This window comes from Anomaloglossus baeobatrachus, chromosome 10 (assembly GCF_048569485.1).
Source record: "Anomaloglossus baeobatrachus isolate aAnoBae1 chromosome 10, aAnoBae1.hap1, whole genome shotgun sequence".
Taxonomy (NCBI): domain Eukaryota; kingdom Metazoa; phylum Chordata; class Amphibia; order Anura; family Aromobatidae; genus Anomaloglossus; species Anomaloglossus baeobatrachus.
The window spans coordinates 59,009,366-59,081,454 of NC_134362.1; the positions used below are offsets into that span (position 1 = coordinate 59,009,366).

General features: G+C 44.5%; 1 protein-coding gene across 1 annotated transcript; it reads right to left on the bottom strand.

Annotated features, from left to right (window-relative positions):
• Positions 1 to 1,564: 1,564 nt before the first annotated feature.
• On the bottom strand, positions 1,565 to 56,693 carry LOC142254947 (4-galactosyl-N-acetylglucosaminide 3-alpha-L-fucosyltransferase FUT6-like). The gene is made up of 2 exons (XM_075326322.1): positions 56,634 to 56,693; positions 1,565 to 3,637 (listed from the first exon to the last, which is right to left on the bottom strand). Exon 2 carries the CDS (start codon positions 3,574 to 3,576, stop codon positions 2,521 to 2,523), a length of 1,056 nt encoding a protein of 351 aa, XP_075182437.1. The 5' UTR covers positions 3,577 to 3,637; positions 56,634 to 56,693; the 3' UTR covers positions 1,565 to 2,520.
• Positions 56,694 to 72,089: the final 15,396 nt, after the last annotated feature.

Consider the following 72,089-nt stretch of genomic DNA (forward strand, 5'->3'; position numbering starts at 1 on the left):
AAAACCAAAAGAAATGTAGCCAATAGACAATCTAATATATAAAGCTGAATGTGTGTATGTATGTATGTCCAGGATTGGCATCTGCACCGTCGCAGCTACAGCCACAAAATTTTGCACACTCACACGTCTGGACCCCGAGAGCATCATAGGCTATGTTGTGAGGCGAAATTTTAACCCCGCGTGTTCCAATTTACCAATCAATTTTGCCCCTATCTACATAATGGGGAAAAAGTGAAACGAAAAGTGTATCCGCACCGTCGCATTTACAATCACGAAATTTTGCACAGACACCTCATGTGACCCAGGGAACGTTGTAGACTATGTTTTGACAGGAAAATTTAACCCCACGCTTTACAGTTACTCTCCAAAAATCATGCCTCCATTAAAGTAAATGGAGCCTGGAACTACAGGTTATTAGTAGGAGCTGTGAGTGGTTGCTATAGGAACAAAAGACATTCATAGTATAAGAAGCTTATATGTGAAGTAATAAGATGTCGGTGGGGAGACGGATAGACAGAGACAGACAGAGACAGACAGAGAGACAGACAGGGAGACAGACAGGGAAATAGACAGACAGAGTCAAACGGTGAAAGAGACAGATGGTGAAAGAGACAGACAGAGACAGACAGGGAAAGAGACAGACAGAACCAGACCTGGAAAGAGACAGACAGAGACTGACCAGGAAAGAGACTGACCTGGAAAGAGACTGACCTGGAAAGAGACTGACCTGGAAAGAGACTGACCTAGAAAGAGACAGACCTGTAAAGAGACTGACCTAGAAAGAGACAGACAGGGAAAGAGACATAGAGATAGAGACAGACAGGGAAAAAGACAGACAGAGACAAATGGTGAAAGAGACAGACAGAGACAGACGGTGAAAGACACAGACAGAGACAGACGGTGAAAGAGACAGACAGAGACAGGCGGGGAAAGAGACAGAGACAGACCTGGAAAGAGATAGACAGAGAAAGACCGGGAAAGAAATAGACAGAGACTGACCTGGAAAGTGACAGACCTGAAAAGAGACAGACCTGGAAAGAGACAGACGGGGAAAGAGACAGATGGGGAAAGAGACAGATGGGGAAAGAGACAGATGGGGAAAGAGACAGACAGACATGCAGACAGGGACAGAGACAGGCAGACAGAGAAGGAGGAGACAACGAGATAATCAAACAAAGATAGATGGGGAAAGAAACAGACCTTGTTAGAGACAGACGGGGAAAGAGACAGAGAAATAGAGACAGACAAGGAAAGAGACAGACAGAGACAGGCAGACAGGGAAAGAGTCAGACAGGAAAAGACACAGACAAAGAGACGGGGAGATAGATGGGGAAAGAGACAGACCTGGTAAAGAGACAGACCTAGAAAGAGACAGATATGGAAAGAAACAGAGAGATAGAGACAGACAAAAAAAAGAGACAGACAGAGACAGGCAGACGGGGAAAGAGACAGACAGGGAAAGAGGCTGACAGGGAAAGAGACAGATTGGGAAAGAGACAGACGGGGAAAGAAACAGACCTGGAAAGAGACAGATCTGGAAAGAGACAGATGGAGCACATTACTTGGCCAATTTAGTTAAATCTGTGTGGAATATCTGTGGTGTTGAAATATATGTTGTGAAATGCTTATATTAGCTTAGTTTTTGCCTTTTAATAATTACATTTCTATCTATTTTTTTTGTGGTTTTTGTGTGCAGAATTAATTTTTGTTAATACATTCTATTTTGTTAACAACAGTTATTAACCCGGGCGAAGCCGTGTAGTACAGCTAGTACATTAATAAAATGTAATGTTTTATTGAAGATCAGAATGAAAAGAATAAAAAGCAAGGGACAGTAATGAGTAAAGTGCCAAAGCACCACAAGACTCAGCAAGTGGATTGTAAACAGATAGACAAATATTGATGTAAAGATATAAATATGTATCACGTCCCAATTATCTGTTCCCAAAGGTGGGTATAACAATAAATTTAAATGGATATGATATACAGAAAAGCGATAGGGTTTTAAATAACTGTTTGCACATAGCTAAAGAGCACAATCACAGGCAAAAACAAGGGAAAAAAAATACCACAAGATATCCGATGTGGTTGACCACAACTCCCTGATGAAGGCTACGACCGAAACACGTGTTGGTGTGGCTTAGCAGTGGTTCAATGGCGACAGGTAATTCACCCCTATGATGGTATCTCTTGCTTTTTATTGTTTTTATTATGATCTTCGATAAAACATTATAGTTTATTAATGTATTGTCTATTGGCTACATTTCTTTTGGTTTTGTTCTGACATAGTAGCCTGGCTCCATTTTGGAGAGTATTACTTATTATCACGTGCATCTCCTTTTAGCGACACAATTTGGTATTGATAGACCTATAAATGTATAATTATTTTTTATTAGATTTTTTTAGAGGGGTTGGAATCCTGCTGACAGATTCCTTTAATTTGTTTTTTATACTTTATAAGTTAACATATTCAATAACAATGAATGAAATGTTTAGAGAAAAAAAAACTAATTTCTCGGATCATTTGTACCATTCTCCAAATTTTGAAATAGGCTTCTTTGCCGGAGCCTCTTTTATTGCTTTACATACTCTGCAGTAATGAGTTTGCCAATTAGTGCTCCCAATGGGATGAAGTCTGGATCTCCATGAAAAATATTGCTGGTAAGCTTTGTCATCTTTGTCCAACTTTAAGACATATTTAGCGAGTTCTTCAGCTGTGGAGAAGTCATCAACATGTATAAAAGAGTCTTTTGGAATAAAGCGCTCATAGTTTTTACGAGTAGTGCCCAGGACGATCGGTACACATCCAAACGACAAGGCGTTCATCCAGAGTTTCTCTGTAATATAGTCTTCGTGAATAGAGTTTTCGAAGGAGAGATAAAACTTGTACTGTGACAAAGTCTGTCCATGTTCATCTGTTGGCAGGGATAAATGTTGTCTTCCATAAATGTCGACAGATAAATAATTTTTTAGTTCTTGATAATAGCGCACTCTTTTAGAATATGGGTTCCAGTTACTTATTGCCCAGGCTACCAGCTTGGTCTTTTTAGGAATTTGGAAGGTGTCGTCTTCTTTGTTCGGATCGAGCCAACCGTAAGGTGAGAAAATATCTGAGTCAGCTCTGTAAGACATTGTGAGGTTGATAACATTATCAAAAAAATGCAAGTTTGGGCTATGGGATGGAGACTCCAAATTAAACCAAACCCAGTACTGATTTGGTGGTCTTGGCAACTCGGGTAATTGTTTTCTGGAATTGCAAACATCTCTGTGATGCATGACAATGGCACTTGCGTTATAATACAATGATCTATTACCCGTATAATAGCATCCAGAAATATCATTGTATGGTGGACATTCGTTAAGTGGAAATACACTACCAAATGGCCACGTCCAAACAAGAATGATCTTAGTTTCATTAACGGTTTCCGGGTAGATACTTTTATATGAAACGTCACTGCTTAACTTTGAGCGATTTGCATAGTTATAGAGTGAAAAAAAAATGGTTGCGAGGAACAGTTGTGCAATAAAAATGATAAACAAATTCCTGTATGTCAGAGTTTTCCCTTGGTGCTCCATTTATTTAGGCAGAATCAATGGAAGAGCTTGAATCTGGAGATGAAACCACCAAGTACCATAACTATTGGAGAAAGGAACAAAATATATGTATGTCACAAAATGATTGAGCTTTACATTTTTTTCAAATTTTTTGCAATATTGGATAAAAAAGTAATTGGAATCAATCTATGTCAATGTGAGAATGAAAACTTCAGTTTACTGTGTAGGCATATTTCTTTTATATGATATATGGGGATGGTCCTAGGTGTTGTTTTTCTTCCAGAATCTAATATCATCAAACTACTCCTCTGCTTCAGGTGAAATACGTAATCACCTCTTATTAAGTATCATTATCATACACACATCAAAAAACAATTCACACATGCAGGTAAGGTGTGTCCACAGTCAACCTTTGGAAGTAGGTGTAGATGCAGATGTCCATAGCAGTAAATTAGACTAGTTGATAATGCTAATAATAATAATGATAGAAGATGCCGTCAGCCTTGGCAACTCTACAACAGTCATACATACCTCCCAACTTTTCAAGAAAGGAAAGAGGGACAAAGTATGCGGCGTGCGCAAATTTTGACCACGCCCCTAGCCACACCCATTTGGCAGTAGGGGTCATTCAGCAGATGCCCCGGACTGTTCATTCATATTTATAGCAGTCAGAATTTTTTTATATTTCTGTGTCACTATTTGACATGTTGCTTATTTGTGCCTATCAATCTGTGTTCACACGTTGCATAAATTCTGTTTCTTTTTGTTTCTGTCTGCACCAAACTACACAATAACAATCTTCTCTGTTTTTTTCATTTTTGCTGCATTTTTTCTGCCTTTTCTCCATTATTTAATGCGTTTTTGGTTCAGATGTGAATCTGCGTTTTTAAGTGTTTTTATGTACAGAGAAGCTTTTTCCTGCATTTTTTTAAGCTCCACATAGAAACCTCCAGAGAACCCCCCCCCCCCCCCCCGAAAACCGCAGAATTCAGCAGCGTCTTTTCATGGAATCACATCCACTTTACTTGGACAATTAAACACAGCAGAATAAATGTGCAAAGAAACAGCAGAAAAAAATGCAGAATTTACACTACATGTGAATATGGACTAATTGTCCAAGCAAAGTGGATGAGACGTCCTGAAATCTCCGCTCCTGGCGCGTGGAAAGACGCCGCTGAACTGTGCGCATTCGGTGTTTCTTTCTTTACAAGCTTCAGGATTCACATCAGCTACAAACATGTATCAAATAAGGGGGACAATGTATAAAAAATACCGCAAACACGCAATAATCAGAGAACATTGTTATTTCACTCGTGGAGCGTACACCTGCAGAAAAAATGCCGCATTTACGCTATGTGGGAACACAGCCTCAGTGATCCATTTTTATTACATTTTTTATGGGTTTTAATAAAGAAAAATAATAAATTGCGCCTTTTTTTCCCGCCATTTACCGATCCCCATAAATAATCTGTTCGCTGTGTTGTTCAGGTCATTACGATTACAGGGACACCAAATATGTCCATGTTATTTGCTGATTTGTGATGTTTATTATTTTATAAAAAAGTGCAATAAAATTACATTATTCTATTTTTTTTAATTATTTTTAGTAACTTTATTAGAAGAAAAAAAAATCCTCTTTTCCTCTCCCTCTAGAATACAGGACATAGAGATGCTGCTCTGTACAATGTAGCTGTGTCCTGTGTAATCTGCTGTGTAAGAGGCTGCATTGTAGGTTCATTTATGTGAAATCCTCCCTCTGACATCATCAATCCTAGTGGCTCAACAGCTAGAGCAGCTAGGAAAGCCAGGAGGTTGCTGGACACAAGTTTTGAACGTTGCTGGTTTGAATCCAAGGTGGTGAAGATAAAAAAATTGTATTTGTATTTTTTTCCTCATTTCTTTATAGTAGTTTTATGGGAACAAATGAATCTGACTCTTTCACCAACATTGAGATACAGTATTTATTTATCTATCTATCTATCTATCTATCTATCTATCTATCTATCTATCTCTATCCCTCTATCTATCTATGTATCCCTCTATCTATCCCTCTATCTATCCCTCTATCCATCTCTATCCCTCTATCTATGATTCTATCTCTCTATCTATCTATGATTCTATCTATCTATGATTCTAGCTATCTATGATTCTATCCCTCTATCTATCTATGATTCTATCTCTATCTATCTATTGTCTGTCGTGTATCTATATATCCCTCTATCATCCATCCCTCTATCATCCATCCATCCCACTATCATCCATCCCTCCCTCTATCCCTCCCTCTATCTCTCCATTCATCCCTCCATTCATCCATCCATCCCTCCCTCTATCCCTCCATTCATCCCTCCATTCATCCCTCTATCATCCATCCATCCCTCCCTCTATCCCTCCCTCTATCCCTCCATTCATCCCTCTATCATCCATCCATCCATCCCTCTATCCCTCCATTCATCCCTCTATCATCCATGCATCCATCCCTCTATCCCTCCATTCATCCCTCTATCATCCATCCATCCCTCCCTCTATCCCTCCTTTCATCCCTCTATCCCTCAATTCATCCCTCCTTCTATCCCTCCATTCATCCCTCCATTCATCCCTCTATCATCCATCCCTCCCTCTATCCCTCCATTCATCCCTCAATTCATCCCTCTATCATCCATCCATCCCTGCCTCTATCCCTCCATTCATCCCTCTATCCCTCCATTCACCCCTCCCTCTATCCCTCCATTTATCCCTCTATCATCCATCCATCCCTCCATCCCTCCCTCTATCCCTCCATTCATCCCTCTATCATCCATCCATCCCTCCCTCTATCCCTCCATTCATCCCTCTATCATCCATCCCTCCCTCTATCCCTCCATTCATCCCTCTATCATCCATCCCTCCCTCTATCTCTCCATTCATCCCTCCATTCATCCCTCCATTCATCCCTCTATCCCTCCATTCATCCCTCCATTCATCCCTCTATCATCCATCCATCCCTCCCTCTATCCCTCCCTCTATCTCTCCATTCATCCCTCCATTCATCCCTCCATTCATCCCTCTATCCCTCCCTCTATCCCTCCATTCATCCCTCCATTCATCCATCCATCCCTCCCTCTATCCCTCCATTCATCCCTCCATTCATCCCTCCATTCATCCCTCTATCATCCATCCATCCCTCCCTCTATCCCTCCATTCATCCCTCCATTCATCCCTCTATCATCCATCCATCCCTCCCTCTATCCCTCCATTCATCCCTCCATTCATCCCTCTATCATCCATCCATCCCTCCCTCTATCCCTCCATTCATCCCTCCATTATCCATCCATCCCTGCCTCTATCCCTCCATTTATCCCTCTATCCCTCCATTCATCCCTCCCTCTGTCCCTCCATTCATCCCTCTATCCCTCCATTCATCCCTCCATTCATCCCTCCTTCTATCCCTCCATTCATCCCTCCATTCATCCCTCTATCATCCATCCATCCCTCCCTCTATCCCTCCATTCATCCCTCCATTCATCCCTCTATCATCCATCCATCCCTGCCTCTATCCCTCCATTCATCCCTCTATCCCTCCATTCACCCCTCCCTCTATCCCTCCATTTATCCCTCTATCATCCATCCATCCCTCCATCCCTCCCTCTATCCCACCATTCATCCCTCTATCATCCATCCATCCCTCCCTCTATCCCTCCATTCATACCTCTATCATCCATCCCTCCCTCTATCCCTCCATTCATCCCTCTATCATCCATCCCTCCCTCTATCTCTCCATTCATCCCTCCATTCATCCCTCCATTCATCCCTCTATCCCTCCATTCATCCCTCCATTCATCCCTCTATCATCCATCCATCCATCCCTCCCTCTATCCCTCCCTCTATCTCTCCATTCATCCCTCTATCCCTCCCTCTATCCCTCCATTCATCCCTCCATTCATCCATCCATCCCTCCCTCTATCCCTCCATTCATCCCTCCATTCATCCTTCTATCATCCATCCATCCCTCCCTCTATCCCTCCATTCATCCCTCCATTCATCCCTCTATCATCCATCCATCCCTCCCTCTATCCCTCCATTCATCCCTCCATTATCCATCCATCCCTGCCTCTATCCCTCCATTCATCCCTCTATCCCTCCATTCATCCCTCCCTCTATCCCTCCATTCATCCCTCTATCCCTCCATTCATCCCTCCATTCATCCCTCCTTCTATCCCTCCATTCATCCCTCCATTCATCCCTCTATCATCCATCCATCCCTCCCTCTATCCCTCCATTCATCCCTCCATTCATCCCTCTATCATCCATCCATCCCTGCCTCTATCCCTCCATTCATCCCTCCCTCTATCCCTCCATTCATCCCTCTATCCCTCCATTCATCCCTCCTTCTATCCCTCCATTCATCCCTCCATTCATCCCTCTATCATCCATCCATCCCTCCCTCTATCCCTCCATTCATCCCTCCATTCATCCCTCTATCATCCATCCATCCCTCCCTCTATCCCTCCATTTATCCCTCTATCCCTCCATTCATCCCTCCTTCTATCCCTCCATTCATCCCTCCATTCATCCCTCTATCATCCATCCATCCCTCCCTCTATCCCTCCATTCATCCCTCTATCATCCATCCATCCCTGCCTCTATCCCTCCATTCATGCCTCCCTCTATCCCTCCATTCATCCCTCTATCATCCATCCATCCCTCCCTCTATCCCTCCATTCATCCCTCCATTCATCCATCCCTCCCTCTATCCCTCCATTTATCCATCCCTCCATCCATCTTTGCAGCTGAATAATCTGCTTCTGGTGTCTCACCTGCAGTATAGAGGTCAAGATAACAAAATCTTCCTATTGCTTTCAATAGAGGCAGTAGCTCAGTGGTAAAGCTGCTGCCTTTGAAACAATGAACTCACAGTTCCATGAGTTCGAGTCCCGGCCGCCCCGAAAATCCAGAGCAGAGGTGTAAATTTAATTTATTCACTCCACTGAGGGGAGGAGCCGGGACATCAGCTGTGAGCCTCGGGAGTGCGGGACAGCCCTGATAAATCGTGGCAGTCCCGCAGAATCCGGGACGGTTGGGAGGTATGGTCATATATAAAATGCTGCTCGTCTAGGGCTGTAGCAGAGGTATCCAACGTTTCTGACCTTGAGAGACACATTCAGCTCTGAAAGAGGGTCATGAGCCACATTCAGCTCTGAGAGAAGGTGGTGAGCCACATCCAGCTCTGAGAGTGGGTCACGAGCTACATCCAGCTCTGAGAGAGGGTCGTGAGCCACATTCAAGTCTGAGAGAGGGTCGTGAGCCACATCCAGCTCTGAGATAGGGTCACAAGCCACATTCAGCTCTAAAAGAAGATCGAGAGCCATATTCAGCTTTGAGAGAGGCTCACAAGCCACATTCAGCTCTGAGAGAGGGTCGTGAGCCACATTCAAGTCTGAGAGAGGGTGGTAAGGCACATCTAGCATTGCAAGATAGTCACGAGCCACATTCAGCTCTGACAGAGGGTCGCAAGCCACATCCAGCTCTCATCCCACTGACAGTAGTGACACCCAAAGCCCTCATTTGAGGTATAATGACAGTCAAAGCTTTTCGACAGAAATCCCACCAAGGCAGAATAAAAAGATCCAGGGGTTCCTACTTTATCCCCATTCAGATCTGCTCTTCTGTAAAGGGCTACTGACAAATGTCACCATCTAGAGACTTGCTTTTTCTTTACTGTTTGCAAGATGAAGTGATAATTAGAGTTGAGCGCGGTTCGCGGTTCGAGGTTCTCCAGTTCGCGGCTCCAGTGATTTTGGGGGCTGTTCTAGATCGAACTAGAACTCGAGCTTTTTGCTAAAGCTCGATAGTTCTAGATACGTTAGAGAACGGTTCTAGCAGCAAAAAGACAAGCTAATTACTAGCTGGCTTTCCGCTGTAATAGTGTAAGTCACTCTGTGACTCACACTATTATGAAATTTCAGTGTATAGTGTGCGGGAGCAGCGCATTCAGATCACTGCTGTTTGGATAATTGCCATTTTTTTTTTTTCCTTGTCTTCCTTCCCTAAGCGCGCACGTGTAGTGGGGAGGGCCAGCATGTCAGCCAATCCCAGACACACACACAGCTAAGTGGACTTTTAGCCAGAGAAGCAACGGCATGTGTGATAGGATGTCCATGTCACATGTCCCTGCATTATAAAAACGAGTATCTGCCCGTTCGGATGCCATTATCTCTTCTGCGTCTGGGTGTCAGTCACCGCTTGCGTAGCTCCTGTCTCCGATACTGCTGTGTACGCTCTATACCCAGCGCTATACAGAATAGGGATAGAAGTTTCTTTCAGCCCTTCTAAGGGCTAATACCAGCAGGGTCAGAGCCATAGGTGACAGTCAGGGCAGTTAAAACAGATTTTAACAGCTACACAAGATGACAGCGTCTGTGTAGCTAAGGTCAGGGATTTCCTCGCTGCATTTCCCCATTAGGAGGGATAGAAAGGCAGGCTTCCTTTCCTCTACCCAGAGCCCCACAACCCTGGCACTGTACCCTCCTGCCCTTTGCACACTCAAACTCATTGTTGCTAAGCCATTTTACTAGCAAACACTGAGTAAACTTAGTGGCATCCTAAAAGTGGGTGTTGGACTTCTGTATTGTCCCACTAGTGCAAAGATATTTGCAGCAAGTCTGCCTGCATTGCACACTCAAACTCATTGTTACTAAGCCATTATACTAGCAAACACTGAGGAAACTTAGTGGCATCCTAAAAGTGGCTGTTGTGCCTGCTTTACACGCTTCAATAAATCGTTGGGGTCAAGTTGTAAGTGAAGCACATCCTGCATCGTTCGTGACGTATTTGCGTGTGACACCTACGTGCAATCAAGATTGAGCGAAAACACGGTGATCGCATACACGTCGTTTATTCCTCATACATTGGACGTTTTGTTGTATGAACCTAGTCAATTGAAACGTGTGACATCCCTCATACGATTTTGGTGTCTGATGCTATGTGCGCAGGTGTGCGCTCTGCACCGCAGCTTAAAAAAGGTCCGCTTCAGAGCGCAGCTGAAAAGCTGCGTTCTGAAGTGCTTCACAATGTCTGTCATTCACTAATCTCTATCAGTCGGTCACTATCTCTGTCCCTCTCTCTCTGTCCATGTCAGTCTATCCCCCTCTCTCATACTCACCGATCCCCGGCGCTGCACGGCGTTCACACCGCTCCGGCGGCTTTTACTGTTTTGAAAAAGCCGGCCGCCCATTAAACAATCTCGTATTCCCTGCTTACCCCGCCCACCGGCGCCTATGATTGGTTGCAGTGAGACACGCCCCCACACTGAGTGACAGGTGTCACACTGCACCCAATCACAGCAGCCGGTGGGCGTGTCTATACTGTGAAGTGAAATAAATAATTAAATAATTAAAAAAAACGGCGTGCGGTCCCCCAATTTTAAAACCAGCCAAATAAACCCATACGGCTGAAGGCTGGTATTCTCAGGATGGGGAGCTCCACGTTATGGGGAGCCCCCCAGCCTAACAATATCAGCCAACAGCCGCCCAGAATTGCCGCATACATTAGATGCGGCAGTTCTGGGACTGTACCCGGCTCTTCCCGATTTGCCCTGGTGCGTTGGCAAATCGGGGTAATAAGGAGTTATTGGCAGCCCATAGCTGCCAATAAGTCCTAGATTAATCATGTCAGGCATCTCCCCGAGATTCCTTCCATGATTAATCTGTAAGTGACAGTAAATAAACACAAACACCCGAAAAATCATTTATTAGAAATTAAAAACACAAACAAATTTCCTGCTTAACCACTTTAATCAGCCCCAAAAAGCCCTCCATGTCCGGCGGAATCCAGGATGCTCCAGCGTCGCATCCAGCTCTGCTGCATGGAGGTGACCGGAGCTGCAGCAGACACAGCCGCTCCGGTCACCTCCACACAGCAACTGAAGACAACCGCGCGATCAGGTGAGCTGTCACTGAGGTTACCCGCTGTCACTGGATGCAGCGGTGGATGCAGCGGTGGCCGCGGGTAACCTCAGTGACAGCTCAGCTGATCGCGCTACTCACCTCAGTTGCTGCGTGGAGGTGACCGAAGCGGCGGTGAGTAGCGCTATCAGCTGAGCTGTCACTGAGGTTACCCGCGGCCACCGCTGTATCCAGTGACAGCGGGTAACCTCGGTGACAGCTCAGCTGATCGCGCGGCTGTCTTCAGTTGCTGTGTGGAGGTGACAGGAGCGGCGGTGTCTGCTGCAGCTCCGGTCACCTCCATGCAGCAGCGCTGGAAGCGACGCTGGACCATCCTGGATTCCGCCGGACATGGAGGGCTTTTTGGGGCTGATTAAAGTGGTTAACCAGGGAATTTGTTTGTGTTTTTAATTTCTAATAAATGATTTTTCGGGTGTGTGTGTTTATTTACTGTCACTTACAGATTAATCATGGAAGGAATCTCGGGGAGACGCCTGACATGATTAATCTAGGACTTATTGGCAGCTATGGGCTGCCAATAGCTCCTTATTACCCCGATTTGCCAACGCACCAGGGCAAATCGGGAAGAGCCGGGTACAGTCCCAGAACTGCCGCATCTAATGTATGCGGCAATTCTGGGCGGCTGTTGGCTGATATTGTTAGGCTGCGGGGCTCCCCATAACGTGGGGCTCCCCATCCTGAGAATACCAGCCTTCAGCCGTATGGCTTTATCTGGCTGGTTTTAAAATTGGGGGGGACCGCACGCCGTTTTTTTAAATTATTTAATTATTTATTTCACTTCACAGTATAGACACGCCCACCAGCTGCTGTGATTGGGTGCAGTGTGACACCTGTCACTCAGCGTGGGGGCGTGTCTCACTGTAACCAATCATAGGCGCCTGTGGGCGGGGAAAGCAGGGAATACGAGATTGTTTAATGGGCGGCCGGCTTTTTCAAAATAGTAAAAGCCGCCGGAGCAGTGTGAACGCCGTGCAGCGCCGCGCCGGAGATCGGGGATCGGTAAGTATATCAGAGAGGGCTGGTCAATTCAGTTACTCAGGAGTTTAGCGGTCACCGATGAGTCCTTCACTGGTGACCGCTAATCAGGAAGCGACACAGACAGAGCCGCAGCATGACAATGAAGTCGGGTGAAGTTAACCCGAGTTCATTCCGATTGTGCGGCTCTTTCTGTGTCTGCTGTCATCTGCCATTCAGCTCTGCTACAGGGCTGTCGGTGTCTGCTGTCAGCGGCCATGTAGCAGAGCTGAATGGCAGATGACATAGTAAAAACGCATACCTACACATTACACACGCTTGTCAAGTCAATAAAAAAAAAAAGGGTGCCCAATGCATACGTCACAGAACACATGATCTAAAGGATCGCACACAAAATTGATCAATTTAACATAGACTACTAACGCTCGTGTGACAGCAAATGAACGACCTACGTGCAATCTCATTAGATCGCATATGCGACCTGGGCGTGTCACATCGCATACGAGATCGCACACCTAATTGTAAGGTGTAAACGTGACTGTTGGACTTCTGTATTGTCCCACTAGTGCAAAGATATTTGCAGCACGTCTGCCTGCATTGCACACTCAAACTCATTGTTACTAAGCCATTATACTAGCAAACACTGAGGAAACTTAGTGGCATCCTAAACGTGGCTGTTGGACTTCTGTATTGTCCCACTAGTGCAAAGATATTTGCAGCACGTCTGCCTGCATTGCACACTCAAACTCATTGTTACTAAGCCATTATACTAGCAAACACTGAGGAAACTTAGTGGCATCCTAAACGTGGCTGTTGGACTTCTGTATTGTCCCACTAGTGCAAAGATATTTGCAGCACGTCTGCCTGCATTGCACACTCAAACTCATTGTTACTAAGCCATTATACTAGCAATTTATGCTGCCAGTTTAAGGGCCGTAGTTGCATTGTCAGGGATAATTATTGTTGTTTATTCTGCTGTTAATAAAGCTAGACCACCGCTGAAATCTACACCACCTCTCAATTTTTACTACCACACTTTAAGTGCACAATCTTGTCGCAATCAAAATGAGTGGCAAAATGACAGATGCTGGTGGAAAGGGGAAGAGGCGTGTTGGAAAAGGAAAAAAAGGGTTTGTCGGTGGGGAAGGTGGCAAAGCTCCATTAACATCTGCTGAAGATAGACCATCTTCCAGCAAAAGTAAGATGTCTACTACTTACCGTGGACAATCCGATGTGCTCCCTTTTTTACGGACACGAACAACTGGAACAAAGGTAGATGATGGCCAAAAAAGGAAAATGCTTGAATGGATCTCAAGTGGTCCAACAAGTGCCCTCTCCGCCACCTCAATTACCGCATCCAAAAAACACCAGTCCTCTGAGTTGTCAGCCCAATCACACTTGCATTCTCACAGCTCTGAAGTCTCCATCCGCCCTGCACAGTATGGTGGAACTGAGATGACTGAGTCTGCAGAGCTGTTCAGTCACACTATAGCCTGGGAATCAGAGGTCTGCTCCCAAGCTACAGTGAGTACAGACCAGGAAATGGTCTGCAGTGATGCCCAGAACCTTTGTGACTCAGATTCAGGCCGTGATGACCAAGTTTCTGAGCATAATGTTGACCCTTATTCACAAACTGAAACACCTGTGGTAATAGACAATGAGGAACATACTGATGACGATGAGACGCAGATACCAGATTGGGATGACAACTTAAATATTCGGTCAGGGCAAGAAGAGGCTCGGTCTGAGGGTGAGGGGAGTGCAAACACAACAATTGATGAGGAAGTTCTAGATCCCACCTGCTGTCAACCCACAGTCAGGCCCTCGAGGAGGTCAACAGAGACGGTGGAGGAGGATGCAAACGACGACGAAGTTACCTTGCGCCTTCCTGGACAGAGTCGGAGTACTGGTAGCACGTCTACAACTGCATCCTCAGCCACCACTGTGCCTCTGAGCACTAGTCGGGGTGGATCAGCAGGTCGCATGCCCTCTAAGCCTTGCCTAGCCTGGTCCTTTTTTGACATAGCAAAAGATCGCCCAAATTATGTGATCTGTAAAATTTGTCATGATTCTGTTAGTAGAGGGCAAAACCTCAGCAGTTTGACAACTTCTTCCATAAATCGTCACATGAATAAATATCATATGTCCCAGTGGGAAGCTCACCGTGCTGCAATGCGGCCTAGCGGAGCGAACCATCCACCGCCTGCCCCTTCCAGTGCATCCGAGCGCTCTTCATCTTCTAGGACTGTGGGGACAGCTGTCACACCTGGTTTTCCACGCACAACTTCCACCACTGTAACTGCAACAGGCAGTTTGCTTGGTAGGTCGTCAGTTGGTTTGGAAGGGGAAACAAGTACGTGTGTACAGCTCTCTCAGACATCGATAGCACCAACGTTGGATGAAGGCGACATCATGTCTACGCCTGCACTTTCCTCACAAAGCTGCATTTTTCCAGGGACACCCTACTCAACACCGTCTACACACAGCAGCCAGATCTCTGTCCCTCAGATGTGGACAAATAAAAGGCCATTTCCTGTGACCCATGACAAAGCTAAGAGGTTGACTTTATCCCTCTGTAAGCTCTTGGCTACCGAAATGCTGCCTTTCCGCCTGGTGGACACACAGGATTTTAGAGACCTTATGTCTGTCGCTGTGCCCCAGTACCAGATGCCCAGTCGCCACTACTTCTCTAAGAAAGGTGTGCCCGCGCTACACCAGCATGTCGCACACAACATCACCGCTTCCTTGAGAAACTCTGTGTGTCAATGGGTGCATTTCACCACCGATACTTGGACCAGTAAGCATGGACAGGGACGTTACATGTCGCTGACTGGGCACTGGGTAACTATGATGATAGATGGTGAAGGGTCTGCTGCACAAGTCTTGCCGTCCCCACGACTTGTGTGTCAATCCTCTGTCTGTCCAAGTTCCGCCACTGCTTCTGCCTCCTCCACCTCATCTGGGTCCTCCACCTCCGCCCCAAGCCTGCCTGGTCAGGCCACCAGAGTTCGCACTGCGCAGAAGGAATCACGCACCCCTCATTACTATGCTGGCAGCAGAGCGCAACGGCATCAGGCGGTCTTTAGCTTGACATGTCTTGGAAATAGGAGTCACACAGCGGCTGAGTTGTGGGCAGCTCTGGAGACTGAGTTTAATAAATGGTTGTCTCCACTCAACCTGCAGCCTGGTAAGGCCGTGTGCGACAATGCTGCAAACCTGGGTGCGGCCCTTCGCCTGGGCAAGGTGACACACGTGCCTTGTATGGCTCACGTGTTGAACCTTGTTGTCCAGCAATTTTTAACACACTATCCCGGCCTAGATGGCCTTCTGACCAGGGCACGAAAACTGTCTGCTCACTTCCGCCGTTCAACCGCCGCAGCTGAGCGACTTGCATCGCTCCAGAAGTCTTTCGGCCTGCCGGTTCATCGCCTGAAATGCGATGTGCCGACACGCTGGAATTCGACTCTCCACATATTACAGCGACTGTGGCTGCACCGCCGAGCCCTGGTGCAATACGTCATGACGTATAGCCTGGGCCGAGATGCAGAGGTGGGGCAGATCACCCTGATGGAGTGGTCTCAGATCAAGGACCTATGCATCCTTCTGCACAGTTTCAACATGGCAACGAATATGTTTAGCGCTGACAATGCCATTATCAGCATGACAATTCCAGTAATTTGCATGCTGGAGCACACGCTAAACACTATTCGGAGTCAGGGGGTGAGACAACAGGAAGGGGAGGAACTACAGGAGGATTCATATGCGCAAGACACAACAACATCACCAAGGTCCAGATGTTTATCATCACCAACGCGGCAGGCATGGGACCATGGGGGACAGGGATCAACAAGGGCGCATGGTAGCAGGCGAAATGTTGAGGAAGGTGCAGGAGAACATGAAGAAATGGAGGACGAACTGTCCATGGACATGGAAGACTCAGCGGATGAGGGAGACCTTGGTCAAATTTCAGTTGAAAGGGGTGGGGGGGAGATGTCAGAGGAAGAAAGAACGGTTAGCACCTCTATGCCATAAACACAGCATGGACTTGGTCCGCATGGCTGCGCAAGACACATGAGCGCCTTCTTGCTGCACTACCTCCAACATGACCCTCGTATTATCAAAATTAGAAGTGATGATGACTACTGGATTGCCACACTATTAGATCCCCGGTACAAGTCCAAATTTTGTGACATAATTACAGCCATAGAAAGGGACGCACGTATGCAGGAGTATCAGCAGAAGCTGTTACTCGATCTTAGCTCGGCTTTTCCACCAAACAACCGTGCAGGTGCAGGGAGTGAATCTCCCAGTTGTAACTTCACAAACATGGGACGGTCTCGTTATCTTCAACAGTCTACCCGTACCAGTAGGACCATATCTGGTGCTGGTAACAGCAATTTTATTGAATCTTTTCATAATTGTTTTAGACCGTCCTTTGCAAGGCCACCAGAGACAACAAGTCTGACACATAGTCAACGGCTGGAGAGGATGATACAGGAGTATCTCCAAATGAACATCGATGCCATGACTTTGCAAATAGAGCCTTGCTCATTTTGGGCTTCAAATCTTGAAAAATGGCCAGAGCTCTCCACTTACGCCTTGGAGATCTTGTCGTGTCCAGCTGCCAGCGTTGTCTCTGAACGTGTCTTCAGTGCTGCTGGGTGTGTGCTGACAGATAAGCGCACGCGTCTGTCCAGTGACAATGTGGACAGACTAACGTTCATCAAAATGAACAAGTCATGGATCCACAAGGAATTTACTACCCCTGTGTCATCCTGGGGAGAGTAAATGCTTGTGGATTTGGAATGTGCTTGATGCAAATCAAAACATCCTGTTTGCAACTAGGGCACAAGTGCTGCCACTGATGGGGTGTCTGTGTGGCCCAATTTTTGGAAAAAAGGGAGACTCCGCTTGGAGTAACCCTTGCTTACATTGTTTTTAAAAATGATCCAAGATGAACAGATCTGGGATCAGGAAAGACTTTGCTACCTACCCCGGTGTCATCCTGGGGACGGTTAAGAATGGCGTATTTTTGAATGCGCTTGATGCAAATCTACCTTCGAAGTGTACAACTGGGGCACAACTGCTGCCACTGAAGGGGTGGGTGTGTGTGGGGCTCAATTTTTGGAAAAAAGGGAGACTCTGCTTGGAGTAACCCTTGCTTGCCGTGTTTTTAAAAAGGAGCCAAGATGAACAAGTCATGGTTCAGCAAAGACTTTGCTACCTACCCCGGTGTCATCCTGGGGACGGTTAAGAATGGTGTATTTTTGAATGTGCTTGATGCAAATCTAGCTGTGAAGTGTACAACTGGGGCACAAGTTCTGCCACTGATGGGGTGTCTGTGTGGCCCAATTTTTGGAAAAAAGGGAGACTCCGCTTGGAGTAACCCTTGCTTACATTGTTTTTAAAAATGATCCACGATGAACAGAGCTGGGATCAGGAAAGACTTTGCTACCTACCCCAGTGTCATGCTGGGGACCGTTAATTATGGCGTATTTTTGAATGTGCTTGATGCAAATCTACCTGTGAAGTGTACAACTGGGGCACAACTGCTGCCACTGAATGGGTGGGTGTGTGTGTGGCCCAATTTTTGGAAAAAAGGGAGACTCCACTTGGAGTAACCCTTGCTTACATTGTTTTTAAAAATGATCCAAGATGAACAGAGCTGGGATCAGGAAAGACTTTGCTACCTACCCCGGTGTCATCCTGGGGATGGTTAAGAATGGCGTATTTTTGAATGTGCTTGATGCAAATCTACCTGTGAAGTGTACAACTGGGGCACAACTGCTGCCACTGAAGGGGTGGGTGTGTGTGTGGCCCAATTTTTGGAAAAAAGGGAGACTCCGCTTGGAGTCACCTTGCGGTGTTTTACATGATTTTAGAAGGGCGTGCCATGCCTATATCTGTGTCTCCTCCTCTTTTTCCTTGTCCAGCTTTTTTGTTTTCGCATGAGTATATGTCCTTGTCACTTTCCCATGTGTTTGTGTTGTGTTGTGAGTTGTTTGTCACCTTTTGGACACCTTTGAGGGTGTTTTCTAGGTGTTTTTATGTGTTTGTGATTGCCTGCCATTGTTTCCTATGCGGTTCGAGTTCGGTTCGTCGAACGTTCGCCGAACTGAACTTGAACGAGACCTCCGTTCGACGAACCGAACTCAAGCCGAACCACGACCGGTTCGCTCATCTCTAGTGATAATGCACCAAGCTGGAAAGCAAACGCAAGGAACACATCACAGTGTGGCTGCCGAGTCACTGGTTGGGGATTTCTGTGCTAGAATAAGGGAAATGGGACTTAATCTGAGGGCATCCTGCCTGGACACGCCATTGCACAACCTTAAGGAGCTGTGAAGTACACCTTAGCACTAAATGTAAGCCGTTGGAAAACAAAACTGGATGGAAATTAAATACCACCGTTGCAAGATGTAGTTGATAATGGATGCACTATAGATCATTTTGGACATGTATATGGCCTGGTTCTACAGACTGCAACTAAACAATAAGTCTCCCTAGAGTATACAAATGACTAAAGAGTTTCGCTTTCTGCAGAACAGTTACCTTGTAATGAATAATGACACTCATATCTAATTCTGCAAGTAAGGCGAGGACATTAGGTGTCCTAATATTGATAGACTGTAATCATATGCTTCTGCAGGCCCTAACCATATCATTGAGTCTGAAAATTTTTAATCGTAGATGTGCTGGACCTCTTTGTCGGTAGTGACCCAGGGGATGCTGGGAAGCAGTGAGTGTGTATTTGTCTCTCTGCAAAGGAAAGAAGTGTTTATCTCTCTGCAAAGAAGGAGCAGTGCTGAGAAAGTATAGTATATGTATCCTGAAAAGAGTCAAACTACAAATACCAGCCAGTCCAGGAAAGACTGTCAGGAGTGGAGAATAGTCAGGACACTTCAAGAGCAAACTATTGTGCGGCAGAAGTATAGAGAAGAGAAGTGACCAGTACAGGATTCACCTCTCCCCCTAACAGCACTGCATGATAAGGTACAGTGTTCTGCTCTGTGTCCATCCACTGTGTAAGGAGAGAAGATGATCTGTGAACAGACTGTCATGTATGTGATTGTGGAAGCCCTGTGTGAAGATTTTTAAAGCCTTCCGTCTACAGCCTGGAACAGTGTTATATAGCTATGTACCTGCTGGAAACTGTTACATCACCACATGTATGGAAGATACTGATTTATTCCTCCAAATTTCCAAAGAACTCATGTCTACTTTGCCCAGCCTCCCTATACAGAGTGGCGGACATACAACACTACTATAGCACTATAAGTAATACGACAACATTTTATATTCTACAGTAGCTCCCCATATACTTCTCAAGGTTCCTTATTGTGGCTCTGTAGATTGTAAAATGAGACTAAATTAGTTTTTACAATCAAAGCACATGTTGGAGTTTGTCTTACATCTACTACATAATCTAACTGGACAATAGGAAATTCCCCTTCAGTTTTAGATTCCAGTCAACCATACTGTTGTAGGCTTCCGAGTTGAGCACAGCTGGGAGCAATCATTCTAATTTTTGTGCTGTATACCGTGAGAGTAGCCATGTCTTATTGTTACATTATTGGTTTTTAAGTGTCCAATGCAAATACAATACAAGGTCATAATAGTCTTTACTTGACCTTAGAGAAATTCATTGTGTTGTGGTGCATTAAAAGATATATTGTAAATGAAAAAATTAAATGTGCCTATTGTTTAAGGTGCATGTGCGTATATAGTTACATACTTACATAGGTTGAAAAAAGCCCTAGGTCATCTAGTTCCTCCACCTATGATATATTTTGTCACTAAATGATTTATTGCCAACAACATATGACAAGTTAGAATCAATAGCTTTAGGCTTTGTATAGACATGAAGTTTTTGCTACATTTCTTAGCATTGTTTTTGCCATGTTTTTTGCAAATCTATGCTAATGAAACACTGCCTTCAAAGTCCCAGCAAAGTATATGAGATTCCTGATATCTCATGCACACACACAAAACAACTGTGTTTTTTCCCTGTTTTTTCAACGTCCTTGGTTTTTGTTGCGTTTTTGAAAGAATCAGCATGTCAATTCTTTCAGTGTTTTTACCGCGTTTTTTTTATCCATTCAAATCAATGAGAAAGTGCAAAACTGCAGGCGATTTCCTGGCAAAACCTGAGCAAAAAGACCCTGTGTGAACATAGCCTTATAGGAACAAGTGCATTATCTATAAAAATCCATTGTTTTCAGTATGCAAATAAAAAAATTCTGTAATTCAAGTAATTTTATCTGTGAACCATGTACCATAAACATATTGTGATATTTCTTGTTATCAAAGTCAGCTAAAACAGAGAATTAGACACATATGAAAGTGCAAGAGCATCTCAATAAATTAGAAAATCATCAAAAAGTTAATTTATTTCAGTATTTTCAATACAAAAAGGGAAACACATATATTATATAAAGTCTTTACACACAGTGATCTGTGCCTATACATTATATAGAGTAATTACACACAGAAGGATCTATTCCTATATATTATATAGAGTCATTACACACAGAGTGATCTATTCCGATTTATTATATAGAGTCATTACACACAGAGTGATCTATTCCTATTTATTATGTAGAGTCATTACACACAGAGTGATCTATTCCTATATAATTCCTATATATTATATAGAGTCATTACACACAGAGTGATCTATTCCTATTTATTATATAGAGTCATTACACACAGAGTGATCTATTCCTGTATATTATATAGAGTCATTACACACAGAGGGATCTATTCCTATATATTATATAGAGTCATTACACACAGAGTGATCTATTCCTGTTTATTATATAGAGTCATTACACACAGAGTGATCTATTCCTATATATTATATAGAGTCATTACACACAGAGGGATCTATTCCTATTTATTATATAGTCATTACACACAGAGTAATCTATTTCTATATATTATATAGAGTCATTAAACACAGAGGGATCTATTCCTATATATTATTTAGAGTCATTACACACAGAGGGATCTATTTCAAGTGTTTATTTCTGATTATGGCTTACAGCCAATGAAAACCCAAAAGTCATTATCTCAGAAAATTAGAATATTCTATAAGACCAACTGAAAAAATTATTTTAAACTCAGAAATGTTGGCGCCTACTGAAAAGTCTGTACAGTAAATGCCTCAATACTTGGTTGGGACTCCTTTTGCATGAATTAGTGCATCAATGCGGCGTGGCATTGAGGGGATCAGCCTGTGGAACTGCTGAGGTGTTATGGAAGCCCAGGTTGCTTTGATATTAGACTTCGGCTCGTCTGCATTGTTGGGTCTGGTGTCTCTCATAGATCCTCTATGGGGTTTAGGTCAGGTGAGTTTGCTGGCCAATCAAGCACTGTGATACTGTGGTTAGTAAACCAGGTGTTGCCACTTTTGGCAGTGTGGACAGGTGCCACGTTCTGCTGGAAAATGAAATTTCCATCTCCAAAAAGCTTGTCTGCAGAGGGAAGCATGAAGTGCTCTAAAATTTCCTGTTAGACAGCTGTGCTGAGTTTGGTCCTGATAAAACACAGTGGCGCTACACCAGCAGATGACATGGCTCCCCAAACCATCACTGATTGTGGAAACTTCACACTAGACCTCAGCAGCTTGGATTGTGGCCTCTCCACTCTTCCTCCAGACTCTGGGACCGCAATTTCCAAATAAAATGCAAAATTTACTTTCATCTGAAAACAACACCTTGGACCACTGAGAACAGTCCAGTTCTTTTTCTCCTTGGCCCAGGTAATATACTTCTGGCGTTGTCTATTGCTCATGAGCGGCTTTACACAAGGAATGTGACAGTTGTAACCCATGTTCTGGATACGTCTGTGTTTGGTGGCTCTTGAAGCACTGACTCCAGCAGCGTCCACTCCTTGTGACTCTCCCCCAAATTTTTTAATAGCCTTTTCGTAACAATCCTATCAAGGCTGCGGTTATCCCGGTTGCTTGTGCACCTTTTTCTACTACTCTTTTTCCTTCCTCTCGACTTTCCATTAATGTGCTTGGATACAGCACTCTCTGTACAGCCAGCTTCTTTAGCAATGCCCTTTTGTGGCTTACCCTCCTTGTGGAGTGTGACAATGACTGCCTTCTGGACATCTGTCAAGTCAGCAGTCTTCCCCATGATTGTGTAGCCTACTGAAAAAGACTAAGGGACCGTTTTAAATGCTTAGGAAGCCTTTGCAGGTGTTTTGTGGTAATTATTCTAATTTTCTGAGATAATGACTTTTGGATTTTCATTGGCTGTAAGCCATAATCATCAATATTGACAGAAATAAACACTTGAGATAGATCCCTCTGTGTGTAATGACTCTCTATAATATATAGGAATAGATCCCTCGGTGTGTAATGACTCTATATAATATATAGGAATAGATCCCTCTGTGTGTAATGACTCTATATAATATATAGAAATAGATCACTCTTTGTGTAATGACTCTATATAATATATAGAAATAGATCACTCTGTGTGTAATGACTCTATATAATATATAGGAATAGATCCCTCTGTGTGTAATGACTCTATATAATATATAGAAATAGATCCCTCTGTGTGTAATGACTCTATATTAGATATAGAAGTAGATCACTCTGTGTGTAATGACTCTATATAATATATAGGAATAGATCCCTCTGTGTGTAATGACTCTATATAATATATAGGAATAGATCCCTCTGTGTGTAATGACTCTATATAATATATGCTTTTCTTTTTTTGTATTGAATTACTGAAATAAATTAACTTTTTCAGGATATTCTAGTTTATTGAGCTGCACTTGTTGATATAATATACACAACATTAGGTCTTGTCACAGGTCCCATAATAAGACCAAATTAAGCTGTTTACAAGTGTGTTAAAGGCTTTGTTCTTGGACAATATTGCGTATTCCAACATGTTTGATAGGGAATTATTTTTTCATTTAAAGCAATAGACCCTTTGGCAGAATCTGATGTTGTACAACAATGTGGTCCATCAGGCTCCAATAGTGCACTTTTTTTTGCTCAGGGAGTGTGTCACAGAAGTAAAAAAAACCTAAGGTTGTTTTCAAACATCCAACATTCATGAACTGAGTATTACGTGATATGTGGACCATCAGGGGTTTCCTTAACCAAACTCAACAGCCTCAAAGGCATATATTAGGCTGTCCATACTCCAACTGGGTATGTCGGATTTGGGAATAAAGGCCAATTAAATGTCCTCACAGATTTTCAATACACATTATAATAATTTATAACATATGCCCTTTTGATGTTTGTCTTTAAGATATTTGGCAAAGCCAAAAGGGACCAAATTGCAAACGTTTCTAAAAACTTGACCTAAAGAGTTATTTTCATGTTTAATTTTAAAGGGTGTAGCTCCAGCATCTCTGCAGAGACGCCGACTTACCACCCTGGCCGGGTCGCGTCCTCCCCCGCACTCCCTGGCCATCCAGGTACTGTGGCCTCCTTCCCCTCCCAGGCCATGTACATGCCGCACAGGTTTCACGAGAGTGCACCTAAGATATATGCATGCACACTGGCTCTCCTCTTAAAGGGCCAGATTGCTATTTCCAGGAAATGCCTCTCAGCATATGGCTGAGAGCTACAATGTATTTAAGGCATCTTCCCATTAGAGGAAGTGCCTGTGCAACACCTTCAGTCTGCTACCTAGCTATTTGTCAGGTTCTGTGCTCCTGTCCTGTTATCCCTGTGTCTATCTCCAGTACCTGCCTTCCCATACCTGTCTATCCCTGCCATGCCCACTATTCCTGTTAGTACCCACTTGTCTAACCTGCTTCAGTAACCCTGATGGTATCCGTCTATTCCAGAGTCCGTCACCTGCCCTGGGGGTCAGCTGCCACAGTCCCAGTCACTTCGATGGGAGTGGTACCTGGCATCTCTCTCATGGTGGGCGATTAATTAAGCCCCTCCCACTAAAGAGTAAGCCTGGGTCCCCCTGTGGTCCAGTAGGTCCACTAATCCTGCTTGCTGCCCCTACACTGGCAGCGAAAGTCACAGTGGAAATCTGTCAGCAGATTTTTTTCTACCTCATCTGAGAGCAGCATAATGTAGGCAAAGAGATACTGAATCCAATGATGTATCACTTAGATAACTCACTGCAGCCATTCAGAGCTATTATGTTTAGCCATGTAGCAGAGCTGAGAAAGCTGCCCTCACCCACACCAGGCTCTCTATTGAGATTGTATATTGACAGTCAGGTGTCAATCAAAGTAGGAGCCATGTCAGACTGCCGTGTGCATGACATAAAAAGGGGTGGCATGGTGGTTCAGTGGTTAGCAGCACTGCAATCTTGTAGCGCTGGAGTCCTGGGTTCAAATCCCACCAAGGACAACATCTGCAATGAGTTTGTATGTTCTCCCCGTGTTTGCGTGGGTTTCCTCCGGGTATTCATTCATAGATTGTAAGCAACGAGCAGGGCCCTGACTCCTCTTGGCATCTGTTGCATAGTGTTATCCTGTAATGTGTGATTTTGACTGTATATATCCTCGTCAAATAGAAAAGTGCAGAATACTGTATGTTCGTGCTATATAAATAAGAATGATTATTATTATTATTATCATTAGAATTAAAGGGATTATCCAGGATTAGGATGAAAACTTGTAAGTTGCTATATGACTGCAGACTTCTGAATCCTTATAGCTTGCGGATAACATGCTGTCAAGATTTTGCTGTGAGCAAACAGTCACGTAACTGCAAGTATGTGATTTACACACTTCTGGCAACATTCCAACTAGACATGTGCATACTCAGCAAACAAGGATAGAGGATCACCAGAATATGTTGATATCACAAAATATACATTTTATTTATTCAGCAAAAAATAATGCACAATAAAATTACACATTTAAAAACCAAACAAATGGGATAAAGATGTGACAAGTTGGAACTGCACAGATAATCTAAAATCGTCCAGAAACTGGGGAGTTAAGCCTGCAGCAAGAGACAAGAAGTGTGTAGCAGTGGCCCAGGTGGTGCTGTGCTGGGAAGCAGGGAGTGCGTATGTCTCTGCAAAGGAAAGAAGTGTCTGTTTGTCTCTCTGCAAAGAAGGAGCAGGGCTCAGAAAAGTGTAGTGTATGTATCCTGAGAAAAGTCAAGCTACAGATGCCAGCTAGTTCAGGAAAGAGAATGCCCGAAATGGAGAACAGCTCAGGATAGTTCAAAAGCAAACTCTGTTCTGCAGAAGAAAGATAGAGAAGAGTGACCAGCACAGGACTCACTCCTCCTCCTCACCTCACTGCAATTATAAGGTACAGTGCTCTGCTCTGTGTAAATCCACTGTGTAAGGAGAAAGACTCTGTGTAAGGAGAGAAGATAATCTGTGAGCAGACTGTCATGTATGTTATTCTGGAAGCCCTGTGTAAAGATTACTAAAGTATTCCATCTAATACTGATACTGCCTGGAACAGTGTTATATAGTTGTGTGCCTGCTGGAAACTGTACATCACCTCATGTATAGACGATGCTTGTTAAGTTTGCTCTGATTTAATCCTCTAAATTTGCAAAGAACTCGTGTTTATTTTGACCAGCCTCCCTATACAGAGTGTCAGACATACAACAAAGACTCAAGAGACATCCCTAGCTGCACTTATAATAGAGTGCAGGACAATCAGACTCCAATATTGATGAACATGTAAGATACAGGGAAATACTGCCCTGATCGTTCAAGAGGATGATATATTAACTGAAAAGTGCTATACAGACCAATAAACCATGGAATAACCAGACAACATATGAATGCACAAACTGAAGACAAACTGTGCATGTATCTGCAAATATCCAATAAATGAAAGACTAATGCAAATCAGAGACAAAAGTATAGGGAACCATATAAGACTGATTATATTGATTGCATGGCTTTTGGCATAACCCGGTTGAAATGCCAGAAGCATAAAAGGATAAAGAGAATATAAGAGCAAAAAATGGTAGAAGGAGTTGGTGTAGCCCTAAGTGTATCACCACTGAGATGTGGCTTTCTCAAGGGCAAAAGTACTGGCTGTGTCCGGGGTAAATGTTCCACCTGCCCCCCATATCTGCGCCCCTATACAGTATGCAGGAGAATACATTACTGGTATATGATATACTGTGATACAGACATCCAATGGTATACAAGATACACATTGTTATTTACTGTCTGATGTGTGTATCACAGTATATCATACACTAATCTGTACACTTGACGTGGTATATTATGTACACAGATATATAATGCACTGTACTGATCCCACCTGGACCTGCCTACAGGACCTCACATATATATGGAGGCAGATAATATAATATATGATGTCCTGTAGGTTCAGATATAATCAGGCAGTGAAAAATTCTGCTTAGTGATGTCTGTGATCTCTGCTGGGGCTCAGAGTTGATTATTGCAGGAGTCTGAGCTTTCCTGCAGATCGGGTGATATTGGAGCTGAGGACCTGGCACTGACAGGACGACCTGATCTGCAGCAAAGTTCAGACTCCTGCAATAAATCACTCTTAGCCACAAAAGAGCAGCTGCTCACCTGGCAATATGGAATCCTGTCTGGAGTTATCAGGAATTGAGCGGCGTCTTGCTACCTCTTTACTGGACACTTCCTGCCTCGGACCATGATTCATTCTTGCCGCCAACCACTGAGGTCTCCGGTCTGATCCTCCCGCAAGCTCCTCTCCGGCGGGCTGAAGCAGCAGCAGGCGCGCGGTGTGACGTCACTTCTGTAGAGGCCACCCGCACAGCCCGCCCAGCCTAGGGGGCACGTGCCCTTCCGCCCAGCCCGCCCCTGGATACAAATGTATTCATATGTTATGAATAAGAATCGTATCCAAAATCTAAATAAGGACCGTGAAAAGATATTTTTGCCTTTTGTAAGTGCAAAAAAAAATTCAAGATATTCTGATTTAAAGGCAAGCAGGATTTCCTATAATAGATACAATAGAATACATAGATCTGTGATATTCATTTCAATTACTAGAATTGACCAAAGTCACCATACCATATATAATTGAGAAAAGATTGACTCCGTATAAGGCTTTTGTAAGACATCAATAAAGGCTAAATGCGCAATAATTTTGTGAATATACAAAAAATATTTTTATTTGTATGCGCAACACAGAAAAGACATATACAGACAATGGTGATTTAAAATTAACACAGCAACAAATTGGGCAGTGTAATTAGATATGGGGCGTATTGTATTACTAAATGCAAATAATATAACATGAGAGCTTTATGAAAAGAATACAAAATTCTGACATTGATGGCAATGAAACAGTTGGAAAAATCTGTGTAGCAGATTTGACAGGTCAAATGACCGATAACAGCAGTGGACAGACTAATAGATTAATGTATCATAACTAAATGTTAGTGAGAAAATGGGCATCATACAGTGACAATAATAAGGAGTATCAACCCTTTAATTCTGATGCCAATATCTCCCAAAGGATTTATAAGCCCAGTTTGTAAAGTGATGAAGCAGTTGCGAAACGCGCGTCGAGGTGTGGGCGGTGTGTCTTGGTTGGTGTCATTATTGGTGGGTATAACCCCTCATGTGAGCATTACTCTTTTCAGCCACTGATGGTTCTTTTTTTTGTATTTTTTGTATATTCACAAAATTATTGCGCATTTAGCCTTTATTGATGTCTTACAAAAGCCTTAGACGGAGTCAATCTTTTCTCAAGGATTTCCTATAATTTAGGTTATGGACTTTGGGCAACCTCGCCAGTGCACCGATGAGGTACAAGTGTTGTGAGCTGACTCTTAGAAGGAAGACACTTCCGGAAACAATGGTGGCTTTTTTCTTGAGGAGGCATCTTAACATATGTATTTTAGGGGTTATTTTCTGAGCATCTTTGCAATATTTTGAGCTATTTTTACAATGTTTTCTGGTTTTTTTACCTACATTTTAAAATGGACATACCCCTAGCAATTCTTCAGACAAAAATGCTGGCAAAATGATTAGAGACACATCTCCTGGGCATCTCTAAAGCCTCACCCTTGACTCTTATTATTATGGGGCACCTCAGGCTTTACCTGGATGTCCCTTGACTGCCGTGCCCGTGCAGTCATTGGGTTAATGTGTCCCATGCACTGCCCCTCCTATTTACCCTCGCACAGGGCTGAGCATCACTCATACCCAAGCACAGCGCTGCTCACTTGGGTGGTTTGCACTCGTAACTCACTCGAACTTTGAACCCGATCTTTATTTTTTAATAATCAGTAAAGATGAGCGAACCCAAGATTCGGTTTTCAAACTGAACATTTAAAAAAATAGAATTTTGGTTCGGAGTTCGGATGCTTTACTTGCAAACTTCACTCACGCTAGCAACGCTGGGATCGGGTACGCTTGGTGCTCAGCCCAGTATGAGCTGCTTGCAGTGTTTGAACGGTGCACACTGGGGGTAGCAACAGCGAGATTATTTGCAGTGTGCAAAAAAAAAATTGTGTTTGTTGCTTATGGCCAGTGTTCTACGCACGTGGGAAAACAAAATGATGGCGTCTAATGCGATATTCACAGCAACTGAGAGCAGAGGAGGGATTCTTGTTTCTGCAAGGAAAGTTTGCGAAGGATATTCATGGTGATATGTCGCAGACATTGGGGGATCAATGCACTTCATATTCCACAGTTAAGAACTTGGTTGCCAAATTTAAAACGGGCCACTTCAGCACCAATGATGAGGAACGTCCTTGACAAACGACAGTGGTTGCTGTTCCGGAGATCGTCGATGCTGTGCACAACCTCATACTGGAGAATCCACGAATTTCAGCTAAAGCAACAGCAGACATCATGGGGATTTCCTGTGAACGTGTTTGTGTCATTATCTATGAATATTTGGACTTGAGGAAGCGATCTGCAAAGGGGATCCCCAAATGTTGACAACAGATCAAAGAAGCATGAGAGTGAAAACTTCCCAGTCCATTTGTCAGCGTTTCCGGACTGATAACTTCCTGGATTGACTGGTCACTATGGAAGAGACATGGATTTATTTGTATGACCCTGAAAACAAAATGGAGGATACCAGAATGTACCGCATCTTTATGGAACATTATCTCTACTGGCTAACACGGTACAAAGATATATTTTACCTGAAAACAAGGAGCAGTCAAAAGAGTGGAGGCACAGTGGTTCTCCTCATCCAAAGAAGTTCAGGGTGCAAAAATCAGTCACAAAGGTGATGGTGTCTGTGTTCTGGGATAAGGAGAGTGTGCTGCTAGTGGACTACCTTCAAAAGGGTTCCACCATCAATGCAAGGTATTACATTGAACTTTTTGACCAATTGAAGCCAGCTCTGAAGGCCAAAAGGAGCGGCAAGATGTCCAAAGGAATCTTGTTCCTGCAAGCAACGCCTCCGCTCACACCGCACAAGCGGCCACAGCAAAACTGTCAGAGCCGGGCTTCCAGCTGCTTGACCACCCACCTTATTCACCAGATCTAGCTCCCTCTGACTATCATGTTTCCAATCCTGAAGAAACACCTCAAGGGTACCAAATTTCACACCATTTCTGATGCCATGGCTGCTACAGATTCATGGTTTGAAGCACAACTGAAATCCTTCTTTTTGCTAGGCTTACAGAACTTGGAATAGCGATGTAATAAGTGTGATGACATCAGTGGAGAGTATGTGCAATAAATGTAAAGTTAACTTTCATCATCCTATCTTGATTTTTTCTGGGTAAAGCCAAAGACTTATCAGCAGCCCCTTGTAACTGACAATGTTGTGTGTACTGAGGAAATCATCCCGCCCTTTTCTAAAAGTTGTTATATAGTTACATAGTCTTTATGTAACTAAGTTATTAAGTTAAGTAAGAGATTGATGCTAAAACATTTTTGGGGTAAATTACCGTAAGTGCTTTAATAGTTAAAAAAAAAATGAATTAAACACAGGAAAAAGACTACTATGAGGGAACATATGGATAACCCAGATAAACCAGAAGATTAAAAAGGTGTGTGACAAATACAGTAATCAAGTGTCAAAAAATACTTGAATCAACAATAACTAGCACAAATCCAGTAACAATAAATTCAATGTGTACATGGTAATTAGTAATCCATTTATAGTGAAAGTACATATACAGTGCCTACAAGTAGTATTCAACCCCCTGCAGATTTAGCAGGTTTACACATTTGGAATTAACTTGGCATTGTGACATTTGGACTGTAGATCAGCCTGGAAGTGTGAACTGCACTGCAGCAAAAAAGAATGTTATTTCTTTTTTTATTTTTTTTTTAAATTGTGAAAAGTTTATTCAGAGGGTCATTTATTATTCAACCCCTCAAACCACAAGAATTCTGTTTGGTTCCCCTAAAGTATTAAGAAGTATTTCAGGCACAAAGAACAATGAGCTTCACATGTTTGGATTAATTATCTCTTTTTCCAGCCTTTTCTGACTAATTAAGACCCTCCCCAAACTTGTGAACAGCACTCATACTTGGTCAACATGGGAAAGACAAAGGAGCATTCCAAGGCCATCAGAGACAACATCGTGGAGGGTCACAAAGCTGGCAAGGGGTACAAAACCCTTTCCAAGGAGTTGGGCCTACCTGTCTCCACTGTTGGGAGCATCATCCGGAAGTGGAAGGCTTATGGAACTACTGTTAGCCTTCCACGGCCTGGACAGCCTTTGAAAGTTTCCACCTGTGCCGAGGCCAGGCTTGTTCGAAGAGTCAAGGCTAACCCAAGGACAACAAGGAAGGAGCTCCGGGAAGATCTCATGGCAGTGGAGACATTGGTTTCAGTCAATACCATAAGTAACGTACTCCATCGCAATGGTCTCCGTTCGAGACGAGCCCGTAAGGTACCTTTACTTTCAAAGCGTCATGTCAAGGCTCGTCTACAGTTTGCTCATGATCACTTGGAGGACTCTGAGACAGACTGGTTCAAGGTTCTCTGGTCTGATGAGACCAAGATCGAGATCTTTGGTGCCAACCACACACGTGACGTTTGGAGACTGGATGGCACTGCATACGACCCCAAGAATACCATCCCTACAGTCAAGCATGGTGGTAGCAGCATCATGCTGTGGGGCTGTTTCTCAGCCAAGGGGCCTGGCCATCTGGTCCGCATCCATGGGAAGATGGATACCTGGAGATTTTGGCCAAGAACCTGCGCTCCTCCATCAAGGATCTTAAGATGGGTCGTCATTTCATCTTCCAACAAGACAACGACCTAAAGCACACAGCCAAGAAAACCAAGGCCTGGTTCAAGAGGGAAAAAATCAAGGTGTTGCAGTGGCCTAATCAGTCTCCTGACCTTAACCCAATTGAAAACTTGTGGAAGGAGCTCAAGATTAAAGTCCACATGAGACACCCAAAGAACCTAGATAACTTGGAGAAGATCTGCATGGAGGAGTGGGCCAAGATAACTCCAGAGACCTGTGCCGGCCTGGTCAGGTCTTATAAAAGACGATTATTAGCTGTAATTGCAAACAAGGGTTAAGGTATGTGCGCACGTGTGCGCTCTGCACCGCACCGAAAATGTGCGCTTCAGAGCGCAGCTGAAAAGCTGCGTTCTGAAGCGCATGGTGCCGGCAGATTCGTGCGCTCTGCATGCTGCCTCTCCCTATAGACAGCATGCAGAACGCACGAAAGAAGTGACATGTCACTTCTTAGAACGCAGCGATTCGGCAAGCAGCTGAATCGCTGCGTTCTAACATGCCACATGCGCACGGCCCCTGCACAATCTCCATAGATTGTGCAGGGGACGCAGGACGCATGCAGTTACGCTGCGGTGCAGAACGCAGCGTAACTGCATGTAATACGCACATGTGCGCACATACCCTTATTCCACAAAATATTAAACCTAGGGGTTGAATAATAATTGACCCACACTTTTATGTTGAAAATTTATTAAAATTTAACTGAGCAACATAACTTGTTGGTTTGTAAGATTTATGCATCTGTTAATAAATCATGCCCTTGTTTGAAGTTTGCAGGCTCTAACTTATTTGCATCTTATCAAACCTGCTAAATCTGCAGGGGGTTAAATACTACTTGTAGGCGCTGTATGCATTAATACAAATTCTAATTCATAAAGTGCACACAGGTGTGAAAGGCAAATATTTACTATAGAGTGAAAATGTAGCTTAAATACACGTAAGTGTAACCATGTATTAATCAAAGGAAAGCGCATGTATGAAAAAGACTAGTAGGGCTGGTAGACGATCAAAACGCATAATTGCCGCATGCCTTTTGATAGGCTTTTTAACATGTTTTTGTTAATGAATTCTTGAAAATGTATGCACTTATCCTCAATGTAGTCTTCTTTTTTTCTTTTTTTGTGGTGGTTGGTACGTGGACCAATCTTGAAATTCTAGGTTGCAGCCGATTCCCTTTCATTGACTTTGTTTTCATTTACAAATTTAGTGAACGCGAAGAAATTTAAAAATCATGATGGATCAAAATCCGTAAACTGCTTAAAGGAAATCTGTGTCACAAATGCATCACGGCCTGTCACGGAAGTGTCATGGGCACCTGATAATCCAGTAGCAGCAAGTGTTAGAAAATCCCAGAGATTGGCAGCACATGTTGTTATCTGACAGTTCTTTGATTCTGCATCTGCAGACTCTATGACCCTGGGAAACTGTTAGTTTTTCCTCTCAGTTGCTAGCCTCTGACTTCCTTTATAAACCTCACCCTAGGGGGGGGGATTTGGGTGCAGTTTATAGTTGTTCCTGGCTGTGGTCTGCAGCGGTCGTCTCCTCTTGTTGTTCCAGAGACTTCTGTGGTAGCTGCTCCTAAGATAAGTGTTTGACGTTTGCTATCTATCTGGGCTCAGGTGGTAGCATGTGTTTCCCCTGTATTGTTTCCTATTGTCTCTCTTAGCGTTAGTGGTGTTGACAAAGAACTCATACCCTCCATCCTTACTTAGGGCACAGATCAGGGTTTGCATAGGGTGAGGTATCCGGTTTGGCGTCAGTGTGCGGAACCTGTATAGGGTCAGTGAGGACAATGAGGGTGAGCTGCAGGTTGTTATCAGGGGTCTCCACTTCTTCATTTCCCTAGTGATAGGGTATTCCTTTCCCCTTCCCTTTAGTATTGTAAGCTATGGCCGTTATACCTTCTATCCCCAGCCGTGACAATCTTTCATCAGATTTTTGCTCCTCCATCTGAGAGCAACATAATGTAGTGACAGAGACCCTGATTCCAGCGTTGTGTCACCTTCTGAGCTGTTTGCTGTAATTTCAATAAAATCAATATTTTCTCTACTACAGATCTAGCAGTTATACAGAGATCATGAATATGCTGGACTACCTGGAAGCATGACAAGTAGTCCTCTAATGATAATCTCCTGCTGATTAAACAGTAATTTTATCAAAATAACACTAAGCAGCCCATTAAGTAACACATTGCTGGAATCAGAATCTCTGTCTTCACATCATGCTGTGCTTTATCATACTGAATGCAGGTGTGCAGAATTATATGTGGGACTGACCACAGGTGAGTTAAAAGTCCAGGTTAGAGAAAACATACGGCACATTGAGAATTCGAGAACTGTTGATGACATATCCTTATTGAAAACAATACAAGGTATTTTAAACTACATCATGGCTGTGAATCAACGGAGTTAACCATGAAAGGCATTGATCAGTTAATGTTGGGCCCGAAGGGTGCGGAACTGGACAAGATCCCTGCACAAATGGATTTATAGACTCGGTGCCCTGACTCCTCAGGGTTTAAGCAAAAATCTAGGATTTGGGTCCTTTTTGTAACTTACTTGTACTTCGCAATTTTCAGAGGTGTTTTATGGGTGGGTGGGATTGATCGCTGATTTTATTAATTTTATACTTCATTTTATTCTGTTATCTCCTAGACTCTTGGATGCATATTATTGTGACTGCAGCTCCTTCTAATCCGATCATTCTGACGCTTGCGATGTTTAGATTGATGAGATATGGATATCCAAATTTTGGCAATAAACAATATTGGACTAAGGTGTTTTGCAACCAAAACCACTCCTTTCACCTATTCTAAGGTTCCACTGTATAACCATTTTCAATCCTTCGTGTGATGGTGGGATATTATGGGCTGCTCTTCTCCCTCCCTGAGGAAGCGGGGTTTGGATGTACAACATCCGAACAAGCGAAACGTACGTTGGTGGGTGATGGGGGAGCTCTCCTTCCCTTAAAACAGGACATATGCACTGGTCACTTTGTTTGCACTGGCCACTTTAGTGAGCACTTGCCACTTTAAATCCTGGATGCGTTTGACCTTTGATATAGGTAATCACCAGAGGCTCCCTTGGGTTATTATATGGAGTATTTAATGAAATATTATTCTTTTTATACCTGGTACATAGTCTCATTTTCAGCCCAAGGTGTATTATAATTTCTCTTAAGAAGCTGGGGTTACCAATGTGCTACTGATTCTATTGGACTTTTGTAACAACAGTGTAAAGGCCCCGTTACACGCAGCGATATCGATAGCGATATCGCTAGCGAGCGTACCCGTCCCCATCGTTTGTGCGTCACGGGCAAATCGCTGCCCGTGGCACACAATATCGTTAGGAGCCGTCACACGGACTTACCTGCCAAGCGACGTCGCTGTTGCCGGCGAACCGCCTCCTTTCTAAGGGGTGGTGTCACAGCGGCGTCAGTAAGCGGCCACCCAATAGAAGCGGAGTGGCGGAGATGAGCGAGCCGAACATCGCGCTCACCTCCTTCCTTCCGCATTGCCGGTGGCCGCAGGTAAACTGTAGTTCGTCGTTCCCGAGGTGTCACATGTAGCGACGTGTGCTACCTCGGGAACGACGAACAACCTGCGTCCTCAACAATCAACGATTTTTTGAAAAGGAACGACTTGTCAACGATGGACAATTAGGTGAGTATTTTCCATCATTAACGGTTGGTGTCACATGCGATGACGTTGCTAACGATGCCGGAAGTGCGTCACGGAATCCGTGACCCCGTCGAGATATCGTTAGATGTCGTTGCGTGTGACGGGGCCTTAACAATTATCTGTCTGCTATTTTTTAGTCCTGTCTTTTGGTGTTTTTTCCACTTTTATACACATCGTTGGTATGTTGCACATAATAAAATATCTTTTGCACTTTATGACTCTTGTCCTCCCAATTTTTCATATTATGGGATGTGTATTATTTTGTGTAGGTTCATATTTTAGGTGTGGTGCTCTGTCCATTCTATGTATTATTTGTCCTGTCTGCAGGTCAATAACCCCCTGCAGTGCTTCTGTCCCTAGGTTTGGGGTAGGGGGGCCTGAAGTCCACCTAAACTCTCTGCTTACCTCGGGGATTATTCATTCTGGCTGAGAAAGACAAGAGAGAAGGAGTAAGATTGATCCTCTGAGGGAGAAACTGTGGTGGATTTTGTTATGGATCTTCTGATTTGCACGGAATAAAGGATCTCTGGATTGTTCACCCATCTCCCGCTCTGTTGATTGTGTAATATCGGAGAAGAACCCCGTGACACTTTGCATTCTTCATATTATGGGATGACTGTTCTGTATCAATTTACTTAAAGAATGATATTTTTTATGTACGTATACCTATTTTGCCACTGTATACTTAATTGGTCCATACCTTTTTTTGTCCTCTTATTTGATTCCCCTAGTGACCTTGTATAGAGGACTAACCAGTGCAAGCAGAAAAATGGTCTTGTTGTCACTCTTCATGAATGTATACTTACTTCCATTTACTCAATAGGTCCCTAATTTTGTCCCCCTATTCGGTTTCCCTATGGCGGCCTTGTATGGGGGATAAAATAGCACACACAGACAAATGGGTTTGTTTAGTACCCTTTTACCCTCCCCTTCTCACTCCTTAGTTTTTAACCTCTCACTTATCTAGTCAATACATAACCACATCAATGGCACCGATACTTTGATTCTTGCTAGTAATTATGTATGTATATGATCCTGGGCAAACTACTCTATATACATTTTTGGTTTGTCCATAGGTTCTCTCCAAAATTACTTTTGCACATATTTTCTACACATTCCTGTATATTTGTAGTCATTTGGGCAACACTATTATATAGTCACTCTAGTCTATATTAATTTTACATGTTTACCCTTTCCACTTATTTAATCACTTTATTAACATGGCTTTTTTAATATCTTTTCATTTGTCTTTTTTATTTATTGTTTCAGTACTTTTAATAATTGTTATATATACAGTGCACAATATTGCATATAGGAATAGACGCCTTATGGCCATATTCATTTTAAGGCAGTGATAGTTCCCATTAGATAGCGCTGTCATGGAATGTAGGACGAGGTTGTAGTTGATGGGGCGCATGCGCAGCCCAAGGTCTGCCGAACTTTCAGATTAGCGTATCATGTGCCCGCATACGTTTCATGCCTGCGTTCCAAACACGCGCAATCCGGAGGTTCCTATTGGTGGGACTAGCTGGATGCACAATGCACCACTCACACCCCCCTACAACGATCAACAGCTGTTTTCAATTAGGCAATTTGTGCCATATCTGCCCCTAACAATGAGCATGGACGGTGATTGGCCACTATACGGGGAGGTCAGTAACACGCCTAACAAGAGCATTCATTACTATTGGTCCAGTCATTTATAAGGACAGCGTCCCCTCACCCTGACATTCCCCCTGAAGAAGCTGGGCGAAACACACGTCAGGGACATTTTGCCTAGGACCCCTCTCATCCTGCTTCCTTTAAAAAGGTATTTTATTATATTTATATTAATCAGCTTCAGCATGAAGTATGTTTATAATAACTAGGGATGGTTGTTATTCCCATTGAGGTGTTGAAACTTAGCAACACTCACTGGACATCTATAATTGGATTAAGGTATAAACAATGAATCCATTGTTATTGGATATGTGCTAGTTATTGTTGATTCAAGTATTTTATTACTTTTGATTACGTCATTTGTGATACAACTGTTTAATCTTTTGTTCTATCTAGGCTATTCATATGTTCCCTCATAGGAGTCTTTCCCTGTGTTCTAATTATTATTAGAAATGGACATCTTTTTTTTTTAGGTGTCAATCAAGTTTCTTTGTTTTATTAGTCTCATCTGTTCCTTTTTTCACTTTAGCTACTAGACTTCTGACCTTTTTTTAATCAATTGACTGTAAGCAATGGATCGGTTGGAACTCTTAAGTACAAAGATGACTTTCTTGCATCATCCATTTTACATGGTTTTCCATAGATTTTAATGGCTTAGTCTCATATGAAAAATGGATGAGAATAGGATGTGCTCTAATTCTCACTGACTGGAGACAAGAATCTCTGTGTATGGTTCAATAAAACTCTATAGGTCAGTGTGCTGTCTCTTATCTCATGTTCAGGTTCAGGGCATTGCAGCTTAGGTATCTATGGTTATGTTCAGGGATGGAATGATCGCGGCCACTGGGATCGCAACCGCGACCGGGCTTGGGGCTGCAGGGTGCCCAGTGACCCCAGCCCCTGCTTCAGCTAGATGTGCATCTGACTGCGCACATCCAGCTGAAATGCATTGCGACGCGGAGATCCGTCAGGTCCCTGCACTGCGATACATGCTGGGGGCCAAACAGTGGCTGGCAGCTAACATTGGTGTCCCTGTGACTGAGGGCTGTGCATGACAGTGATGTCATGCGTTTCCGTAGCACAGACGCTGATGTTAGCTGCCAGCCACTGCACACAAGCTACAGAGGAGGACGCCATTCAGCATGGGTGCCAGGGAGAATGAGTAAAATGTCTTTTCTTTTTATTTTTTCATTAGAGACAGAATGAAGACATATTTACCAGGAGGAGATATATACCAGGAGGGGGGAAAAATAAACCAGCATTGGGACATATATACCAGCATGGGGCCCAGGAGGGGACAAATAAAGAGCATGGGAACATATATACCAGCATGGTGCCCAGGAGGGGACAAATAAAGAGCATGGGAACATATATATCAGCATGGGGCCCAGGAGGGGGTCCAATAAACCAGCATGGGGGCATATATATTAGGAGGGGCCCAGAATGGGGGCATATATACCAGGAGGGGGACATATATATACCAGAAGGGGAACATCTATATATTAGGAGGGGGACATATATATCAGGATGGGGACATACAGTATATACCAGGATGGGGAACATATTTACCAGGAAGGAACCTAAGATGGGTGACATATATACCAGGATGGGGGACATATTTACCAGGAAGGAGCCTAGAACGGGGGACATATACTGTATACCAGGATGGGGGGCATATATACCAGAATGGAAAACATATATACTAGGATGGGAAACAAATATACCAGGATTGGGGACATATTTACCAGGATGGGGCCAAGGATTGGGGACATATTTACCAGGATGGGAACATATATACCTGGATGGAAAACATAGATACCAGGATGTGGAACATATTTACCAAGAAGTAGCCCAGAATGGGGGGACATTTGCCAGTTTGGGAGAAATATTTACGAGGATGGGGGACATATGTACCAGGAAGGAGCCAGGTAACCATGGGCACCTAAGCTGCAATGCCCTGCACATGAGGTAAGAGACATAGCTATATCAGGAGAACTATACTACATTTTTAATTGAAGGCATTTGCTAATATTATTATTATTACACCTACTATATATTGTGAGAGGCTCTTGGAGATGGGAATAACCCGTTTAACTTCAGTTTCTGCAGTATAAAGACAACAAATGAGATTCACAGCTTATAATCAGAATAAAAATGGGAGTGCTCTATAATTGTGGAAAATGTGAGAACAGGAAAAAAAGACTCCGCACAATTTGCGCATACCACCATGAATAATGAAAATCAATGAATACAAAAGCACACAATTAAACTGTAAAAAAACACTAATGGCTGCATAATGAATCATTAGCCACCAAAATGTTCAAGCCCATGGGAATAATATCTAACCAGCACAATTCCCTTTGATCCAACCAACTCTTAAGCGGGCTTTAAACACAGTGACATCGCTAGCTAAAGCACTCGGCCCCGTCGGTTGTGCGTTACGGGCAAATCGCTGCCCGTGGCGCACAATATCGCTAACACCCGTCACACAGACTTACATGCCTAGCGACGTTGCTGTGGCCGGCGAACCGCCTCCTTTCTAAGGGGGCGGTTCGCTTGGCGTCACAGCGGCGTCACTAAGCGGCTGCCCAATAGAAGCGGAGGGGCGGAGATGAGCGGCCGTAACATCCCGCCCACCTCCTTCCTTCCTCATTGCTGGCGGCCGCAGGTACGGTGAGGTTCCTCGTTCCTGCGGTGTCACACATAGCGATGTGTGCTGCCGAAGGAACGACCAACAACCTGCGTCCTGCAACAGCAACCATAATTGGGAATAGAACGACCGGTCAACAATCAACGATAAGGTGAGTAATTTTGATCGTTAACGGTCGTTCGTGCGTTTCACATGCAACAACATCGCAAACGAGGCCGGATGTGCGTCACGAATTCCGTGACCCCAACGACATCTCGTTAGCGATGTCGTTGCATGTAAAGCCCGCTTTAATCGATAATTGGCAGCATTTAAGCATAATAGCAATGTCCCAAAAAGTACAGATCTATACAACACAATACAGATCAAGATCTGTTTCCTGGATAAATAATACTGCTGCCAAGAAATGTCAACCTAACACACGGCTCTACACTTGGGACAATTATGAAAGTATTTGGGACCTGTTCCAGCATGGACATGAACTGTAGCTCTTGGAACTTTCATTCTTGAGCCTGGATTGGGTTCGGACTCTAGTTGGTTTACAGCCCTTTGAAAATTGATTGTACCATCTAAAAAAAGCAATTTTGAGGGACTTCCCACGCCTTTCTGTCACTTTTCTAGGGCTTGGTGGCGTGGTGCCACGTGGTATGGTGTTGAGATCCCATACATTCCCTTTGGCTCTCTCTGTTCTGTTATTTGCACACATGGATACATACACAGTCGAACATTTTGGTGGCTGATGTTCCATTATGCAGCCAATAGTGTTTTTATATGGTTTTGTGTGCTTTTATACATGGAGTTGTCCACAAATTCTGCTTACTCCTGTTCTTTTTGCAGTACAAAGGCAGAGATGAGAATCTATAGGCCGCTTTACACGCTACGACATCACTCGAGCGATCTCGTTGGGGTCACGGAATTTGTGACGCACACTCGGCTGCTTTAGCGATCTCGTTGTGTGTCACACCTATGAGCGATTTTGCATCGTCGCAAAAACGTGTAAAATCGGTGACATGGCCCCCTATTCCCAATTATCGTTGCTGCTGCGTGTACGATGTTGTTCGTCGTTCCTGCGGCAGCACACATCGCTACGTGTGACACCGCAGGAACGAGGAACCTCACCTTACCTGCGGCTGCCAGCAATGAGGAAGGATGGAGGTGGGCGGGATGTTCGGCCGGTTCATCTCTGCCCCTCCGCTTCTATTGGGCGCCTGCTTAGTGACGTCGCTGTGACGCCGAACGAACCGCCCCTTTAGAAAGGAAGCGGTTTGCTGGTCCCAGCGACGTCGCTAGGCAGGTAAGTAGTGTGACAAGCCGGCGCGATATTGTGCGCCATGGGCAGCGATTTGCCCATGTCGCACAACTGATGGGGGCGGGTACCCACGCTAGTGATATTGGTAACGATATCGCAGCGTGTAAAGCGGCCTTAAGACTGTGTGCACACAGTGCAGGTGTTTTTTATGCTTTTTGAGTGCAGTTTCATCACAAATCTGCATGCAAATCCTTATACCAGCAAAGTCAATGAGAATCCTGAAGTTTTGTGCACAAGTTGCTTTCCCCCCACATGGAAAAAAATATTCAAAAACGCAGTATTTTTCTGAAAAGAAATGCAGATTTGGTGCAGAAATTTCCGCAATCGTGTACTCAGTGGGAGTGTGCCACACCCGTGGCAGCAGCCAGTGCTGCTTGGATCCAGATCTACGGTACGGCTCGAGGGGTTCTCCGAGCCCGGGGGTCGCGCGGACACTCCGAATAAAGGGGGACGTATTTATACGGGGTTGTTTGCAAAATGTCTGTGACGCTACCCACGGTGTGTGGTGATATGTAGCACCACCGCTGCAGTTGTGGGTCTCCCGGGATGATGGTCTGGCAGCTGGATGTTAACCCCTTCGTGGGTAGGGATGGATGTCCCGGGGCTCAGTGTCTCTATGCTGAGAAGGGTGATTGCAGGGGCCGGCGCACCCGGCCAGGCCAGGGATGTTACTCACGATCAAATAAAGCACACAAGTCTTGAGGTAAACCAAGGTGATGGTGGCCGGCTGCCGCAAACGGGTGTATCTGATCCCACTCCCGGGTTGGTAGTCAAAGTCTCTCTCCTCTGCACTCAGTGTTTCGTAAGTAGGACTTCCCGGTTTGAAACACGGGAGTCTGCTCTCGGTCCTTTGGTTGGGAGCCGTGCCCATCTGACACTGACCCTTGGGACCTACGGGCCCTGGCGGTAGCCCTATCCCTTTCGGTGGGTCTACTTTTCGGGACTTAGGTTGGGACAGGACCTAAAATCCTGCCCTCAATTGGTTTATTAGCTAAGCCGTCGGTGCCGGTCCTGGCTTCAGGGTCCAAGTAACCCCTCTGTGCATACGGTTTTCGGGTCGGTTCTCCGGTGCCGGTACCAGCGGGCTCAAACCCTGTCCCGGTCCACCTCGGATCCACCTAGCTGTCTTCCCGTCACCTGCAGACCCTGGCTACCATCTGCCACCTAGCCAAGGTGTCAGGGCTCCGACCCTGGCACCTGTAAGCTTAGAACCTCCACTCCAACTTGAACCTAAACTTTCTCAAACTGTTTCCCGCCCCGGGCTCTCCAGACCCCTAGGTGGGTGTTTACAACCGCTGGGTCCCGCCCACTGCTGTGTCTGTCCTTCCCTGAGGGGGGTGACTAGGGTTTCAGGTCGACTGTTTTAACCCTGTGTTGGATTGGTGTTATGCGGGGGCCTACATGTACAACTACCTGGTTTTCCAGGGCGCTACATTCCCCCTTGGTTGAATACAGACCGTCCGCGGGCTGTCCGACCACCACCATTTATTATAACTGGAACTGGAGAAAGATAAAAAAGACATAAATACAAGAATAATAACTGTCAATAATTTCTTCCCTTACGGGAGGTACATTTCTTAAATGTTGCACATTTCAACGGAACGGTACGGACCGGGCCACCTTCTTGTTACTCCCACCCAAAGAAACCTGACCCTGCTGCCACCCCTAAGAACTGGGTGACACCCCTTTTCCCAAGTCCAGGAACGGGTCCGGGTGGCGCCCACACGGGCCGTGTAAAAAGTTCCTTACCCGGCAGTCCTTGTCACGGGTTCCCAAGTCCGTGGACCCCTGACCTGGCGAGGGAGGCGGCGTGGCGGATGGGGGCAGACCGGGCCCCTCAGCCTGTTGGGCCGGTCCCAGTTGCACATAGGGGCGTGGGTCGCTTATCTGCCCCACTGAGGTCACCTCCACTTCGCGGGCCCAGATGGCTGCGGCCAGTTCCTGCATCTCGGCCATCCATTTCTTCAGCAAGAAGTTGGCCTGGGCCAGTATTTTTCGGCACATTCGTTCTGTCTGGCCTATGTGACTCAGGGAACGTCATAGACTATGTTTTGATGGGAAAATTTAACCACGCGCTTTACAGTTACTCTCCAAAAAACCTACCTCCATTAAAGTCAATGGAGCTGGAAACTACAGGTCATTAATAGGAGCTCTGATTGGTTGCTATAGGAACGAAGGGCATTGTTAGTATAAGACGCTTATGTGTGAGGTAATATGATATTGGTGGGGAGACGAATAGAGAGAGAGAGACAGAGAAAGAGAGACAGACGGGGAAAGAGACAGACAGACAGAAAAAGAGACAAACTTGGAACTAGACAGATACAGAGATAGAGAGAGACAGACACAAACAGACATATACAGTAGATAGAGAGAGAGACAGACAGAGATAGAGAGATAGACAGAGACAGACAAAGACCAGACAGACAGGGAAAGAGACATACAGACAGGGAAAGATTCATACAGGGAAAGATACAGACAGGTAGAGACAGACAGACAAACAAATAGATAGACAAAGAAACAGACAGAGACAGATAGACACAGACAAAGAGACAGACAGGGAAAGAAATAGAGAGACAGACATGGAAAGAGACAGACACAGGGAAAGTGACAGAGAGACAGACAAAGAGATAGAGAGAGACATACAGAGACTGGAAGAGAAACAGAGAGACAGTTACTATCCCGGGCAACGCCGGGTGCTACAGTTAGTTATGCTATATAAGTGAACAAATATTATATTTCCATTAACCTTTTCCCTTTTATTGGTCACAAAAAAAAGAAAGAAAACTTGTTTCTAAATATATCGTAAAGGCATTTGCACACAAGGCGATTCTGCTGTTTGTGCTTCCTTGTTATCACCATTGTAGTGTGACGCCCTGGACTAGCCAGGTAGTCACAGGTAGGCCCTTGCATAACAACCGTCCCCTAAAAAGGTGTCACCAGCCAACCTTAAAAACTTAGTCACCTCCCTCCAGGTTTGATGGACACACCAGGGGGGTGTGCCCAGGCGGTTGGACACGCCCATCGAGGAGTTCACAGGTCCGGAGGCAGGAAAAACAAGTCAGATTAGTTTGGAAGTTGAAGCCTAGAGGCAGGACTGTGAGTCAGGTCTGCAACACACTGACAGGTGCCGGGGTAGGAGCCCTGGTACCTTTGGCTAGGAGGCATACGGTGGCCTCAGCCTGCAGGAGCCGGGAACACGGCTCGGTGGAACCGTAAGGGACTGGGACAGGGTAGTGGCCCGCTGGTACCGAACCGGGGAACCGACTAGAAACCGGAGCACAAAAGGGGGGTACTCAGACCCTGACATGAGGTCCTGAAACTACCGGACCCCATTAATTAACTGATTGAGGTCTGGACTTTAGGTCCTTTCCCACCCAAGTCCCGACTGAAGACAACAGCTCACCACATAGGCAGAGAGATCCCACGGGCCAGCGTCTGAGGACAAACGGGCTCTCCCGGCATACACAAGCACAAGCTGAAGCACAGGCAGTCCAAAGTACAGTACAAGGTGCAGGAGAAAGGTGGAGACCACCAACCCGAGTGGGGGACCAGATGCAGCCGGCTGCGGGCACCGACCACAATCATCTTGGTTTACCAGAGACTCTTGTGCATCAATCATAGTGAGTACAACTGGGCCCTCAAGCCGCACACCGCCCTGCACAGCCAAGCACCGACATATTATCCCGAACGGGTCCGGGGCCATCACCCACGGAGGGGTTAACACCTTTGCTGCGTAACATCTCCCCCGGGTGCCTAGTAAACAGCAACGGTGGTGTCCACACTCACCATAACCCGTGGGTGGCGTCACGAAGGTAACCAAAACCACGTCTCCGGACGTAAACCTAACCCCTTCAAAGCGCCAGCCCCTTTCAGAGCGAAGTGACCCCGGGTCCGGAGGCACTCGAGCCACCCACCGATGAGCCCGGATCCGAGCGGCTAGGCTGCAGCCGAGCGCGGGGCGGTACAGTAGCAAATTCACTGCCAGCTAAGTAAGAAGTCTATAAGGAGCTGCAGTTTTGCATTGCAAAGATGTGTGGGAAAAAACAGGCCAATGGTGGGAGCAGGTAGAACAAGCACAACTTGTCTGCTACATTATTATTTTATTACTATTTTTATTACATTTGCATCCAACCTGCTCAGTTTTTTCTTCATCCAGGACAACCCTTTTATCTTCCAAATTGCACTTTCGCCCCAACATGTGCAAACAATTACCTTTTATTACCTTGTTTTAAATTTCATATCAGATTAATGTGGAAGAGTTTAGTATAAAATGGGCATAGTCCAGTTTGTACCTAAATGTCTAGTAGAAAAATCAAGCGAATATGTTAGATCAGTTTCAGGACAGGAATACTGATTAATATTGCGCTATTAAAGTGAATCTGTCCCCAGTTTTTTGCCACCTAATCTGAGAGCAGCATAATGTAGAGACAGAGACCCTGATTCCAGTTATGTCACTTACTGGGCTGCTTAGTGTAGTTTTGATAAAATCACTGTTTAATCAGCAGGAGATTATCATTACAGGACTACTTGGCATGCTGCAGGTAGTCCTGCATATTCATGAGCTCTGTATAACGTCTAGATCTACAGCAGAGAAAACATTGATTTTATCAAAATGAGACCAAACAGCCCAGTAAGTGACACATCACTGGAATCAGGGTCTCTGTCTCTATATTATGCTGCTCTCAGATGGGGGAGCAAAAACCTGGTGACAGATTCCCTTTAAGCATGTTTAAAAAGTAATCGGAGACATAGGAAGCTCAGTGTGATTTTTATCCCATGGCTGTATTACTTTGGAACATTTTAGAGACTTGTAGAGGTGTCTGTAACCTAAACAACAAGCAATAAAGGGGTATTCCCATCTCCAAGGTCCTATCACAATAATAAGAATATGTACAATTAAAAATCTAGTATAGTTCTCCTGATATAGTCATGTCTCTTACCTCAGCTTAGGTATCCATGGCTACAACCACGAGCAACTAATTAACTAACTATCACTATATGAGTGGACATAACCACGGATACCTAAGCTGCAATGCCCTGCACATGAGGTAAGAGACAGCTAATCAGGAGAACTATACTACATTTCTAATTGGAGGTATTTGCTAGTATTATTATTACATCTACATATATATATACATATATAGTAGAAAAGTCCTTTAAATTGAAAACAGATTTTTAGAATATTAGCCTTCTTTATCCTGATTTGATGGTTTTGATAGATCGGGGAATCAAGTATTCCATCTTGCCTTTTTATTAAGGCTTCTTTCACATGTCCGTACAAAACACACGTTTTGCACGGTTCGTGGTGTAGGTGCATATGTGTGTCCGTGTGTATGTTAAGTGTATGCTGTCAGTGTGCTCTCCGTGTGACATGAGCATAGCATGAACTATAGCATGAACTTCTATACTCACCTGTCCATGGTGCTGCTGCCTCCGGCGCTGCTGCTACTTCCGGTCCTCGGTGCAGAGAATATTCATGGGTGTAATTGTGACGCCCTGGACCCCAGGGGTCACAGGATAACACACCACACACACACACACACCCTCCCCTGTTCAGGAACACCAGTCAAACAAAACCCTTGTTGCCTCCCTCCAGGGTCTGATGTCCACACCAGGTGGGGCAGAGCCAGGCGGTTGGCCCCACCCACCGAGGAGTTCACAGGCCTGGAGGCGGGAAAGGACAAGCAGATTGGAGTAGAGTGTGGAAGTGAGAGGAGAAAAAGACTGTGTGTGTCTGGGTCGGAGCCCAGGCACCAACAGCAAGGTCGGCAGATGGTGGTGGCCGTCTGCAGGCGTTAGTGGAAGTCTGTGGAACCATAGGACCGGGGTCGGGCGGTGGCCCGCCGGTACCGAACCGGGGATCGGATTAAAGCTAAGCACCAAGGCAGGGTACTCAGACCCCGACTAGGCTCGGAAGCCGCCGTAACGGTCAAATTCTCTGATTGCGGTCTGGACCTCAGAGGTTAATTCCCAACCAAGTCCTGTCAGAAGGCAACAGCCCAACCGGTGCGGATAAGAGCCACCGCCACGGCCAGAGATCCAAGGGCCAGCGCCTGCGGGCAAAACAGGCTCTCCCGACACGTACAAGCGAACCACCCATGGGAATCCATAGGGGTCAAACACTTACACACAGGTGCAGGGAAAGACAGCCACCATCAACCCTCCCGGGGAGAGAGAAGACACCGCAGCCGACTGCGGGCCCCGTCCATCCAGCCGTTTGGTTTACCAGAGACTCTGTCATTGACTACCTGAGTGAGTACACCAGTGCCATCCGGCACAGCGCTGCATCATAACGCTGCCACACTTCCGCGCTGCCTCCCCGCATCGGCACCTGCACCTATCCCGTACTCACCAATCCAACCCACCAACCGGGGCCCCGGGACCAAAAGCCCCTACCCACGGAGGGTCCAACACCTCAGCTGCTCCCCGCCATCGCTCCCGGGAACCCCGTCATCAGCAGCGGTGGTGCCCACCATCACCACAACCCCGTGGGTGGCGTCACAACCGACATCCCACCACCAAACCTCCCCTTTTCACTCGTGGGCAAGGAGGCGCTGCTCGAGCCACCGAGGAGCAGAAGCACCGGACCCGAGCGCCAGCGAACCCCAGACGAGCGGCGTTCCCAGAACCCCTCTCCGCCCGCGACATAATGAGCGGGAGTTGGAAGCAAGTGGCAGCAGGGGTGGCGACATCAGCAGTGGAGACAGGCGAGTATAGAAAAGCATTTTATTTCACAAATACGTGTCATCCGATACGTGTCACTTCAGTGTGGGATCCGTGTGACTCCCGTGCTGCTGGAGAAAAAACGGACATGTCTCCGTCTGTGCGTTCAGGGCCAAGCAGGGTCACACGGTCTGTGTGAAAACATGGACGTGTGTGTAACTCCAGAGAATAACATGGGTACGTGTGACATTCATGTTAAAAACGGATGTCACATGTACCTGAAACACGGACGTCTAAAAGGGGCCTTAAGGGTATATTTGGGACTTTAAAGAAAAAAAAATTGTGCCTAAGCACTAACAGACAGATAGTTGCTACCTACCTGTTGTGCCCGGCACCATTCTTCACCGGCACAAATTGGTCACAGACTCCTGCTGCCAACGATTGTGTAGCTTGTGCTGACATCACAACAACAGAGCGGCGGCTTCTTTTCCACTCTGTTCTGTAGACTGGGTGGGACAGCCGTTGTCATACTGATTAATAGCCGGGTCCCCCAGTTAGGCAGTGGAGAGGCAGCTGTCAATCAGCATAATGTCAGCAGTCCTGCCTTATCTACAGAGCAGAGCAGAAAAGAAACCTCCACTCTATTAATGGAGCCACTGTAGCCCCCGCAGGAATGGTCTGTATCAGCGAAAAACAACGCCGGGCACAACAGACGGTTGGTGGGTACTACCTGCCTGTTATTTCTTAGGCATATTTAATTATTTATTTATTTTTTAAAGTCCCCGATATACCCTCTAAGACCGGAGTCACACTCGCGAGAGACTTGCATCACATCGCATCACCCAGCACAGCCTGCCGCCCTCCGGACAGGAGCGTCTCAGCTGCATAGAAATACATGCAGCCGACCTGCTTCTGTCAGGAGAGTGTGAGGCCGTGACCAGTAATGTGAGTCTCCTGCGAGTGTGACTCCGGTTTAAGGCTGGATTCACATGATGATATGGCATCCGATGCGAGTGCATCAGATGCGGTGAGTCGAGTGTCATGCAACTGTGATGCGATCCGGTCACAGCTGCAGAGGAGAGGGCGGGAGTAATCTCCCTATCTCCTCCATTGTCAGCTGATGTGATTATTGCACTGCACTCAAATGTCATCCAAGTGCAGTCCAATGTTTTTTTTCGCACCCATAGACTTGTATGGGTGCAAGTGACACGGCTCTCGCTGACAAATGCAGCATACTGCGACTTTTCTCTCATCCAGAATCTGAATGAGAAAAAAGCTGACCATCTGCTCTCAGGAGTGGGTGAAAACTGCAGACGTGGTGCCCGTGTTTCTATTATATTACTTGCATTTTTTCAAGTGTTTTTGGAGCTGCTTTTTTTGTCTCTGGCATGTAATATTATGAATAAAGCTGCTTTGTTTTTGATGCTTACTTGTATTTGGTTTTAAGAAACCTTTATTGATGCAGTCATGTGCTGATTACATGTTTTTTGATGCATTTCCTTAGCGGAAAAACACTAAAAATGTAGGTGCATTTTTTTACCTGCAGATTTTCTACATTTAATGCAAGTCTATGGGAAATATCTGGACAGAAAATTAAGTATACTCGCTGGAGAGATTGACATGTTGTGGTTTTGAAACCTGCACCGCAGGTCAGTTTATGCTAAAAGAGTGAAAAAGAAGCACAGCGGGCAGAGAGTTCTATAAATCCCATCAACTTTGCTGGAGCTGTAAAACACTGCATTTTTTTGATCCAGTGAAAATACGCCACTGGACATGACACACGGCTAACACATATGGACAGCACACATGTGTGACGACATGGACTCTCATGGGTTAAAGTTTCTTAACATTCAGCTAGACATGAAAATAGTTTGTTTATAGACTGGGGATAAACCCCTCATTGTTTTTACAAGGCTCTTGTTGACGCATGTAATTGTTTTGGCCACTGGAGCCCAGACACCCAGATAACTCAATTATGCGAAGTTTCCATTGTATTACTAAAGGTACCGTCACACATAACGAGATCGCTAGCGAGATCGCTGCTGAGTCACGGTTTTGGTGATGCAACAGCGATCCCGTTAGCGATCTTGTTATGTGTGACACCTACCAGCGATCAGGCCCCTGCTGTGAGATCGCTAGTCGTTGCAGAATGGTCCAGGCCATTTTCTTCAAAGGCAATGTCCTGCTGGGCAAGACGCATTGCTGTGTTTGACACTGTGTGACAGGTTCACAGAGACTGCTGAGATTGTTATACAGGTCGCTACTGCAACCTTGTTCCTGCATCGCTGGTGAGATCTCACTGTGTGACATCTCACCTGCGACCTCCCAGTGACTTACCTGCGATCCCTATCAGGTCGCATCGTTTTCGGGATCGCTGGTAAGTCGTTGTGTGTGACGGACCTTTAGTGAATTGCTAGATGTGAGGTAACATACCTGTCCCACCCTTGTCTCTGGATATTTAAATATGGCTTGAAATTCAACCAATAAGAGAAACAACCTTGTACAACCAATCCGATAAGGGCACAGTATATCCGAAGATAAGGCTATGGCTATAAAAAGGGACTTCTTTAAGTCACCAGTTGTTGATGGATGATGCATGATCCAGTCTAAGCTCTTAGGAGCTGGCATGGGGATCAGAACCAGGATGCCTTGTGGACTCAGGCTAGGGACTTTGGCTCCGACTAGAGGATCACTTGTCTACATGGCTTCAATCTGAGGACTTTGATTCCGATTGGAGACCATACCTCAGTCTAGGGATTTCGACTCCGGCTGCCAGGATTATATCATCCAGAGACTACTTAAGGAAGAAACCCAGGTTGGGACAAGTGGTCACCTGGCTACAGACTTTGCGGACCTCAGCCAGCTTCCTAAATCTGGCGTTATTCCATTCTCGGTGGGTGCCCGCCAAAAGCGGGGTGCTGCTGGATTGGAGTAAGTAGCCCTGGAACCTCTGAGGCATGGACATTCTGAATCCCTGGTGAGCCAGCGGAAGGGTGAGACTCTGTTGCCTGTTACATTTGTGTGTTTTGCTGGTTCTGTGTTATGTGCCGTTAATTGTTTGGGGATCCATTAAAGTCTTAATATTGTGATTCCCTCACCCTGTGTTGTCTGAGTAGTGTTCGCCCACGGTTAAGGAGGTTGGGCGGTCAGTTGGGATGAGCCCTGGGCCATGCTGCCGTTCTGAAGGCGGGCGGTTCAGCGGACGAGAGCACCCACTGAGCCCCGTGTCTCCACTACATGGATGACACATACAGATGGCACACGCGGCTGACACATACGGACGGCACACACAGCTGACGCATACGGGCGGCACATACAGCTGACACATATGGATGACACATACAGATGGCACACACGGCTGACACATACGGATGGCACACACGGCTGACAAATACGGATGACACATACGGACGGCACGCATGGCTGACACACACGGACGGTGTGTAGACACTGGGGTCAGTGGGTGCTCTCGTCCGCTGGCCCGGCCGCCTCTGAACGCCCGACCTCCTTAACCGTGGGCGGAACACTACTCAGACAACACAGGGTGAGGGAATCACAATATTAAGACTTTATTGGATCCCCAAACATTTAACGGCATATGGCACATAAGCTGCAAAACAACAAAATGTAACCGGCAACAGTTTGCCTCAGAGCTTCCAGGGCTACTTACTCCAATCCAGCAGCACCCTGCTTTCGGCGGGCACCCACCGAGAATGGAATAACGCCAGATTTAGGAAGCTGGCTGAGGACCACAAAGCCTTTAGTCTTGTGACTGGATTGTCCCAAGCTGGATTTCTTCCTTACGTAGTCTTTGATATCTCAGCCGAATCCTTGCATTCAATGCTGAAGTAAATATAGTATTATAATCCAGGTTCAGTTATGGCTTGCCAATCGAATCTGCAGGTCCTAGATTAGTAGCATGTAGCAAGAGTTTACCCAGGCAATGGACAGTTCTCCTTCTTATACCCCTGAGCTCTCCATACAGACCACCGGGGTCTTCACGATTGGTGGATAAGACTGGGCTCTTATTGGCTAGATATCAAGATATCAAGACGTATGCAAAACATCCATAGTAGTAATGGTCTCTGACAGAGATGAGGGAGAAACAGCCAAGCCACATCGCATCCAAATACACATAGCAATACAATGGAGGTTCGCACAATTGATTTGTCTGGGTGTCTGATCCTCTCTGGCCAAGGTAATTACACGAGTCAACAAGAATTTTAACAATAGACTCCTGTCCTGAGACGGAAACAATGAGGGCTTATCCCCAGTCCATAAACAAAATATCTTCATATTCGGCTGAATGTTAAGAAACTTAACTCATGCTAGGCACCCACAGGGTCCATGTCGTCACAGACCGCACACATGGATGACACACACGGACGGCACACATGGATGACACACACGGACGGCACACATGGATGATATACACGGACGACACACGCGGACGACACACGCGGACGACACACACAGATGACTCACATGGTTGTGACACACGGATGAAGCACACGGATGAAGCACACGGATGAAGCACACGGATAGTAGACACAGATGACACATGGATGCCACACACAGATGACCCACACTGATGACACACACGGATGGCACACTGATGACACACACGGGCATACGGATGACACACACGGATGTGTAAAGGAGGACTAAAAGTGAGTACATGACTTCTGTCTTAAGTTCATTGTAGCAGAATTATTTGATCCTTCCTTATATAAGGTTTAATAATTAATTACATTACATTACATTACATACCATCACAAAAACACAAAATAACAAGCCAAACTATTGCACAATATAGAATATAGACACACACAATTCTGACAATGTAGAGTAATAGAAGCGGCCGGTGTGTCAATAAAGCAGTTCTGTGCTCATTACATATACAGTACGTTACATTGTATCCTGAGCAGTCACATCTTACGGGCGGTGGCTGTACAGAGGTCCTATGTACTGGTAACACACAAGTGTATACATTGCTAATATGTCAATATGTCAATGTATGAACAATACGCAGGACACGAGTCAAGCACTCAGATTGTTGTCTCTTCTTGCTATGTTCCAATGGTTAACGCTTGGTGAGTTTTCAACGCTGTGTATTTTACGCTACGTTAAATTACGCAGCATCTTACAGTTCTAGGAAAATGGATGTGATTTATAGAAATCTCCTGCCCATTGTGCTTAATTTTTACAGAGCGTAAACTGACCTGCGGTGGGTTTTTCAACCCATTGACTTCAATTAAAAAACACATGGCACAAAAATGCCCAAAAAAAGCATCAAAAACGTTCCAAAATGCATGCTCTTTTAGGTGCGTTTTTCTGCCAGAACATGCAATTTCTGCAGCGTGCGCACACAGCCTAATCAGGTATAAAACATCTTGAAGAAAAGAAATGAGAAAATGAGTGACTAATGCGGGCTTTACACGAGTCGACCGATCGTGCGATTTCACGATCGATCGTACCCGCCCCCGTTGTTTGTGCGTCACGGGCAAATCTCTGCCCGTGTCACACAAAGTCGTTAACCCCCCATCACAGGACATCCTCTTCCTGAAGGGGGAGGGACGTTCGGCGTCACAGCGACGTCACACAGCCGCCGGCCAATAGAAGCGGAGGGGCGGAGATGAGCGGGACGTAACATCCCGCCCACCTCCTTCCTTCCGCATAACCGGCGGGAGCCGTGGGACGCAGGTAAGCTGTGTTCATCGTTCCTGTGGTGTCACACGGAGCGATCTGTGCTGCCACGGGAACGACGAACAACCTGCACCAGTAAAAATAAACGATATTTTAAAATTAAACGACGAGTTCCCGACTCCCGATTTGAGAGCGATACTGCGTCGCTCGGAGGTGTCACACGAGACGACGTCGTGTACGATGCCGGATGTGCGTCACGAAAACCGTGACCCCGACGATGCATCGCACAATCGGTCATCTCCTGTAAAGCCCGCATAATTCTCAATAAATGTGTTTTGGTTTTTCTCTCTCTGAGATATAGTGTTGGTTTGGGATATTATTCTGTTTTCTTTATGTATTTTTTTTCTTAAGTCATGTTTGTTAAAATTAGTAATTTAATAATAATGATGATGATGATGATGATGATGATGATGATGATGATGATGAAAAATAAATAATAATAATAATAATAAAATATTATTTTAATATAAAAAGCAATGTACTGTTCTCTTCTAATATTTAGAAACTTAACTTATCCTTGTCATAAGGAATGGAAAAAATGGGGAGAGTTGCTTAGGGTGTAGAGCTTTTACAATGTTGAGGCAAACAAGTAAAAAAGCACTCAGATATTTTCCATGGTTTCTTAAAATAAAAAAATATATATTATACACACATGCACACACATATATATATACAGTGCCTACAAGTAGTATTCAACCCCCTGCAGATTTAGCAGGTTTACACATTCGGAATTAACTTGGCATTGTGACATTTGGACTGTAGATCAGCCTGGAAGTGTGAAATGCACTGCAGCAAAAAAGAATGTTATTTCTTTTTTTATTTATTTTTTTTTAAATTGTGAAAGGTTTTTTCAGAGGGTCATTTATTATTCAACCCCTCAAACCACCAGAATTCTGTTTGGTTCCCCTAAAGTATTAAGAAGTATTTCAGGCACAAAGAACAATGAGCTTCACATGTTTGGATTAATTATCTCTTTTTCCAGCCTTTTCTGACTAATTAAGACCCTCCCCAAACTTGTGAACAGCACTCATACTTGGTCAACATGGGAAAGACAAAGAAGCATTCCAAGGCCATCAGAGACAAGATCGTGGAGGGTCACAAGGCTGGCAAGGGGTACAAAACCCTTTCCAAGGAGTTGGGCCTACCTGTCTCCACTGTTGGGAGCATCATCCGGAAGTGGAAGGCTTATGGAACTATTGTTAACCTTTCACGGGCTGGACAGCCTTTGAAAGTTTCCACCCGTGCCGAGGCCAGGCTTGTCCGAAGAGTCAAGGCTAACCCAAGGACAACAAGGAAGGAGCTCCGGGAAGATCTCATGGCAGTGGGGACATTGGTTTCAGTCAATACCATAAGTAACGTACTGCACCGCAATGGTCTCCGTTCCAGACGAGCCCGTAAGGTACCTTTACTTTCAAAGAGTCATGTCAAGGCTCATCTACAGTTTGCTCATGATCACTTGGAGGACTCTGAGACAGACTGGTTCAAGGTTCTCTGGTCTGATGAGACCAAGATCGAGATCTTTGGTGCCAACCACACACGTGACGTTTGGAGACTGGATGGCACTGCATACGACCCCAAGAATACCATCCCTACATTCAAGCATGGTGGTGGCAGCATCATGCTGTGGGGCTGTTTCTCAGCCAAGGGGCCTGGCCATCTGGACCGCATCCATGGGAAGATGGATAGCACGGCCTACCTGGAGATTTTGTCCAAGAACCTCCGCTCCTCCATCAAGGATCTTAAGATGGGTCATCATTTCATCTTCCAACAAGACAACGACCCAAAGCACACAGCCAAGAAAACCAAGGCCTGGTTCAAGAGGGAAAAAATCAAGGTGTTGCAGTGGCCTAGTCAGTCTCCTGACCTTAACCCAATTGAAAACTTGTGGAAGGAGCTCAAGATTAAAGTCCACATGAGACACCCAAAGAACCTAGATAACTTGGAGAAGATCTGCATGGAGGAGTGGGCCAAGGTACCTCCAGAGACCTGTGCCGGCCTGATCAGGTCTTATAAAAGACGATTATTAGCTGTAATTGCAAACAAGGGTTATTCCACAAAATATTAAACCTAGGGGTTGAATAATAATTGACCCACACTTTTATGTTGAAAATTTATTAAAATTTAACTGAGCAACATAACTTGTTGGTTTGTAAGATTTATGCATCTGTTAATAAATCCTGCTCTTGTTTGAAGTTTGCAGGCTCTAACTTATTTGCATCTTATCAAACCTGCTAAATCTGCAGGGGGTTGAATACTACTTGTAGGCACTGTACATAGACATACATGTGTGTGTGTGTCTATATATGTATGTGTGTGTGTCTATATATGTATGTGTGTGTGTATATATACATACTGTATATATACACATACATATACACATCGTATATATATATATAAAAAATATATATATATGTATATATACAATGTGTATATGTATGTGTATACATATATATGTGTGTGTTTGTGTATATATATATATATATATATATATATATATATATACATACATATACATCAAGACTCACATATACACATTGTATATACTGTATATATATATATATATATATATATATATAATGTGTATATATGTGTGTGTGTGTGTGTGTGTGTGTGTGTGTGTATATATATATATACTGCTTTATGTCAGATTTTTCTGCAATAGATTAGAATTACAGGTCGCTGAGCACTTAGTAGATGTCACTAAAGTGTCCCAATGTCTAGAGTTGATATTTGTATTTTTAACTTTTTAAATTATTATTATTATTATTATTACTAATTTAATCATGAAATAAAAAATGAATATATAAATATATTTTTTTAAATATTAAATGCTGTCCCTTTTTAGTATCATAAAGGGACAAAAATATCAACATTTTGTAATTACTCTTAATCCATCCTGAAAACATTTTTAAAATTCTGACATCGTGTGGGGAAAAAAATTATAATTTTATTTATTGGAAAGCCAATAAAAAACACAGATTGAGACACCAGGACATCTTCTCCATCGCATGTAATGTTCTAACTATCATTAACAAATAAATAATACACTATGTAAAAGTTGATGATAATCCATGAAATTAAGAAATTCAAATTTGGTGTTTGTTAAGCAAAGACAAGTTATTGTCTGTATGATAGATAGTTAATCTGTAGGGGTTTTTTTTAGATATTAGCAATGCCAATATTGTATTACATCAAATGATTAATAAATAAAACAATCAAAGAATCCTCAAAAGAAATGTAAAATAAGTTAAGTATGAATCCAATTGAAGTGTCTGAAAATTCCATCAATTTAGAATTATTGATACATTGTGATTGTCTATGGAGTGTATAATAACAGGAGCACATACCTGTATGTCAGACCCTGTAGCTGAATGAATAGTGACACAGGTAAGCAAGAAGAAACTAGCTCCACAGGACGTAAAGGAGGAAATGCTCAGATAGAAGGTGTTTAACCATTCAAGCCAAGCCTGCAGACACCCAGGTACACTGGTTGGAGAGGTTTCCAGAATTGCATTATTCACCCCCCCCATCATTACCTTGTTACAATCCTCAGGAATTAATTACACTATGATAATAAAAATACATCTGTGTGATTATAAAAGGAGTGGATCTAGGTCACTGCAGGTGTAGCAGCGCTGAAAGTTTCATTTAACTGTTATGAAAGACGTTTAATTATGATAGTTGGAATAATGGAGATAACTCCAAAACTTCAATACTCCTGAAGAAGAGCTTCAATAACTGGTATCACGGTCCTGGACAGCGACGCAACATAATAACTGCTCTTATTTATGGATTTTCATATGGTGGCATCAATAATAATTGGCAATTGGCTGTTAAAGTCAAGCAACATGGACCCCTGGAGCCAAAAATTAAAAGTATGTATAGTAAGTATATTGTACATTTTATTCTTTGTTTAACAGATTCTTATAAATCCCTTTTCCCACAATGAGATATTTGATGTTGCAGAATTTCCGTTTTTGCTGCTATTCTTTAGATTACTTGCATTCTTTCATTGTGTTTTTGTGTGCGGTTTTGTCCCATTTTTGACAGTTTTTGTCTTTTTTCGGTGTTTTATAAACAAAGTTTTTGATATTTCTGGTATTTGGATTTTGGCAAAACTTTATTGATAGACTTGGGTGCAGATTAATTGAGTTTTTGATGGAAACGGATTACAAACTTGTACGTTTTTTACTTGCGGATTTTGCAAGTTTATAGGGAAAATCAGCACAGAGAATAAAGCATACCAGATTTAAAAAATGCACCGCAGGTCAGTTTACACTTAGTAAAGAAAAAGCACCAAGGGCAAGAGATTTCCAAAAATCACACTGACTTTGCTGGAACTAAAAGATGCTGCGTTTGTGAAGTAGCAAAAAATACATGGTGTCAAAAAACCTCACCAAAAGCTCATTATCTGGACTTTGAGTCATAAGGTTGAAATATTAATATCATCATGGGAACGCAGCCTGATACCTTGACTTTTGAGTCAAAGGTTGCATAATGCATATCAATCACTCTTTGGTAGATTATTTTTTTATACCTAGGATTGTTTTCTGGGATCTATCTTGTGTTGGTCTTTTGTTTATGGATGTAGACCCCAACATGTTCCCATAACAAATGTTGATACAAGGCACAAATCATTTAGTCATTGTGTTTTTTAGATGGCAGGTTGGTCTGGTCCTATTACATCCAAATAGTTTTTCATCGTGAAAGAAGATGCTGCCATGATTTTTTTGTCAGTTGGATTGATTTTTCCATGCTATAATGAATAGTTCTGCATCTTTTTTAGACTAATTTGTCCATAGTGGATGAGCGTTGTACCATGAGACTCCTTATTTTTATATATATATATATATATATATATATATATATATATATATATATATATATCTAATATATAAAGCTGAATGTGTGTGTGTATGTGTGTGTGTGTGTGTCCGGGATTGGCATCCGTACCGTCGCAGCTACAGCCACAAAATTTTGCACACTCACACGTCTGGACACCGAGAGCGTCATAGGCTATGTTTTGAGGGGAAATTTTAACCCCGCGCTTTACAGTTATTCGCCAAAAAACCTGCCTCCATTAAAGCGAATGGAGCTGGGAGTTACAGTGCAGCCAGAACTTCAGAAGAATGCGCAGCCACGCCCTTATATGGAATGTTGGCGTGTCACAATGCAGCCAGGGAAAGAGACAGACAGGGAAAGAGGCAGACACAGACAGAGTAAGAAACAAACATAGACAAGGTAAGAGACAGACACAGACACAGACAAAGAGACAGACACAAAGACAGACACAGACAAAGAGACAGACTGACAGGGAAAGTGACAGACAGGGAAAGGACAGACAGGGAAAGTGACAGACAGGGAAAGTGACAGACAGGGAAAGTGAAAGAGATAGATAGACAGGGAAAGAGATAGATAGACACACAGGGAAAGAGATTGAGACAGACGGAGAAAGAGATTGAGACAGACGGAGAAAGAGACAGACAGGGAAAGAGACAGACAGACAAAGAGATAGAGAGAGAGAGAGACAGAGAGATATATACAGAGGGGAAGACAGACAGAGAATGGGAGAGAAACAGAGAGACAGTTACTATCCCGGGCAGTGCCGGGTGCTATGTTGTGAGGCGAAATTTTAACCCCGCGCATTCCAATTTACCAATCAATTTTGCCCCTATCTACATAATGGGGAAAAAGTGAAACGAAAAGTGTTGGGGGCAAATTGACAGCTGCCAGATGTGAACAAGGAGGACTTAAAGAATGAGAGCGATGGCGCCAAAGAGTATATACCGTACAGTTGCTAAGGTGGGGCCCCGACATGGGATACTCACCACACTCGGGGATATGAACACACACACACAATGCGCCACACACTACCACGTGTTTGAACACATATACAACCCTCAGCACACATCTCACCACACATACACCAACCTCGCCACATAATCGCCCTAAACACACACAAGTCTGGTATTATCCTTCAAAAATAAAAATCTGATTAATAAGCAGCCAAACTACAAGAACAATAAATGCACAATATAGGAAATACGGCAGCTGTCAGTCACATGACCTATTTTGTGTATGTGTGAGCTAATATATACTGTCAGGGGGAGGGCTTTCTGTTGCCTGGAGATTTATCAGGCTGCCAATAGCAACCAATCACAGCGTAGCTTCTATTTTGCTACAGTTAATTAATCTGAGCTGGGATTGGTTAATATAGGCAACAATTTAATAATTACATTTCTATCTATTTGTTTTGTGTTTTTTTGTGTGCAGAATACATTTTTTGTTAATACATTCTATTTTGTTAACAGCAGTTATTAACCAGGGCGAACACGGGTAGTACAGCTAGTATATATATATATATATATATATATATATGTATATACTGTATATATTGATGAGTGTATGTGTGTGTGCGTGTGTGTGTGGGTGTATGTCAGCTAAAGGAATTCTCACTGTCGCATATACAATTACAAAATTTTGCACAGACACTCCATTTGACTCAGGGGACGTCATAGATTATGTTTTGAGGGAAAAAAAATTTAGCCGTGCTTTACAGTTATTTCCCAAAAAACCTGCCTCCATTAAAGTCAATAGAGCTGGGAGCCACCGTGCAGCCAGAACTTCAGAAGAATGCTCTATACAGCCGGGGAAAGAGACAGACAGAGACAGACAGATAGGGAAAGAGACAGAAAAAGAGACAGACAGGGAAAGAGACAGACAGACAGAGACAGACAGAGACAGACAGACAAAGAGACAGACAAAGAAACAGACACAGATAGACACAGACAAAAAGACAGGGAAAAACAAAGACAGACAAAGAGACAGACAAGAGACTGGGAGAAAAACAGAGAGACAGTCACTATGCCGGGCAACGCTGTGGTTTTTGTCCTATGGCTCTACATGCCATTTTAGTCCTGATACTTATATTAGTTCCAAACTGTAAAAGTGATTAACGGGAACCTATTAGGTCTAATATGCACCCAGAACCACGAGTAGTTCTTGGTACATATTGCTAATCCCTACCTAGCCGTCCCTGTATACACTAGTATAGATAAAGAAATCTTTAGAAAAAGTATTTGTAAAGATTGTATATTATATGCTAGTGGGGCCAGGGACTAGTAACAAGGGTGTTACATCCCTTGGCTAGTTTGCCCACATAGCATGTTAGCATTCCCCTGTTATCATGCTAATGAATACGCAGCGACACCGCACATACCTCACCGTTCATGGCGGCCGGCGGAAGATGGATGCGCACTGCGCATGATTCAGAGTCCTCAGTACTTCCGGTCATTCGGACTATACATCACTGAAGCCGGGAAGCTTACACCCGGCATCAGTTTAGTGTGCATGATCGGAAGTGCTAAAACTCCTTATCATGCCCAGTGTGCATCCATCCTCCGCCGGCATCCATCAGGAGTGCGGCATTGCTGCGCATTTATTAGTGTGGTGATCCTGAGGCTTCAGTCGCCAGAGAGGTGCTGCACCTCATCCAGAGGTGTGGTATTTCATCCTGGGTATGGAGGAGGTCACCAACGGTTCATACAAAGCACAACACCCTCACTCAGTAACACCCTCATTAGACATGGCAAGGGCGTGATTATACCCGAAGACAGGCTGGGGCGGTGGAGTCTTTTGAGTGGGAACATTCAGACAGTGTGAAGTGTGGAGAGAGAAGAAAAGGAGAGGAGAAGTGGAGGAGCGAAGACCCATGGCCTGGAGCTGGTACCGCTCTGCCCGGGCACAGACAGAAGGGGTCCTAGAAACCATGGGAGTGCCATAACCTCCCTTGACCTTGTTCCACATATAATCTAAATGTAGAAGGACTTGGCCGCAACATGGGGACTGGTCCTAAGACTAGAGGAGAAGAACTACGTACTCTACTAGTAAAACCAGCGGCTGAGGTGACTGCAAGCACCAAAGCCATACCTCTACAAGAATTCGCTGGAAAGTGACCCAAAAGGACCAAGGGATAGAGCTTTACGCCACCCAAAAGGGTCCACGCGCACTGGCACAGGGTTCGTGAGTGAGGGCGCAAGGCAGGAGGTCGAAGCAAGCGCAGGAAGAGGACCGGGGAAGGTACACATAAAAAAGGTACACCGGACTACCCGGGATCAGCTGGAGCCCTTCACAGTGAAACCCGGCACTCCAAAAGCGGACACTGACATGTCGTGTTACCTTGGAACCTGCTACAGTGAGTAAAAACTTTGAGACTGCATTCCTGTGTCGCTCCATTATTTGCCTGCGCCTCCCGCCCGGCAACCCCTGCCATTGACTACTACTACCCCCATCTGCCCTGGGGCCTAGTTCTACCTGTGGAGAGCTGCACCATCTAAGCTGCGTCACCATCTGCCCCAGAGGTCCCCATCCCGCAGCGGCAGCACCTAACTTGCCGCATACCATAGGTGGCGTCACGAATAAACTGTCATCATCCCCTTCAAATTTATTAAACGACACCGCCGGGGTCACGGAGCTGGGCCATGCCATCGCGGCGCCCCAGGAGCAGCACTGCTGCCCGGTAATGAATCACCCCAGGGCCCCGGTGTGGGCATGTCATTAGCATGTTAGTATGCCCACAGGGGAATGCTAACATGCTATGTGGGCCGACTAGCCAAGGGAACTAACACCCTTGCGACTAGTCCCTGGCCTCGTTAGCATATAATAAACGATCTTTAGAAATACTTTTTCTATAGATCGCTTTATCTATGCTAGTGTATACAGGGATGATTAGGCAGGGATTAGCAATATATACCCAGAACAGCTCGTGGTTCTGGGTGGGGTGCATATGGGACCTAACAGGTTCCCTTTAAGTATAAAAACATTAGTCTGAAGCAATATGCAGTCTATGGCCCTAATTCATCATTGCCGTTACACCAGTTTTTGTTAGTATTGTATGTTTTGTGCCTTTTTTTGTTTGCACCCAATTCATTATTCTATTTGCGCCTTTTTTGAAGTATATTTCATTTGTTTGCCTGTTTTTTCCTTTGTTTTCCACTTTGTGGGCAGAGTATTAATTCCGGAAATGGGAACTTCTTAAAAAGTCCGAACATTTGGCTCAACTTCATCCAGTTTCTCCTCCTACACCCCCGGCGTATTTTTGCTCAATTTTTGATACTTTTGGTGCCATAAGTCAAGGCAAAAATAAAGCCCTTTTCAACTTTGCACCAAATTCATCAGTCTCGTGCCTCGTCTTGATGAATTTGATGCCAAAACCTGCAACTGATATCAGAAGAGAAAAACGGGAAGTGATTTTAACAAATGCAAAAGTTGAATCTGGGTCATTGGTTGCAAATTGTTACATATATAATAATATTTTTTCACTTATATAGCACCATTAATTCCACAGCGCTTTACATACATTGGCATCACTGTCCTTATTGGGGCTCACAATTTAAGTTCCCTATCTGTATGTCTTTGGAGTGTGGGAGGAAACCAAAACCAGAGATTCCGGAGGAAACCCACGCAAACACGGGGAGAACATACAGACTCCTTGTAGATGTTGTCCTTGGTGGGATTTGAACCCAACTCCCCAGCACCGCAAGACTGTAGTGCTAACTACTGAGCCACCATGCAGCCCATATCCAATGACCCTGATTAATGATTTCTGGGGTGGGGGGTTTTAAGCCACTGTCCTTTTTTGTGTTTTGGTATTATTTGCCACTTTTGGCGCTAAATTCAACAAAAAGGGCACCCGCGATTCATCAATTTGGCGCAAAGTAAAAAATTAGCTTTCTTTATGTGTTGAATGTTTTTTGCGACTTTTGGTGCACATTGCCACCAAATATCTGCAAACATATTGGTATGCTCAGAAACACACCTCGAGGGGACTAGAGTGGACTTGTGAGAATTTTTGGAAATTTTAAAAAATGTTACAATTGATTAATCAGGTGAAAATATCTGAATTTGCTAAACTCTACCCACAAAGCAGGATAGAAGACAGAAACACGAGAGCGCATATAAAACACATTTCAAAAATGGCACAAATAAAATAATGAATTGGATGCAAAAAAGGCGCAAAACATCCAAAAGCAGGCGCAAAGGCAATGATGAATCAGAAGCCAATGTATCTAGATACTCATCTATCTTGGTTATCCAGGTTTCTGGAGTAATTTTCTTAGTATTCTATTAGTAGCTTTAGTATTTGCGCCTTATTCTCTACGTTTTACACCACTTTTTAGTTGTTTTTCATTTTTACGTCTTTCTTTTTTATGTTCTCTTGATAACTTTGCATATCAAAGTTGTTTCAGGCCAATTCTTGAAATGTATATTTCACCAAATATCACTTTTTTGGGGTGAGGGGAAGAGGGAGATGGTCGCATCTTACAGGAGTTTTCAATTTGGCGCATTTTTTCGACTTTTTAAAGTATTTGCAAGTATCGGTGATGAAACATTGCAAAAACTAATTAAAAAGGAAGATGTGGCATTTTTGATTTTGCAATAAAGTCCTGAACGGGGTGAGATATTTTGAAGAACCTGGCACAAAAAAATGTCAGTGAAAACCGCAATATAAAAAAAGCAAAGAGAAAATGATGAATCGGGTCTATTGCCTTTATGTTGTTTGTTTTACAGTGTATATACTTAAATGGAAACTGTCTCCGGGTTTGCTAAATATAAAGTATAGCCACCACCTTTAGGGCCACTTTTACAGCATTCTTTTACGTTGTTGTATGTATGTCACCAATCCCCTTTTCATTATACCTTTTATTATACCCATAGACGGCGTGGTCTTGTCTTGATATAATAGATTCTTTCTTCCTACAGTCCCCATCCTCCTTTCCATCTTACGAGCATTGAGTTAGGCCTCGCTCAACTAGTCGAATTGTGGCCTGGGAGTCTGCATATCTCATATACTCGGCCACGTGACCGCCATTCCCGGCTCTGACACCAGAAAATCCTCACCGCGTACGGGTTCACAAGTCTGCAGTCACATAGTGACACCTAGAGTGACTGCAGACTTATTGATCTAGGCTAGACAACCCCATTAAAGTGAAGCTGTCACCAGATTTATCCCCTATAAGCTGTGGCCAGCACTAGTGGGCTCTTATATACAGCTTTCCAGAAAACTGTATATAAGAGCCCAAGCCGCTGTGTAGAACATAAAAATCACTTTATAATACTCACCTACGGGTCGAATGGGTATCTCCGTTCTCCAGTACCGGTGGGGCCTCCTCTTTCGGCCATCTTTGTCCTCCTTCTTCTGAAGCCTGGGTGCATGACGCATCCTACGTCATCCACACTAGCCAACATTGAGGTCCAGCACAGGCGCACTTTGATCTGCCCATTAGAGGGCAGATCAAAGTATTGTAGCGCGCTTGCGCGCGACCTGAATGAATGATGTGGATTTTGTGGACTATGCGGTTACACAGCGACTTTTGATGCATAATATTTACACAGCCAGACCAAAGAAAATGGTAGCACCGAGCAATCTATACTAGATCTATACTAGATCTATACTAGATCACTGAGTTCATTGTTCTCTGTGGTGCAAGTGTCGCGGGCGGAGGGGCCGCGCTCGCTATGCTCGGGTCCACGGCTGCTGCTGCTGCTCGGTGGCTCGAGCGTTGGGCCGGACCCGGGGACTCGAGCAGCGCTCCTCGCCCATGAGTGAAAAGGGGGTGGTTTGTTTTGGGAGATAGTTCGTGACGCCACTCACGAGTCGTGGTGATAATGGGCACCACCGCTGCTGGTGACGGGGATCCCGTGAGCGATGGTAGGGAGCAGCTAGGATGTTGTCCCCTCCGTGGGTAGGGGTTGGTGATCCCTGGGCCCGGTTGTGGAACGGGGAGACTGGATGGCTGGGTTGCAGGGGCAGCGCGGCGCGGTGCCGGATGGCACTGTGGTACTTACTCAGGCACAAATTCACAGAGTCTCTGGTAAACCAAACGGCTGGATGGACGGGTCCTGCATCCAGCTGCAGTATCTTTGTTCTCCCCGGATAGGTTGATGGTGGCTGTCTTTCCCTGCACCTGTGTAGAATGTGTTGACTCCGATTGTTTCCCAACGGTAGTCCGCTCCCCGGCGTATAGGTACCGAAGGAGCTCGTTTTGCCCTCAGGCACTGGCCCTTGGATCTCTAGCCAGTGGCGGTGGCTGTGCATCCTCACAGTGTGGACTGTTGCCTTCTGTCGGGTCTTGGGTGTTAGGAAACCCCTAGGGTTCCGGTCACTTTCGGATTTGACCGTTGTCGGCGGCTCCAAGCCTAGTCGGGGTCCGATAGCCCTGCCTTTGTGCTTAGCTTCACTCCGCTGCCCGGTTCGGTACCGGCGGGCCACCACCCGACCCCGGTCCTACGGTTCTGAAGAGATCCTCTAACTCCTGCAAACGGCCACCACCGTCTGCCGACCTTGCTGACATTGCCTGGGCTCCGACCCAGACACTCACAGTTTCTGTCCTCTCACTTTCACCTCCAAAACAAGTCTGTTACTTTTCCTGCCTCCAGACCTGTGAACTCCTCGGTGGGTGGGGCCAACCGCCTGGCTCCACCCCACCTGGTGTGGACATCAGACCCTGGAGCGAGGCAACAAGACAGACAAAGAGGCAGACACAGACAGGGTAAGAAACAGACATAGACAGGGTAAGAGACAGACACTAAGAGAGACAGACACAGACAAAAAGACAGACTGACAGGGAAAGAGACAGACAGGGAAAGAGAGGGAAAGAGAGAGACAGGTTAAGAGACAGACACAGACAGGTAAAGAGATAGACACAGACAAAGAGACAGAGACAGACACAGGGAAACAGACAGCCAGGGAAAGAGAGGGAAAGAGAGGGACAAAGACAGACAGGGTAAGAGACAGACAAGGACAGGTAAAGAGATAAACAAAGAGACAGACACAGGGAAAGAGACAGAGGGAAAGAGACAGACAGGGAAAGAGAGGGAAAGAGACAGACAGGGAAAGAGAGGGAAAGAGACAGACAGGGAAAGTGACAGAGATAGATAGACAGACAACGAAAGAGATTGAGACAGATGTAGAAAGAGACAGAGACAGTCAGAGACAGACAGAGAAAGAGACAGACAGACAAAGAGATAGAGAGAGAGACAGGGAGATATATACAGAGGGGAAGACAGACAGAGAATGGGAAAGAAACAGAGAGACAGTTACTATCCCGGGCATTAATATATTCTATTTATACATTCTATTTTGTTAACAACAGTTATTAACCCGGGCGTGTGTATGAATGTGTGTATGTGTGTATGTATGTATGTCCGGGATTTGCATCTGCACCGTCGCAGCTACAGCCACAAAATTTTACACACTCACACGTCTGGACCCCGAGAGCGTCATAGGCTATGTTGTGAGGTGAAATTTTAACCCCGCGCGTTCCAATTTACCAATCAATTTTGCCCCTATCTACATAATGGGGAAAAAGTGAAACGAAAAGTGTTGGGGGCAAATCGCGCGTTCCAATTTACCAATCAATTTTGTTCCTATCTACATAATTGGGAAAAAGTGAAACGAAAAGTGTTGGGGGCAAATTGTCAGCTGCCAGATGTGAACAAGGGGGACTTAAAGAATGAGAGCGATGGCGCCAAAGAGTATATACCGTACAGTTGCTAAGGTGGGGCCCCGACATGGGATACTCACCACATTCGGGGATATGAACACACACACAAAATGCACCACACACTACCATGTGCTTGAACACATATACCACCCTCAGCATACATTTTTGTTAATACATTCTATTTTGTTAACAGCAGTTATTAGCCCGGGCGAAGCCGGGTAGTACAGCTAGTAGGTAAATAAAGTATGTTATGCAGTCATCACATCAGACTTTGCTTATGAGTTTCAAACAATAACTGATAAAACGGAAAGAGGAGAAGTTAGAAAAGAAAGAAAAGAGTAGAAAAAAAGAGAGTAGAAAAAAAGAGTAGAAAAAAGAGACAGGGTGGATCAAGAGGGAGATGAGGGGAAGGGCTGGAGACTAGGTGACTATCTCATGATTTTAGCATGGCTGTGACTCTACAGGGCCAGTGCATATATGTTGTTTCCGAGGTTAGGTCCTTGCGGACGAGCTTGTTCGGTCGTGCCTTGTTCCGGAGGTCACACCATTATATCTTGATGTTGTTACCTCCGGGACACCGCCAGTGCTAGTTCCTACTCTGTAGCATGCAACTGATTCCTGTGAGTGTACTCTGATCAAGTCCTGCTACCCAGTACCGTTCTCGCTGACCTTTGTCCCTCCTGCCCAGCCTAACCTTCCTGCCCCCTTGACTCCGGTCCTGTTCCATGTCCTCACCTCCACTCCCTCCTCTGTGCGTACTTGTTCTCCCTGACCTCCATCCCTCCTGCCCAGTCTATCATCCCTGTCCTCCTGATCCCGGTCCCGTTCAATGTCCCAACCTCCGCTCCCTACCCTGTGCTTACTTGTTCTCCCGGTCTCCGACCTCGGTTTTGTTCTTTGACTTTGGCTTGCTTACCCCTTGGTACAGATGTGACATCCCGGCATAGACCTTGGCTGATTGACTATCCCTGCGCTTTTATTAGCGACCTCTAGTTTCCCTATGTCTTTCTGCACTCAGGAGATCTTTCTCTACCTGAGTCCCAGCACCCCCTAGTGGTAGCTTTACACCCAGCCCCGTCAGGTAAGCCAATCAGCAAACTGAGGGACATCCTTAAAGGATGACCGGGAGAACCAGATTTTGGCATGCCGGTCCCAGGAGTCATAGTCGTGTGTCATAAGGGACTCCATTTACTCCAGGTGGTTCAGTTCCACAGGCCGCTGTGAAGAAGAACCTCAAAACATCTGTCTTAATGGCTGACATACTACCCGGTAAGAGGGAGAAGAGAGCAAGCTAGGGAGTCAGTACAAGGCTAGTAGAGTCAAAGATAACTCGGGCACACAGAAAAAGTTAAGAGTCTGAGACAAGATGGTATTTGAACTACAGTTCGCTTGTTTTTTATTGATGCAAAGGTCCAAAAAATTAAATCTGACGTGTCGGCCTTCACATATAGGCCTTCCTCAGAGATAGTCTATGATATAAATTTACAGAAAAGAAAACCAAATTATTACATATACAAAGGGATGTTTATATCATATACGTTGTGGTATAAAAATATACCATTCAAAAAGAAAAGAAAATATAGACTAACATCAACAAGCTTATAGACACTGATACTTGATTCACATTGAAAAATTGAAAACAGAGCACAATATATCATAATGATCCATTTATGAAACAGTATCCTCTAGAGGAGGCTTAGGACACTCTATAGGAGGACCACCCTAAATGAGATCATTACAAATACATAGGACATACCTATATGGTTGTGGAAGAAACAATATGCATTCAAGTAGCTACTCAAATATGCGAGATCTTCATGATACTAAGAATGCCTAAAATAGATAGATATACAAATAATAGGTCCGGCCACAAATGAAGAGATTTAGTAGAATGAAAGATGCAGGAAGCGTAATGAATGAAATGAAAGGACCTAAGGGGTTATAGAGGAAAATGGAGAAGAATAGAGTATGAGCAAGACAAAGAAAAATCCCATAGGGGATTGCAGCCAGTATGAAAGAAAGATGTAGAACAGTCTGTACCTTGTAATGGAGAAACTCCTGTGTGATAGTCAGTACCCGTGTGAATTCCTGCAGTGCACGTGGAAGTGAGGGGTGAGACCTTTTTCAAGGTGCCTAATTGCTTAAGTGAATCTATCCAACTAGGAACACCTGTCAGTAGAACACAGGGCCAGACCGTGGCACGCAAGCCGCCCATGCGCGGAAGAACCATAAAAGTCACTCGGCGCATGCGCCGGCAGCGGCCACAGCCGGTCCGTGTGCGTGAATGTCAGCTGGGGCGAAGCGCACATGTGATCCGGAAGTAAAGGTGTTGAACCGCAAAGGGGTAATCGTGGAACGCACGATCGCCCATGCGCAGAAGGGCCAACAGGCCGATCGGCGCATGCGCAAGCGGCGGTCACGATATGTGAGTGATAGGTGGGAGGAGTGGGCCAGGCGCGTGCGCAGACCGGCCGGTGGTGCGGCCGAGACCGCGCACGCGCGGGCACACTGACGTCCAGGAGATGCTGGTGAACGCTGCCGACAGGAAATTCAGTGCCGTGACGGAACCGTGAGAGAACTACAGCACCTGAAAAATAAAAAGAAGAAACATTTAGTGATCAATGAGAACCTGTATAGGACATATGGAGAGACATGTAGAAAAGAACGTGATACAAATTGGTAAATAAAAGGGAGAATACAGGCTAGAATAAACTGTACATAAGGGAAAAGGAGAGCAGAGGAGAAAAAGGACAAGGAAATGAGAGTAAATGGACATAATAGAAAGACTAGATAAAAAATTAGAAGAGCAGACTAGATATAGAGAGAGAAGGTACAAGAAACATGTAAAGTTTAATAAAAAATTTCAGACATTGGCTCCCAGGTGAAGCAAAAACGACAGATGACATTACAGACAGCCCGTACTGGGAACTATCCATGTCTACATTGCATCCAATGCTCGAATATCACAAAAGGCAGCACCTTCACTCATCCCCGCACAGGCAGGATCTTCCATATCAGAAACTTTTTTACCTGTGACTCAACATATGTTGTCTATCTGATCAAATGTCCCTGCGGTCTCGGATATGTTGGGGAGACTACCCAACATATCCGAGACCGAATAAGTAAACATAAATCAACAATCAGGTGTAAACAGACACTCCTACCCATCCCTGCGCATTTTATACAAGCTGGTCACACGGTAGCACAGTTACGGTACCAGGTTTTGGAACAAGTACTTCAACCTAGGAGGGGGGAAATAGAATACAGAGGTTGAAGGAACGTGAGGCATATTGGATATATACGTTACAGACGTTAGAGCCTTTGGGTCTGAATCGTGAATATGAAATTTTTATTAAACTTTACATGTTTCTTGTACCTTCTCTCTATATCTAGTCTGCTCTTCTAATTTTTTATCTAGTCTTTCTATTATGTCCATTTACTCTCCTTTCCTTGTCCTTTTTCTCGTCTGCTCTCCTTTTCCCTTATGTACAGTTTATTCTAGCCTGTATTCTCCCTTTTATTTACCAATTTGTATCACGTTCTTTTCTACATGTCTCTCCATATGTCCTATACAGGTTCTCATTGATCACTAAATGTTTCTTCTTTTTATTTTTCAGGTGCTGTAGTTCTCTCACGGTTCCGTCACGGCACTGAATTTCCTGTCGGCAGCGTTCACCAGCATCTCCTGGACGTCAGTGTGCCCGCGTGTGCGCGGTCTCGGCCGCACCACCGGCCAGTCTGCGCACGCGCCTGGCCCACTCCTCCCACCTATCACTCACATATCGTGACCGCCGCTTGCGCATGCGCCGATCAGCCTGTTGGCCCTTCTGCGCATGGGCGATCGTGCGTTCCACGATTACCCCTTTGCGGTTCAACACCTTTACTTCCGGTTCACATGTGCGCTTCGCCCCAGCTGATATTCACGCACACGGACCGGCTGTGGCCGCTGCCGGCGCATGCGCCGATTGACTTTTATGATTCTTCCGCGCATGGGCGGCTTGCGTGCCACGGTCTGGCCCTGTGTTCTACTGACAGGTGTTCCTAGTTGGATAGATTCACTTAAGCAATTAGGCACCTTGAAAAAGGTCTCACCCCTCACTTCCACGTGCACTGCAGGAATTCACACGGGTACTGACTATCACACAGGAGTTTCTCCATTACAAGGTACAGACTGTTCTATATCTTTCTTTCATACTGGCTGCAATCCCCTATGGGTTTTTTCTTTGTTTTTTCATTATGTTCTCTACATTTTCCTCTTAGGAGTCTGTCTCATCTTCCCAGTAACATTATCACCTGTTACAACACTGTGTGGCCTTATTATCCAACAAGATTAAGGTTTGTTATTTAACATATCATGTCTTTCTTTCTGTGATCATACTCTCTGAGACATAGACTTACATGATCATGCTTTTATGTATTCGCAGACCATAACATTAGGTTTCATACACCCTTTGGGTACTTGCCTGATCTCAGATTCTTTATATAGTACTCCTACCAAGTGGTATGTGCTGATCTCCTCACTTATATGCTCACCCTTCTTATGAGGGTTATACTAACATAGTGACTGATTTTCATGTTCATAGATTACATAAGTCACCAGTCCAGACATCTGATACCCGTGATGACAAAAGGCATCTATCTTATTGGCAGTTTTGCCTCTACTATATACATTATTACTGGGTATGTACACATTTATGATAGTCATACTCAGTCTTCCATATCTGTACAACAGAGCTCAATAAATGTCATACTCTACAAAGCTTTCTTTCCTTCACAGTACCGCATAGTGGACTCCCCTAGTCCAGCATTACTTTTACATTACCTGTGTGCAACTTACCATATCATTGATGTTAACAAAGGTATTTTCATTACTTTCTATTCACCTGAGGAATGTAGTGCCTCTTTTCCCCTTTTCATTTTTCTTTTTCCTTTTTTTCTCTTCTTTTTTCTCTTCTTTCTTCTCTCCTATTGAGTCAGTACTCTCAGCGCCAGGCTCCTTTCCCCTGTGTCTGGTTTCTTCCTCTCCTCTTTTTTCATGGTTCCTCCTTCCATCTCCCCATTATTTTCTTCTTCATATCCCGTCTTGCTCATCGTCTATTCTTCTCCATTTTCCTCTATAACCCCTTAGGTCCTTTCATTTCATTCATTACGCTTCCTGCATCTTTCATTCTACTAAATCTCTTCATTTGTGGCCGGACCTATTATTTGTAGATCTATCTATTTTAGGCATTCTTGTGTATCATGAAGACCTCGTATATTTGAGTAGCTACTTGAATGCATATTGTTTCTTCCACAACC

What these genes read in the sequence shown, in the direction of transcription:
- LOC142254947 (XM_075326322.1), bottom strand. Translation starts at nt 3,576, where the DNA reads ATGGAGCACCAAGGGAAAACTCTGACATACAGGAATTTGTTTATCATT.